Genomic DNA, 72,089 nt, shown 5'->3' with positions numbered 1-72,089 from the left:
ATTCTCCAAATATATTAATTTACAAATTAAACATCCCTTTCATAATAATTCATGAAAAAGTAATAGAAATGTCTTATTTTAACCGGGCGAATCTACAAATTATGACAATTATTCTGCAATCAAGAATATTAAATACTGCACAAGTGAACAGTTTTCAACAGTAATATGATCATACACTTTAATTTAGCTAAAAGAAAGAAATCAACCTCTATAAATAAACGTAGAAATTATATATGTTTGAAACAAAATACTAGCACCATCTTGTAGGAAAATATGTAAAGTCGAGAACCAAACATCACAATTAATGTAATGCTATCGTTAGGTATTAATTTAACTGTAACTGTAAAGTACTGTCAACACCAACAAGCATTAAAAAATGAGAGAATGGGTAGAGAGAAGATGCAAGATGGGGGTCAACAGAGAAAAAGTGATGGATAGAGAAAAACAAAAGGGGAGATAATGTGAAGGAAAACGAGATAGAATGGGAAAGAGATGGAGAAGTAAAAAGACAGGGAACGAGTAAAAAGGGAGGAAGTTTAAAAGAAAGAGACAGAGAAGGGAACGAAAAAGAGCAGGTGAAAAGGAAAGAAGGGGAAACAGGAAGACAGGGATAGGAAAAAGGGAGGAAGTTTAAAAGAAAGAAACAGAGAATGGAACGAAAACGAGCAGGTGAAAAGGAAAGGAGAAAACAGGGATAGGAAAAAAGGGAGCAAGTTTAAAAGAAAGAGAGGAGAAGGGAACGAAAAGGACAGGTAAAGAGGAAAGAAGAAGAAACAGGAAGACAGGGATAGGAAAAAAAGAGCGAGTGAAAGGAAAGAGAGGAGCAGGGAACGAAAGAGAGAAAAAGCGAAGATAAGAGAGAGAGAAAAAAATAGAAAGAAGGAAAACGAAAGAAGACACCGAGTGAAAAAGAAGAACATACAGATAGACAGCAACCGAAAGACAAAAACGAGAAGGAGAGCCAATGAAGAGGAAAGAGATGAAGAATAAAATAAAGGGGAAAGAAAAAGGACAAGTGAAGAGGAAAGAGGGAAATAGGAAAACAAAGCATTCAAAAAAGGGAGCGAATGAAAAGTAAGGACAAAGAGGGAAGGCGATAAGAGAGATGGAGGAAAAGTCAAAGAAAGTAATAGAGAACAGAGGGTAGTAAGAGATACAAGGAAATACACGGAAAGAGCGAAGAGAAAATCTCTGTAGAGCATGACTACAGAAACAGAGGCAGTCTACATTTTTTTCATGGAACAGTGAGTACGCTAACTAACTTTACGGTGGAGCCGCTGTTGAACTACAGAAAAGGTGTCTTACAGTTGTTCGGAAAAAGTGATCCTTACTGAAAACAGAATTCCAAGGAACGCTGTGAAAACTGGGCTTATCTTGTTAATTCTGCGTGATTCAAATATTAGAGTAATTATGAAGAAATTTCAGCGAAAACTTAAGGCTAGAGCAGGACTCTAACCCGGGTCTTCCATACCGTGCCCTTTCTCTGCCAACTGAACATTACAGTCAGAGAACAGCGAGAGATAAATATCAGGTGGAAACCAGGGTTGGCTTGGTATAGGAATGGCACGGGTTGCCAGGTACCTGGGCTTGAATCCTGGTCGATCCTGCATTTGTTGCAGCAGTTCGTCTCTTCATGATTTGATATTTCTTATTTATCGCCACATTTCAGCCACTCTTGGCTAATTGCGACGATGGGATGATTAATTGGTTGTTTTAAGTCCACTTTATGCACTGGTAGGCTAATCAGGACTGGACCTGATAGAAACCACTGTGCAATGTGCCTCCACCGGGTGTCGAACCCGGGATCACTTGATTACAAGGCAGGATGAGTGATGATATGATGAAATTGATGAATGAACACTCACAAAGAATACCCAGGCCTAATTCGAACGCGAGACACCTAGCGTCGCGGCGCACTGTGCTAACCACTCCGCCATATACGTAGCCTGCACTTTCTTCCTAGTACATCTCCTGTGTGTGTGTCAAATCGTATAGCAATTATAGTCATTGCGGTTAATATCAAAGTCTGACATACATTTTGCCCACTGACCTTATAGAAGCGGAACTAATACATTACTAACAGACTATACAAGTGTGCACCTGTATTGCTGTTTAATATGCCTCTTAAAGACCCATCAGGACAAAATATAAACTCATGCTTACACGTGCTAGACTCACATGTGCTACGTACTGTAAATAATGGTTAAAAGATGAAAGGGTTACGCGGAGAAAACGCCTTACGCTGCAACCTCAATAGACCGTGAAAATGGTCACTTTTACACGATTTCGAAAGTTTTGATTTATACGAGGACCAATTAACATGTAATTAAAAGTAGAGTTCAATATTAAGCATAAGTTTTAAGGTTCAAGTGCAATATAGCATGCGATCGTAGCTGGGAGCGTCATTTGCTTGCGTAAAGTGAGAGACACTCGTTGAAGGCTTTATCTTGGAGAAAGCGCTTGTCCAGAAAGTGATTCTATAAGAGACAGTGGAACTCCTTATAATAAGCATTTGGACCGTTGCTCGTCTTAGATGAAAGTGCAGTGAATGTGGTGTTGTGTTCTGTGTGTATCGAGCATTCAAGCATGAGGCTAGCTGTGAGTACAACTGTGTAAGAAAGTGTTGGTTTTTGAGGTTGTGTTTTCAGGCCACGTTATGTACGTACATATAGACTAATCGGGACTGGACCTACAGTAAAATCCAAATCACTATGTGCCTCCGCCGGGTATTGAACCCGGAAACCCTCGACTACGTGGCGAGGACGTTACCACTACGCTATCGGAGAGACCATGCTGGTGTTGAAAGAGCACCGAGACTAGTTCCAGAAGGTCCAGACCGCATTTTAGTCAACGTTTATTTCAGGTTTTGAAACGGTTCTGATTTCAAGCCATGTTTGGAAGTAACTAGTTACAAGTAACAGTTACTTTTTAAGCAATTCTAACTCAATCTAGCTACTTTTGAAAGCTGTTACTGTGAAAGAGTAACTTTTTTTTACAATAGAAGTAACTTTTTGACACTTAAATTGAAAATTGTGTAGCATGAGGAAAGGGGTAAATTTGACAAGTCTGTTTCCAACTGTGTCTACTCTGGATGCTAAGGTGAAAGCATCTTTGTGGAATCCCTAACGAAAAGAAGCTATGCTTTATTGAAATTCGTCATTCTAATTGCGTGCGAGGGTTTCAGAGCTTTGGGGTGCATTTCTTCTTTCATTTGGTAGTCGAGCTTGAAAAACGTTATTGTCGATGGAGTGGATCTTGTTAAGCTTGGAATGGAAGAGAAAAACGTGTAATTGGAATTGATTCCACCACATGCAAATCACCGTGGCCGGTATACTAGCTATTTTTCTAATCATTCAAGCAAAGCTGACTATTGTTGATTGTTTGTAATTTGTTCTCAAGAAAATTTCAAGCAGAAAGTAATGGTAGAAGTTATATACAGTTACTTTCCAAGAACGAGTAACAGTGTCTGAGTTACTTTAAAAAATGAGTGACTGCACCTGTGAGTTACCTTTAAAATGTAACTTTCTGAAGACAGATTACAAGAATTTATGTATGTTATTTTATAAACCAATGGAATTTAACGTTGACCAAAATGTGTTGACCTTCTGGTATCACTGTCTGTGTTCTTTTCACATCATTTTTTCTGTTGGTGTGGTTCTTTTCTTGTACACGGTTAAAGGTGTAACACCAAGTCTGGTGTTAAAAATATTAACTTGTAGTTAACGTTATTGTCTAGTTGGTCTTTTTCAAAGTAATATTTAGTGTTTTTGCACTATTGACTGCCAAAGAACGCCTACTATGTTAACATTGTGCGACATCAATTGTGGTGACTATATATGTCGCACGTTTTGTGGGAACTTAATAACATAACTTTTAGATGTTGCAGTTACTTGTGACGCAGTGACAAGTAACAGTACCTCTTTTGAGAAATTATAACGGTAAATAGCTACTTTTAAAAGTAAGTAGCTATATGAAACAGAGTTACTTCTTTACAATAGAAGTAACATTAAGAACAATTACTTTTACAGATACTTTACGACATTTATTTGTTAACTTGCAAAAATATAGCGTAGAGAAAGAACTAAATTTCACAACTCTACTTCCAACTATGTGTCTCCTCTGGATGTTAAGGTGAAAGGATTTTAATGGAATCCCCTAAGGCAATGAGGCTATAATCTGTAAGCTAGGCTTTGCTGCGAGCTAAATTGAGAACATCCAAGCTTTATTGCAATTCGTAGTTTCTAATTTTGGGTGGATAGGTGCATTCATCTTGAATGCGGTAGCCGAGTAAGAAAGAAGCCATTTTCGAAGGTGTGGGTCCTTTTGATTTGCGTTCGTTCGTGTTTTAAGTTCACTTTGTGCACAGTAAGGCTAATCCGGACTGGACCTGCAGTTTAAAGTGGGATAGGAACTACTGTGTGCCACCACCGGGTATCGAACCCGGGATCCCCTGATTACAAGGCAACGACGTTAACATTGCGCCATCGGATCGGTCCTTTTGAGCTTGAAATGGAATAGAAATGAACAGGTGTAAGTGGAATTCATACCACCGAATTTCCGGTATGATTTCTCGCATTGTAATCAAAATTTTAATGATTTTTTTTTTCATTTTCAGTGCATTATAAATTCAACATGAACACACACACTTTAGTGAGCTGCAAGTCAATTCATAATATTTTATGAAAAAAAGTCATGAATTTAAACGTTTCCTTAATACGTTAATTATGTGTTTATATTTCTTGCGTTTGCACAGAATATTCTCGTCAGTAATAAGTTGACACTGCATATGACAGGTCGATGACACAGCATATACTCCTTGAACATAGAATGGAAATGTAGTGGGTAATTTGTTCGGTGTGCTAACATGATAGGAGGCCAGCAGCACACCGGAAGTCACTAGGAGGTCATGAGGCACACAAGTTGTAATATAGTTTTTCTATATGACGCCACGTTTCGACGCTACGATACCTAAAAGAACTTAGCTTTATGCTGAATTATAAGCAACCACACAGTAAAAGCTCACAAATATCACGAACTGATTCACTTAATATTTAGTACAAGTAAAATATTTGATTTATATTGTATAAGTCTGGTAGATATCTCCTTAGGATGCATGAAGAAATCGCATAGTAAGGCGTTAATTTTTCCAATAACAAAGGCTCGAATATTAAGTCTCCGTCTCGTCTCGATTTGATAGAGGTCGTCTCGGTAAAGATGAAAATATAAAATTTAGTACACGGGTACACCTATACACAATAATTCTTTCAAAAAAATATGTAACAATGGCAGCACTGCCAGTTTCAGTGTAGAATTCATGGCACATTTGCACAAGAAAACACTACCACAAGCAATTTAACAATTATAGTAAATATTAATTCACATGAAATATTAATAGTATATTTGTACGAATTACTCATTGAAATTACAAAGACAAATTAACATAATTCTTGAGTTCTTCTTTGTATTCGATATCACAAATATAAATTGAGTACCATACAATAGATGGCGCACATACTTAATTTATTTTAACGGTAATACAAAAGTGTTACTTTACAACTACTGATTATATGTGTTAATGTAAATAAGTCGAAATAAAGTGCGTCTAATTGCTGTACCTTCATTAATCCAATTATTTTCTTGAAGTAAGTGTCTCTTTAATTCATCCATGCGCTACCAAATACTAATTTCATGAAATTAAAAATGACATTTGTACCGACTAAAAAATAATAGATTTACATCACATTAATAGTTTTAATAAATAAATCAATGTTTTCAGATTATCATTTTAAGCACTAAGATATAGCAAAGTCATTTTGCTGTTGCTAATAGCTGTCGTATGTATGAGGTAAATACGTGTTAGAATATAAATTGCGGTATTCAATACATGAACGTCGATGCTCCATCAAAAACTGTTCTGGTCTTGGCATTTTAGGGTTGCACCTAGAAGTAATTGTAAAGGAATTCTCTTGAACGGTGTCTCAGCAGAATTTCTAGAGCAAACGGTGGCGACAAATTCTACTATTATACGAGTTGGCGTACGTCCAGTATGTAGATTTTTGGAATAGAGCCACCATGTATTCCCATCATTTTGGTTTATATCTTACTTGTCATCACATGTACGAGAATGTTCATTCTTACATAAATTATTACCTATTAAGTTTTATTTTTTGTGAGACAACAATGATTATTGTAGGATCAATACGTGTTACACCTCGCAGGCTAATTTTCTTACCGTAAGTTGCCGATTTATCAATTGTGTCATTACTTTCTTTGCTTATGATTTATTACTTTTATTCTTTAGTAAACGCATTCGAGTCTAAGGTTCAAGCAATTATCTATAAACTTAGATACGTTTCAAGATTGTACATGAAGGTGTTGCCATTGGAGGGCGTTGGCTGCCTGCCTGCCCACCAGAATAGCTAACGCAAACGTATATTTGTAGAGGGATATTATTTCCGTAACATCTTTGGCTGTTATGCATTTGAAGCATCGGAACGAGTCACAACTCTCGAAGTAGCCAATTAACCAAGCGAGCCGCTGACGTCATCTCAACCCCAGAACCTATAGCTAAGCTCCTTGCTCAGGTTTTACACGCCCACTAGGCTCGCTAGACAGATTCGCGCAGTCCGCTGGAGATGTTTCGAAAGTAATTCGACTTTACAAAGTGAATAAGAGTATTAATAAAATATAACTGTACAAGGTCATTTAATGTCAATTCGACCAATGAAGAACTGAAATGTCACCCACCACTGTACTCCTGCAACGAAGAGTCAGGAGCGACAGCAAATCCTGAAAACTTTGACGTCCTGTAACTGTAAAAGTATAAGGCGCAGAGAAGAAAAAATGATACGATATCATACCTAGGTCAAAGCTAGAAGTATGCAAAATTTCGTTGAAATCCGTGTCGGTGGGTTACATGGCCTGGGTGAATTGACATGGAATGACCCTATAGCGAAAACAGTGAAGAGTTCTCGGAGGCTTTGTCGGAATTAGGAAAGGAAAAAGGTCAAACACGGACATCAAAATTGAAAATCACGGGAAGAATACTGCGGGAACCTTACGAGCTCTCCAAGAACCCACCCCAAATAAACTGATTCTTGGAAATCCATAGCTCTCCAAGATCTGTTGCTTAATGGGTATATCTGGATTTAAGATAACATTAGTTCAGTGCAATTACTTGATAGTACTCAACGCGCTGACCAAAGGCCACGCAATGAAAAAGTCATTTGAAAGTCCATGGATCTGAAAGAGTTCTTGCGACACAGAGTTTGTGTAGACTTTAGATTACTGAACGCATAAAATGTCTTCTGTGCAAATTCTTAGAACTATATCCATCTCGTTTCAGCTCTACTTCGTCCTTATTGCGCTAGCTGCAGCTACCACAGAGGAAGAACCGGCAGATGACCAAGGGGAGGAAGCGACATACGCCCTGCTGATAGACTCGTCTCTTCTCTCCAAGCTACAATACGCGAAGCTCGTGAAGTACAATGAAGAAGATGGCCTCAATGAGCTCATGGACGCACAAGAAGTCTTAGTTGGTGATGTCATTGGAGATGAAGAAAAGGATGCTGAAACAGAGGACAGTGCAGAAGGTGAAGAGGTGAACTCGGACAGCAGCCATAGCAACCTCACTGAGGAAACAAAAATGATGGAAGGGAACAATGCTGAACGTGAAAGAGCAGGACAGCTGTTGGAGATCAAAGAAGGGACACAGGAAGTATTAATGCCACATGCAGAACCCTTGATACAAGGACCACTTGACCGAGGTTTGATGAATTATGTGTCTCTAATTTCAGAGGATTCGATTCCAGGTAAAATTGGAGCCGCACATGATGGTAGACCCAATATATTCCTCATAGCAAGCTCAGACCAATCTAGCACTGAAACCAATGAAGTCAGCAGTGAAGAAGTCGAAAGCCTTGACGACAAAAACCCCCAACCATTCATTATTGTACAATCTGAGCAAGACACAGGCTCCAGAGACTCAAATGTAGAAGTAGTAGGAGAAGATAAGAAAGAAATATTTGGTGAAAGATTAGAACCGTCCAAAGCACAGGATCGGCAATTTACACAAACAGAAGAAAAGAAGGCAGAAGGACTAGCGTTGTTTGAGAAGAATACCAACGGTGAGATTGAGAAGAGCGGTGGATCTGAAGCAGCTGCATACACAGCAAACCCTTACTTGCCTGGAACGGTACACTTGGAACACCCATCCCCATTTCAACCCCCAGGTATAGAGACCGTCCATCCCGACACAAGAGGACAGAACAATGGGTATGAAAACTACTATGTGACAGGACAAGGTGATGGCCAACAATTACATCCCAACACCCAAACGCCAAACAATGGGCATGTTAACAGCTTCTTCGACGGATACGTGTATGGCACCAGCTTCAGAGACAACAATCAGCAACAGAATGAAGTGAAGGACACCATTAATGTGAACAGTGTACCTGCTGTATACTACAATGGTATACAAGCCCAAAATTCACAAGCCCCGCAAGGATACAGTGAAGGGACAGCATATACTGAGAACAACATTGGCTATAAAATAAATGAGGAAGTCAGGGAAACTGCTTATCCCCAAGAAAATCCTCAGCAATTCGTCACTGCAAATGCAAATGAAGACAGGTATCCGCCTACAAGAGATATAAATGTGTTTAACTTTGCCCGCATTCCTGGTGCAGTACCACAAGCAGAAGTCTTCTCAAACCAGCCGGAGTACTCAAAGTTTCCAATTCACACCCAAACCAATACAGAACAAGTAATCAATTACAAAAAGCCAGATCCCATAAGCAGCGCAAATCTTCAGCACTTTCACTCCTACTCTAGGCCTGTTGTAAGTCATGATGATCATTACCATAGCTACAGACACTCAGCCGCAGGCGTTAGGCATCATCCTACGGAGTACTATTACCAGTACAGTCCTCCACGGGTCAGCCACTACAACAGCAGAGAAAGCAATTACGTGAACCAGCCAAACGTCTTCGAGAACTCAGCTCCTGTCACGATACCAATTCTGAAGTACTTCCCGTACGATATACCCACTTCCGTTCCTACACAGAAGGCTAGTGCAGTGCCAGTATCGAGTACCAGTTCAGCACCGGCCATTCATATACCAGTTGGCAATTCCGCCAATGTCGCCTCGATACCTTCACAGCTACCGGTCCTTAGTTCGATCCCAGCGTCCTTGTCCAACAATATGCAGATTCCTCTTGAAACAAACGACGATCAGCAAGAATACTCTATCATACTGATCAAGAAAGTTCCCGTCAACAAGAAGAAAACTTCAAATGAAGTGCAAGACTTTGTACCGAGTGAGATTTTGAAGGCTATAATGAACTTTGTGAACAAAGAAAAGAGTGTACAAAAGAGGTTCCCTCTGGTAGTAATGCATAAGGGCGAAGATGGCTCAATAAGATTCGAAGAGAAGAAGAAGGCCCGAACCTACCACGGTCTTCACGGAGGATTCAGGTACAACGTCCTACGTCAATTGGAAGACTCACTGGCCGAAGAAGGACAAGAAAAGATCATAGCTCTGCCGCCGGAATTCAAAGCGCGATCAAAGAATGGTTACAATGCAGGCAAGAAAACAAAGAAATACAAGTCGCAGAACGGGTACAAGTACAGCGTCGGCTATGGATACAAAACCAAGAACGCTCGTCAAGGGACTAATGGACTGAGAAACCCAAGGCACAACTTATTCCTAGTCCACAAACGCGTCAGACCACTACAAGAAAGGGACTAGTAACACTTCGCTATGTGAAGTGTTTGACTATAAAAAATGCGGAGTGTCAAACTGGAAGGGAGTTGATTTGAGGTAAGTTAGCCAATTCTTTTCTCTGTTCTAATTGAAATTCCTTAATCTTCGAACAACTTTCTTGCAAGAGCACAAAATAGAATCTTCAGGTCCTATCAGAGCGGTAAATTCCAAACTATATTTTATTTTTAGTACTTAGGAACTTTACGAAACAATGTGTTATTCTTGCTGTGGAAGTCAAGATGGAATGTACCAAAATCAGTCACAGATAATCAATTAACGTAACTAGATGGCGCATATGAAGATGCTTGGTTTTGTGAAAACTTGTACTATTTTCTTTCCAACAATTTACAAAATTGACTTCTCATAATAGGATAATATAATATTTTAATCTTGCACAGCTTTAATTGAAACCCAGTACAGGGTTTCTCTGTCAAATTTATGATGCTTCAAGCAAATGTCTCACGGAAGTTCATGAATGCAATTGAAACAAATATCTAGTAGAAGCATGTAAGCCACTTAATTTTGATGATATATCGTGCTTGTTTGTTGATTTTATACTTATTTCATACTTGAAAAAACTAAAATAAAATTTTGTACGGCTTAATAAGGACCTACCTTACAGGAGAACACTCGTCGAAAGCTCTCTGTCAGGCATAAATAGATTGTTTATTAAATTAAAAGGATATTTGTTTTTTAGATTTAGAAAAGACTAGGATCCCTGATTTTCAGAAACCTCATGAATTCATATGAGCAATATTGCTCGTTTTAGATCAGGCACATCCAAGAACACCCATCCCCAGGACAGGATTCAAACCCAAGACCCCTGGCGTCGTAGCGTGATGTGATTATCATAGCGCCACGCAGACCGACAAATTGTTACAGCATTTTGCAACATATTAAAAATTCACTCACCTATAGAAAATTTAACTGTTCTTCAGGGAACCAATATTAAAATAAATTAACATATCCAAAGGAAAGGTAGGAGTAGTGGAGTCCCGCACATTCACAATATCGGCTATTTGTGGAGGTGGTGTGATCAGTACCGCACTCCGACCGCCTGTACCTTTCAACGATGCTCCCCAGATATAAATATATCATCTATTATACCTTAATTAATATGACTGAAGACAGCGTACGCTACGTAATGTAGGCATATTTTTATTTGCGTTTGTTTTACCTTCCCTGAAGGTCAAGGGGTGGTGTGTGATGGACTGCATAAGTCACATGTTCACGCTTTTAATTTTCTCCTTACTTATCATTAGTTCATAATTTATTTAGAACATAACGTGGCGGCGATAACGTAAATGTCTCCTTTTAAGAACGAAACATGTGGCAACAAAGCTCATATTAAGATGTTGTTCTAACTCGGCTGCGTATTGGACACAGCCGCCTCATCCATGGCCACTTGCTGCAAGGGCTGGATCTTCCAATGTGTCGTGTCTGTAACGAAATTTTAAGTGTTCCGCATATTCTTCTTGAATGTGACGACTTTGCTTTCTTCAGGTATGATCTTCCCAACGGTTTATCATCCCTGCCGGGAGATGGCGACACTGTATTAGCAAGTGCTTTTGGTTTTTGGGAATAGATGGTCTCTTCCATTATCTGTGAGGAAGTTTTTAGTGTTTTGTTACCTTTTGTGTTTGTCCTGACGCTTTACAATCTTGCACTTTTAACTTTATCCAAAGGGCTTTTTATATCCCCTTTTTTCAACTCCTAGGTAAGAAGTTTTTGATAAGGGACTATTTATTCGGGTGCAAAATGGTCATATGTGCCGAAGTGCACAAACATTTCAATTAATTCATTCATTGAACTGTAGAAGCTCGTGTGCATTCTGCCGCCCCCCGTGGCTGAGTGGTTAGCACATCGCGCTACGACGCCAGGAGTGACGGTTCGAATCCTGGCCAGGGCATGGATGTTTGTGAGTGTCCATTCATCATATCATCACTCATCCCCATCTTCACAAATTAACCAAAAGTGACACAAAAGAGAAGTAAAATAAACAAATGATTGATTCAATCAATCAATCATGTACATTCATTTATTTTATTTATTTATTTTCAATAATGAACTCAACAGGCTGGCGCCCAGTTAGAGAGTTCAGAGATACAGGTTTTTGTACATGCTTCAGTGACTGTTATTTGATATTGTTTTCATTACACAGTTTTTAAATTGTATATATGGCATAGAGAACAAATCAATATTTTTGTTACGCTTTTCCAAGGCATTGTGGAGAATACTCATTCTCCAGATAGGGGATTTCTTGACAATGTTTGTTCGCGCTCTATTCACAAAAAAGTTTTGATGATTGGGTCGCGTCTTATTGTTAGGAACGCGTAATTTAAATTGTGAGATCCAAAGAGGAGAGCGAAGTTTTCCATTATATATTTTCCAGAGCAGCAGCAGGTCGCGCACTGTCCTTCGATCGTCAAGCCTGTGAATTCGGAGCTCCTCTATTAGATTACTGTACGAATCAAATTTGGGATAAGTACCTTCAAGTTTATACTTCATATAACGTAACATCTTTGATTGTACTCGCTCTATTTTGGTAGTCTGTACTATACTGTCAGTGTTCCATACAACAGACCCGAATTCAAGTTTTGAACGCACTAATGAGTAATATAATACCTTAAGTGTTTGGGTGTCTCGAAAGTCTCTGCCCATTCTAATAATGAACCCGATAAATTTGTAAGCGTTGCCTATTACTTTGTTAATATGGTGAGTGAAAGTTAATTAGAGTCAAAATATATTCCTAGGTCCTTTGCTGTTTCAGATTTTTTTAGATTGGTATTATTAAGTTTATATTGAAAATTTAAGATCGTTTTTTGTTTAGAGTAAGTAACAGAATAGCATTTTGCTGCATTAAGAGAAAGACCGTTGCACAAGCACCACGCACTCAACCTATTTATGTCTTGTTGTAGACAGACACAGTCTTCAATATTTTTTATTCTTTGAAAGAATTTCAGGTCGTCTGCAAATAACAGTTTTCTAGAATTAATCAAATGCTCTGGTAAATCGTTGATTAATAGAAGAAAGAGAAGAGGTCCTATGTTCGACCCTTGAGGTACTCCGGAACGTACTAGAAATTCGCTGGATGTGTGGCCTTTATACGAAATATATTGTTTTCTATTCATTAAATATGACGCCATAAGTTTCCTGAGGGGAAGGGAAAAGTTGAAAGTGCCCAATTTACTTAGTAGTACATCATGATTTACAGTGTCAAAAGCTTTGGAAAAATCAGTGTATATTACATCCACCTGCCCCCCATCATCTAGCACCGTGCTTATATAATGCAGTTTCTCGCCAAGGTTTGTTTCTATTGAGCAGTTGGGCAGACAGTTCTACTGTGAAAATTCAAGCACAATTGAAAACCACATACTTCCAACAACGTTCCTCTTTCCATTTTTTGCTATCTGCACTAATAATGGAGTCGTCCTGTGGTATCCTACTTTTGAACCAATTTACTTAATATCTATATTATTATTAATCTGGAATTTAAACAAATAACTCGATTTAATACTGTGTGTCTCAAAAGTACCCAGTAAGTCATAAATAACACACACACACTTAGATAATCTTAAATGATTCTGTAGTTGAAACTCTCCACACATGACATATTGGAAATTACAACAAAACCTCTGAAAATACTTCATACCTTTATCCTTGTTTTAGAAGTAACACAACGTCGCACAGAAAGGAAAGTTTCATTCCGAAGAAATCATACTATCAATTACCATGGTAGAATATATTAATAATATTTCCTAATTTTCTACTTTTGTAAGGTTGCGACATCTATTGATAGGTTTGGCATTCACACTGGTATGTGTACATGATGGTTCTCTATATTCAATTACAATCTGTATGGTTTTGATTGCTTTGGAATAAGGGAAATGTTAGTAGGTTTTCACTTTTAGCACGAGACTCACATAAAACAATAAATAACCTTTCTACTTTAAGATAAACGACCGCCCCAATTAATGATTTTCTTTCTGTTACAGACTGAATTGTGGAATGAATATTCGTCGTGACCGCTACATCGTTCATCACCGATGCATGTAAAAAGACTCATAAAATCTTAGCATTAAAACAGTTAATGCTAAGTATTGAAATGCACTTTCTAGTCATGGAACTCATATGTCACGTTTTTGTTAGCATCTGTGTTCATTATGTATTTATTGAGATATTTATTGTACGTTAGTTACATTCATTGTTAATAAAAATGTTTTTGTTGAAACATTGTCGCTTCAATTAATGAAAACGTCCTAGTAAGTTAAGTATTAGTCGAAACTGAGCTTTCAGATTAATTGTTAAGACAATATTATTGACATCAATAGTACTGTATTGGTATTGGCCTAGATAAAAAAAAAATATTTTGTTCAATGGAAAACAACACGTTTATGTCATCATCTTTTTTAACATAAAGAGGTAGAGATATCACATCGGTCCCTAACAGTAGAGCCAAAGATAACACCACCGCACAAAATGGCAGGCCAAATATGCAATATCAAACGACTCAGGTTGAGTTCGGATTCTGAACGGTAACGCTATCCGTTCAATGCGGGAATGGGAATAAAATACCTAGAAATATATCACCTTGCGTTTTACGTGACATCTGTCGGCACTAAAGGAAAACACAGAAAATAGCATTGTACTTGATACACCTGATACCTGTAAACATCAATAATAATTCGTACGAACAGTAAAATATGAATATATTGGAATCAAAATATTTAAATAACAAACACCCCGACTCATTCTTTCATTCTCTCACTCATTCATTCACGTGGGATTAAATATATTCATAAAAATATTCCCACCGTAAAATCGTGTTGATTAACGTTAGATAAAATAAGAAAAAAGAAAACATTACGTGATATACAATTACGAAATTCAATAGCATATGTTTACGTTAGTACTTAGATTTAGTACTATTTATGGAACAAAGTCATGAACATTTACAACATTATAATTCTAAAAATACAATAATAGAGTACGCATTATTATTAAGATATAATATAAAAAGGATAATGATAAGTTGCAGCATCTATCGGTTAATTATGAGAGAAAATTACATTTATAAACATTCATGAGATTATTTTCGAAATTCACAAAATCTACTACAAATATGTAGTCGATAGCAGTAGTTTGATGTTTTATGTCCAATTTAGGCACACATAGGGTAACCGGAACTGGACCTACAGTTTAAAGTCTGGTCCGAACCAATGTCCAATGTGCTTCCACCGTGAATCGAACCCGAAACCCCTTAATTAAAAGTAGACGACTATCGGATAATATAATATGGCTCAATGATTATTTTTTTTTGTTTAAGTTAGTATATTAAATACGCAAAGTGCAATAGTAGCTATAATTCTTGAAGAATTTAATAAATTAGAGCCAAAATACCATGACAACACCATTAAGCCTTGTTTCCATGTAACTAAAAATCCAATTTGCTGGCCAAGGCAGAATTTATATTATTTTAAAATCATAAAGTAAACTTTACGTTTCAACCTTCTATCAAGGTCTTCTTCAGACTCTGTACCAAATACAAATGAAATTAGGTACAAAACAGGATCATATATATACACAAAAGGAGAAGGAAGAAGAATAAAGAAAGAAATAATGAATATGGAAAAAGAGCGTGAGATAAGGAGTCCAACCACGTTCCAGATGAAAGGAAATGTTTATCTAAATCGCCTCTCAGGTGAAACAACAGTTGATAGGAGAAGGCCACCTGCTGGAACACCTGGAAAGGAATGTTCCAGATAAACAACTTTCTAATTATCTTGTGTCTGGAGGGAAGTGATTTTTGTGTATATATATCTTCCTGTTTTGTAACTTGTTTCGTATTTAGCACAGAGTCTAAAGAAGACCTTGCTAGAAGGTTGAAACGTAACGTTTAGTTTATGTTTTAAAATTTAAAAAATTCTGCCTTCGTCAGCATATTGGATTTTTGGTCAAAATACCATTTTGAAATAATAACAGCAAAGAGTTTCTATTGCTCTGACTATTCGTATTCAGCATGCCCAAATGAAAGATTCTCGTTCAGCGTACCTCGCCAATCATGAAATTGTCTTCGGGTCATTCCATACGAAATCACCCAGAGCAGGTTGTTCCATAGTCATGCATTTGCTAACATCTTCTTTTACTGATAGATACTTGGTCCAACTAATATGTAATATTAGACTTGTCCAACAAATATGTAGAAAGTTACAATTTGTTTGAAAACTCGAAGATTTTCAGAAATTGGGTGGCCAAACGAACGCACCATATGACACAAAATTTGTCATATCTCTGAAACTATGTGAAGTATTGTGATGAATTGGGTATTGTCTTAACAGAAAATAACTGTGTTACCACTCTTACCTGCTCAGAAAGCAGAAAATCTTCAAAGAAAGTATATTGAGGCTCAAGTTTTGAAAAGAAAAGAAAGACAAGTATTTTCGAAGAGCTTTAACTGAATAGAAAACCGGTAGGAGAGCTCAAATACTTTGTATGTATGTTTGCTCTAAAAGCAATTATAGCTTTGATGTGACATTACTTCCCTACTAAAGAAAATCCTAATCTTTGATTTTTCTTCAAAATTTAATATCAGTTTTGGCCTTACATTACAGCCATTTGCATTTGAAATTGTGAAAAAAAGGCACATGACATAAAATATAGCTCGAAATGTACTGAAAATAATGTTTTTTAACACAGCTTCTTATAATTTTTCTTAGCTCAGTTATCATAATTTTCGCAACTGTCTGGGAAGTCCAAATATGCCGGAAGTCATGAAACAAAAAATCGTCATTATTCTTAAACGATGTCAAGTTTTAGAAACATAATGCCTGCTTGGAACTACACTTGCTTTCTCAGAACAACAAAAAATATGATTTTTTTTAAAAAAAATGGTCAAGCAACCTGTGCTGGACCATTCGGTATATGGACTGACCCATATGCATTCTGTACAAAAACTCTGGTCTTAGTACAATTTCTGTGAACCAAAAGTGGATGAACATCATAGTAAGGCTTCTCCCACTTGTTCAACATTTTTCATAATAAGGTAAGTCTTCCTAAGTTCGCCACCTTAAGCAAATTTTGTTTTAAAAATCCAGAAGAAATATTTTTTCAAAATGTAAAAAATACTTTTGCAATGATAATGTTCAATAGAACAACATATAAATTTGTGAGAAAATAAACGGGCCCCTTTCTCGAACAATGATCAAGAGAAGTTAGGACGCACGTGTTCTATACTTCGCCACTTGTATACAAACGGTAAACTGAATTAATATTTTGATAACTGTAGAGGGTGGATGCAATTTATTTTCATACTAAACAAAGGTAATATTAATTATACAATATTCATGCATGAAATCAGTACAGACTGTAACAAGCACAATTTTAGTCCATGACAATTTCACTTCACACGGAGAATGAAGTATCAATTTGAACACTCTGGACAAATGAAAACACATTTATCATTTTTCGTTAATCCCACACATTCTTCGTGAATGTAACGATGACTTAAACTGCAGCATGTCATATGTAGGATACGATCTTCTTTGCAAAGGAAACAATACCAGCTGTCTGCAGATTTGCCTGCTCCAGGATTCTTTTTTGGAGAGGACGGGTTGTGTTTTGGGAGTTGTTGTGGTTGTTGGGTAACCAACAGCGTTGGAAAAGGAAGGACCGGGATCTGATGGACTGCAGAACAAACTTTTCTGAATTTGGACAGCGCGGCTGTTAATTGGTGGACGGTTCCTCTATTTTTGGGAGTCAATCTTACATGTTGTACACCCTTTAAGTTTTGGTGGCCCTCATCTTTGAAAATCTGTATGCAAAACTAACGAATTCTAAGTCTTGCTCTATTTAAAAAACAAGTTTCATTGTCATAACATCAGTTCTTAAGTTCGCCATGACGCACGATACAGTGGCGAACTTAAGAACACGTGCAGCTTTTATTAAACACGTCAGAAACTACGACTAACAATTATATATTACACTATATAAATGCAATAGTTATTCTGTTGCATTAAACGGATACTTACAGAGCAAATGTTATATTAGCACTAGCCAGCAACCACTACCAACAGAATGTGGCGACCACCTCCAAGCAAGCACGCGCTAACGGAAATCAACCTTCAGTGTTTAACGTAGTTTCCAAGGCACCATGCACCTGGCATGAAGTAGCTTCTGATATATTTCGGCTAAACATAGAATCTGTGGGGTGGCGAACTTTGGGACAGTGGCGAACTTTGGGACAGTGGCGAACTTATGGCTACCTACCTTATTATGTGTACTCATATTAGTGGTAATTTGTGAGTCTTTTAGGGCCATTTGTAAAAAATATAGCTACAAGTATATGGCAGTGGAAAATTAGTTCATATACCCTATACTGAAACATGTGATATTTTTACTATGAAAATATTACCTTCCTGATTTTTTAATATTATGTTTAACATATATGGATTATGCTGTGTAACAATTTTAATTGTGGTAAAACCTCGAATTCCATATCAAACAATTACCTGAAGTGGAGTGTCTTTTTCATCACAACAAATTACTTTCTTTGAAGATTTCTCCACTTTCAGGATAGGTAAGAGTGGTAATATAGGCATTTTCTGTTACGACTGTCCTTCACCTCTCCAACAATACCTAAAGCATCACAATACTCCACTTAGTTTCCAAGATATGACATAATTTCTGAATATCTTCAAATTTTCAAAAATTTGTAAGTTTCAACATATTTGTTGGACAAAGCATCTATCAATAAAAAAATGGAAGGAAATCCGCGACAATGAAGCAACTTTTTGTTTTTCAATTGGGTGATTTTACGTGGAGTGACTCCTTAGCCATTATTTTGAACTTTCTCAAGTGCCTCGACAGGGACAAAGAAGGGGAGAGAAACGAAGAAACAGAGAGAGACAGAGCAAAAAGAAAGATAGGGAGAGAGAAATTGACAGAGAGGGAGAAATAGAAAGAAAGAGAGAGGAAAAGAGAAAGAAAGAACGAGCTAGAGAAAGCGAAAGTAAAGGGGAAGGGATAGATAGAAACGACAGAACGATGGGGAGATTAATAAAAAAGAGAGAAATGGAAAGAGAGGGAGAAGGGAGAAAAAGGTAGAAAGCGAGAGGAGGTAAAAACAGAGTTAGGGATAAATATAGGAAGATAGTAACAAAAAGAGTGAGAGAAATAGGACGAGAAAGAAAAATGACAGGGAGCGAAATAGAAAGAGAATGGAGTAACAAAATGCACAGAACGAGATATATATATTGAGAGAAAGATAAAAACAGGGAAATAAGGAAAGAAAGCGTAGACGAGAGTAACAAAGGGAAAGCAAGAAACAGAAAAACAGAGAGAAAGGGAAAGCAAGAGAAAGAAAGAGAGATGAAAATGAATTGCAGAAAGATTGAGGAAGAGGGAATAAGCCCAGAGAAGCAGAAAAAGAAAAAGATAAATACAAAATGAAAGCATAAAGGAAAAGAAAGAGACGAAAAAAAAGGATAGGAAAGAGAGAGAGAGTACAGTGTTCCAAAATAGTGTTTAACTCTTTGAATGAGGATTAAAGAGAAACTATTAAAGAAAACTTGACTGGACTTTTTGTACTTGAAGCTGCAATATCTACAATGACTGTGTGTGTGAGCGTGTGTAGGCATTCTGTTGTTTTTGGTTCCATCACAGCCCACCAGGCGGTAGCCATTTGTGTACCCAACGTGCAGAGGTGAGCAATTTTTCTTTTGAGCAATGCAAGAAGTGTCAAATTACCACCCAGATCTCCCAATGTAACACCGTTAGATGATTCTACCTGTGGGAAACTGAAGAACAATGTCTACCCCACAAAGACATTGGTCATTGGATGACATAAAACATTCGATTGACACTCCCTGTGTTCCTGTGGAGACCATATCTGCTGTTTGTTGATTTGTCGATCTGTTCTACAGCATTGCAGACAAAGTATTTCTGCCATCTATAACTCTAAGGTATGTGACACGCAAAGAAGATCACATTTGTTGTTATTAGTGTTCTCATTATTAACGTTCATAGAGTGTAAACACTATCTTGGGACATTGTATTAGTAGTTATAAGCATCGAAACAGACCCCTCCTTTGAGAGCACCCAAACCTCTGACACCGCCACTAATGGTGCTGTAACCATTTCCTACGGACTGTGATGATTTCACACCCCACCATTGAAGCATGACAGCCATAAAATAATCCCACAGCCCCTTATAACGAGTATGGCACCTACGCAATGATGTCGCAAGAAGTGCAGCAACATTGTCAAGCCGTGTCGTGTCGAGTTACCTATGGGAACTGCAACCAAGTGTGCATGCTCACGAGAGCTTTAACACTGCTGGAGGCGGATACATGAGGACTGCCTTTCTAGGGATAACGATTATCATTCCATCTGCGTCGAGAGGAGGACAAGCTTTCTTGACTTTCATTGTGTTAATTTCATCCGTCCTTTCTTACGGTTTCCTCACTTGCGTGTGATCATGCCTCATGCTTCCACCACTGCTGGATTCCAGCTATGTGAAACTTGGTCTGTTAAGCGCCTTAATGGACTTCCTCGTAAGGATCAGTGTTGCCAACTTTCAGAGCAGAAAGATAATAACAACAGTGTAATTATATATTTTATTCAGGACCGAGCTTACAGCTTCATAAAACCCCAGGTCCTTAAAAAATTTCAAGTAAAACTTTGAGGTTAAGTTATGCCAGATGGTTTTCACTATATTTCAAATATCTACCGGTTTTCATTCCAACAAATATCAATAAAACAAGTGTTCTAATAAATTTTGGTTACATATGTTATAATTAGGGCTAGGAAGTTGAGGAAAAATTCTCTTTTTCCCTAGTGTCCGAAGACGAGGCGCAACATAATATATGTTCATTTTGGGTCATTGTAGGCCAGAAAAAGGTGGGTTTTATTTGTCCTTTTTTGCCTTTTTCGGCGTTTTTGGCTTATTGGTCCTTTTTTAGCCTTCTTTAAAGGTCTTAACGGCTTTTTTTTGCAACTTCACCTTCATTCGACTTCGTTCTTGCTGCCCATTCTCAATTCGAATCATCATCAGTTCATCACCTCTTAAACATCTTTTCTGTAGTAAAGAAATAAAAAGAACGAAATATATTTGAACCATCCCTGAAAGGAGAGAAAAACATTCTTGGACGACTGAAGCAGGTACGGTACAAGGTCCTTTAACCGTAATTTGTCCGGAAGGTGTAAGTGGCAACTTTATCTTGTTTTGTAGCTTTCAGTTTTTTCGCACTGTGTGTTCCATACCACCAGAATTTTTTATTTTTTTATTCATTAAATATGTAATTAAAGCAAGTTATTAATTAATTCGGATCACATTTATACGTCCTTTTTTCAGTTTTTAGGTCATTTTATTTATATTTTTAGGTATTTTTATAGGTATTTTTTTTAGCAATGTATAGGTCTTCAATTTCCGAGCCCTATTTATAATACATCAAACGATCCAAATACATTTGCAATGAATATAAATATAAATATCATAAAATAATGACAGAAATACTAACTAGGATTAGAAACGCAATAATACATGAGACTTATATCATCTTTTTATTGTTTCTGTATGACGAATTTCACTTTATATTCACAAATCATAACGTAAATACAAAGAGTTATAGCACTGTGGCACCATCTAGTAACCTGGTATAAAATATTACAAGTTTCCCTCGGCGTTGTGATGTAATTTGGCATTGTAAACTTATTATATAATGAACAGAGATCGAAGCTACAAAAATATAATATTTCTATGAAACCCGTGTCGGTGGGTGAAATTTCAGTTCTTCACAGGGTGATTTGACTTGGAATGACACTTACTGGAATTCGAACCATTTTGAATTACCCTGTATTTTAGCCCAGGACAGCCAACTGAGTAGCACGAGTGGTGCCAGTGCCACACGCAAAATCGTCAGATTTATAAATTTAGTAATATCTATGTAAAACAATGGGTGAGGTATGATAATGCTATGGTACTTCTTTTATACGGATCGAGAAACATTTCGATAATATATATACGAGGGTTACAGCAAAAGTTATGACAACATTTTTCTCGCGAGAATGCGGGACCAGCACGAAAATCCGAAATATACAAATGAAAGGGGGCAGTGTATGGTATTGTGGAATGTATGCACAGTGCAGATCTAGTGTACCAGGTGTGAGATAGGGAAGCGAGAAAACATCCTTAAATACAGCATCGTGCCATATGTGTTTACAAGTCTGAAAGCACAGGAACATTACAGGAACAAAAGAGGCCCATGATACGGGATTACACTTTTCTCCCACAGTTTCCACCAGCTTCCTGTGATATTTTCTGGCACTTCTTTCCCGAATAACGACTATGTTGATACACGAACGCTGTTCACGCCGGGCCACGACGGTTGACTTAACAATGAATTACCACTGCACAATAACCGTTCATCACACAGCCATGTAGTGATGTGTCCACATACTACGGGTGTCATGTTCTCAGGGACATACGATCTTATTGTTGTACCGTCGCTTAACTTTGAGAACAAATACAGTTACCATGACTTTTGGTATAACCCTCATAGATAGTTTCTTGAAGTAGCATGATAACATGATAATTCTTCCTGTTTCCTATGTCCAGAATACTAAATTCTGTTGTAAGATTGTAAACTTTTACCAATTGTGGGTATCATAGTACAGTAAAACCTCGTTAATCCTGACTAATGGGGGGGATAAGTTGACCGGTTTAAGGAAAGTCCGGGTTAACTGAAATAACGTAAAAGAATTAAAGTGCATTAAAACTTCGTTTATAGCAACAACACACGTTTATTATGGTGTATTTAAAGGGGATAGGACTAAATACAAGTCTGCGGGAAACAGAATTTCATCAGTGGTTGACTGCCTTTTCTTTGGGAAGTTCTCCCATGGACGTTGGATGTACGTAATCATAGCCGTTACGGAGCAATATAACGAACGCGATTATTGATTTTTAGCCACATTTAAAACCTTGCATTGTTTTTTTTCCCTTTTGCCTGTCCGGATTAAGCGTAGTCCGGCTTATCGGGGTCCGAATTAACGAGGTTCTACTGTATTTATACTAAATAATACCTTCTTTATAGTGTTGTTATAAAAATAGCAATTGCCGGTTTATAAGCTGAAGGGTGTTCCCGTTATAAGATGCTCTGCGGACCATCCAGATATTGTAGTAGCGAACTTAGTAATCCAGAGGTTGCATGTTCCATTCGCAGTACCTCTCGATGGCGTAGTAGTATCGTTGTCGCCTTGTTATCAAGGGGGTATGGGTTCGATACCCGGTGGTGGATTACACTTTAAACTATAGGTCCAGTCCCGATTAGCCTTTCAGTGCAGTGGGCTTAGACAAAACCCCAGTACAAGTATAGTGAATTGGATCCCACTTAGTCACGATTAGTCCAAGTGAACACAAATTGAATTTGGGCAATTCCATTATGACGGGTGTCACATTCAGACAAATTTACATTCATTTTTTAATTTTTTTTCTTAGCACATTCAAATATGTTACTCTATCAATTCATGTAATTTTATTTTAATTTATGAAAGTTATTTAATTTCATATTTCTCCTCCTTCTCAATTTACAGCTACAGAAAATACATTTTTTTGTACTTGTGACTGGTGTGACACTTCTGAGACATGACTTTACGACCTTCATCAGACTTTCAGAAAGCTGACTCGACATTTAGATGCTTTAAGTTTAAAAAAAAATACTACATACTTTTTATATAAACATTTCTTGCCTGTGACGGGAGTGACACCATGCACATTATTTACTTCGTAGGATTATGGAACAATGCCAAGGATATGAAAATTGTCATAAATAGATTCTTCAAACGAAGGTTTGTTTCAAAAACGAAGTAGGATGGTAACACTGTTGAGCCTTGTTTCCATGGTAATAAAACATTAAAATGCTGAACAAGGCAAAATTGTGTAAAAAATTTATCCTAAAAACGTAACCTTTTCACCCTCTAACAGGGTCTTCTTCAGACGTAAAGATTGTGCATCTTCGTCTGAAGAAGACCCTGTTAGAGGGAGGAAACGTTACGTTTTTAGTGTACATTTTTTATACAATAAATTTTGCCTTGGTCAGCATTTTAATGTTTTATGAAGTAGGTTACTTCAGAGCTTAAGATATAGAAACAATTTATTCACAATTAGAACGAAACTATAATTAATTTGGTTTTTGTATGATAACGAGACTAAACTAATGGAGACACCACACATACGTAAAATCCAACTAATATAAAAAGTAATAGGTTTGAAAAAATATGTTATTTAAAAGCAATGAGCTAATGTTTGTATTAGTAATTCTAATTTCTGCATAGTTTACCCTTTAATTTCTTATACAATAAGCAGTGATGTGCATCTACGCGTAAACAACGATAGTCTACATTCTACTCGTAGACTATTTTATACACGTAGATTACGTAATCTATGTAAACAACATGGCGAAAGGTGATAACTTAGCAGAGGGCGCCGTGGAATTAAAAGAAAATTATACTGCGTATCAGTTGCTGATGTGTGAAGAGAACTTTTCATGCTCTTTCTTCAAAATTCAAACAATTTCTCACCTAGGTAAAAACCTAATAGGAAATATTATAGTGTTTTACGGGGAAAAGACCACTCTTGCCTCACGACTGCCATCTGTTGTCTGTTTTGCATACTATTTATCTTCTTCCATAGTTGATGATAGAAGAGAAGATAAATTTTGTTGTAAGTAGGATTCTTTTCATTTCGTTAGGAACCAATATAGTTGAAAATGTCACTTTCTTCTCATGAAAGCCTTAAAAATTAATTTTAATGCACTTTAGATTGTCTACGTAGTGTATGTAAACTACAACCCAATGTAATCTACGAGTAGATTACGTGTAGACAACGCACGTAGACGTAAACTTATAGTCTACGGCACATCACTGACAATAAGTGATACTTTGAATAAAAATAAAATTAACCTTGTTTGTCCACTTTCACATGTAATGGCTCATTTAAAACATTTTAATCTCAATGATAATGAATGATGATTAGATTAAACTAATGGACACTTACAACGCAACATCTCCACACCAGGACTCGACCATAGATGGATGGCTACATCACAATCTTTCTTAGAAGATGATTGCGCAAGAAGCTCCAAATATTTTAGTGAAGTTATGATAAGGTTAGCAACACTGCACGGACACAAGTGTGCTCATTTATCACCCCTTTGCTAAACCAACTCGAACGGAATTACTTTTGGGAAAAACTACAACGAAAAGGTGGAGATAAGGATCTCGTCTGCCTTCCCTTCCACAATCAACGACGCTTGAACGAAGAACAGTGAAAGTGTTCCTACCCCATGACAAGACGTGGTACAAACTCTCGTGGGAACTCAAGCAAGAACCACCCGAGTATATAAGCTATAGTGCTGAAGATTACATTATCATTCTTCTCAGTACTCCCAAGATATCCACACGTGCCTAGAGATGAAGATACCGGTACGTACAGTAACGTGTTATTGTGTTCGTACCATGAGCTAATTTAAAGGGTGCTTGTGTCAATGTTGGTTCGTATCGTGAGGAAAGTGATTTTCAAACTGGACAACTCCACAAGGGTTTCTGTGTTTCAGTCCTTGTGGGGGCCTTAGCTATTAAGATTCTACTCTGTAGGAAAGTGGAAAATAATTTCTCTAACAATGTCTTTTAATTTGTTATCGTGAATAATTACGGGAAGTAGAGTCGAATTACTTTCGGAACATCCCAGCGGACTACGCGAGTCTGTCTAGCGAGCCTAGTGGGCGTGTAGAGCCTGAGAAGTGAGCTTAGCGACAGGTTCTGGGTTGAGATGACGTCAGCAACTCGTTTGGTTCATTGGCTGCTTCGAGAGTTGTGACTCGTTCCGAAGCTTCAAATGCATAACAGCCAAAGATGTTATGGAAATAATCTCCCTCTACTTGTCGTTTGAGGACGAGTTTTGTTTTATGTTCAGTTTATGCCGTCATCGCCTTGTAATCAAGGTATCCGTGTTCGAAACCCGGTAGAGGCACATACTAGTTTTGGATCCCACTTTGATCCGGTTCCAATTAGTGTATTTATGTATATTGAACTTAAAACGAAAGTAAAGTTAAAAATATATCCTCTTGCATTTAAGGCAAGTAATCGTTCATACCTTATATTTTAGTACACAGGGCAAATGTTTGTTAGGAATAAGCCAGGAATAAGTAAATTTGACCAAACACTTCGACAAACAAGCTATAAATATATTTTTATTTACTTCGTAATTTTTCTAAATACTTCTCATAAAACTAGGCACATATAATTTCACACTACCAAATAATCCAATATGAATATAAAAAAATTTAAGAGTGACATCTATTGACTTTTTTTTTCTATCAAAAAAGCTGAACCGAATATGTTTGGTTATAACTACGTTTTATTTTGTGGATTCTCAATATTGTTTCATTAAATCGCGGGGATGCTATGCCACTGCATGCTGCACACAAATTCTTTAGTCACTTTTTAACAAGTGAACCGGATATCCTCGTGCTTGTGAATATTTTTTTTGCGTTTCTAATTCGTTACATTAAAATGTACTTTAACAGGTATCTTTTATCGTAGTGATTTAACGAACAATTCAAAACTTCATGATTTTGCGTTGCGCTTTTGTTAATTTTGACTAATAGCGACGATGAGGATGCTTATATCTAATTGATGAAGCACGATCACAAACAGTGGCGGCAATTGCGTTCCAAAAGTGCCTAAAACTTGGGGGCAAGGACAGTTTACTTTACCTTGTTAGATAAGATTTAACATAGTGCGGGGCCAAATGTGGCAAAAAGTGTGGGAAGGTGCAACTGTCCACTCAGGCTCCCCCCCCCCCCCAACGAATCGCCGCCACTGATTCGAAATCCTTACTTCGTTAGCTACGATAGCGACTAATTTGAAACATGGATATGCAGTGGCGTCGATCAGGCGGGGCGGGGGCAGTTGCCCCCACTTTTCGCCACTTTTACCCGCCGCACTCTGCTAAACCTTATATACAAAGGGAAATATAATGTATTTGCCCCCCAGTTTTGGCATCTTGCCCCCCAGTTTTGGAACCCGCCACTGTGGTAAGTATAACTGAAATAAAGGATTTTGGAGCAAAGATAAGTCTGTATAAATGTCCTGTTGCAGTACATGATGTGTTCAAGGCCAAACAAAATTACGGGCAATCTAGTATAAACCGGTAATCTACTTGAAACAAATGTTTCTCATAGCGACGTTCGATGAATAGTAGCAAATTGCATGAGCGATAGGTTTATGGAAATGTATTCAAAAGTTCTATAATTACGAGGGCGTGCTGAAAAGTAATGCCTCCCATTTTTTTGTGACGGTGGAAAGGCTTGGATTTTGAGCATCCATGCATTGTATTCTTCATAGTTTCCATCTTCTCCATTCCAAGTTTCAAACTTCTATCACCAGGGGTTGCTGAACTAGAGCGAGAAAAATGGCAGCATGTAACCATACTATGTCTGTGCACCTGAAACTGCGTGTGGTGACAGAGTTTCTAAATGCAGAAACTGTATGGCAAAATTCCATCCATTTCTTTAATTTTCTTCCACATAAGGAGGAAGTTCTATTCTCTTACGAAACAATATATAAATTAATAAATGAACGCAATGTTTAAAAAAGGAAAAAGATATTACTTGACTCAAGATTTCCTGTTTATAATATCCATACATATACATCTTAATGATCATAAAAGACTTGATTCTGAAAAGGGATAGAAATATCCAAATGTCATTTTTGTTGAGCGGTTACGATCAACTGAATTTGTTATATCTTTTAAAAATACTGATTCACATGCGAAAATATGGTTTCCCTTAATTCTTCAATAAGGATGTAATGGAACCCCATATGCTATCTAAATGCTATGTCAGAATGTTAAATATTCGTAGTTGAGACAGAGGGGAAAGGGGTGACCCTTTCGCGTAGTACACCCTGCAGTCTAGCGAGGTTTTGGCGTCTGGAGTCACTGCCAGTACAATCCTCCATGGGACTCATGTTACATGTTCCTCCCTATATGATGGCAATGTCAATACACCTTCGCAATTCTCGCAGTAGCTATCTGTGGAAGTGAAGGAACGTAATCATTGTCTGTGAAGTCCGGTGACCGGGGTGGCCATGATCAGAATATGTTGTCAAAATACACTATCTACCAAAAAGTAATTGGGCACCTATGATGGTGGTTAATTTCGTATCTAATTTGAATCATTTAGTATCATTTAGTAGGACCACTGGTGGTTGTTCGTGGCACAATGAACTCACAGGCATACTGTACAATACTAGACAATGAAATGCTCCCAATCTTGTGGCGTTTTTACGGAATGGACCCCTGTTACTTCCAGGATGACAATGTTAGGCTACTATGCAGTGGTATGCCGACAACAATGTTCACCGATTGGTCTGGCCTACACAGAGTCCTGATCTCAATCCCATAGAACAACTTTGGAGGCATTGGACTGGCGAGTGAGGTCGCGGGAGATGCGGCCAAATTCCATTGTCTAACTGAGTGAGATCTTGCAAGAGGAATGGCGACACATTCCAATGGACATCCTCCACAAACTAGTCGAGAGCATGCCTGACAGAGCGGCTGCTGTTATAGCAGCAAGAGGTGTCTCCACGAGGTTCTAACAGGGTTCGCACCACCAGACAACCATTTTGTACACGTGCCCAATTACTTTTTGGTAGATAGTGTATTTTAATTTTGTTTCAGTAATTTTGGATATTCTTAAGTATGTCAAAAAAGTCAGAAAAAAATCAGATTAGTTGCTTGATTGGGAGTAACAAACTGTACACAAACAATTGAAGGCCTCGGGTGTAAAACATAGTAAGTGACATTTTGGTTATTTCTGAGTTCATTAAGAAGAATGGTTACTAGAAGCTATACTCTAGATAAATTGTTTTCGTGTTGTGTTTACCAATTTCGCAAGGTTTCACTGAGTCCATGGCAAATTCACACGAAAATTGAAGGATGGCTTTTTGTACTTTCTAACTCAAAATGTCACTTACCATTTTATACCCGAGCCCTTAAATTATCGCAGGTCGCCCTGAAGTACGGCATCGGGTGAGTGTCCGATCTGCTCCTCCCTAGGGCAGGCTCTGAAGATGTTCCTGGGTAAACAAGAAATAATCGATCAGACAATTCGATTATCGAAGGCGATTTGACCAAATGTACAATGCAAACAAGTGGGATCAGCATTGTCTTTGAGCTTATATTGTTACGAAAGAATGCATACAAAATGTATAATTTGACAATTTTAAGCAATATATAAGTTGGGAAGTTCCCGGGTCCTTTCGATAAAGATTTAATGAACAATACGTAATCTTTCCCAAGGCAATGTTCATCTACTCTATCTCTCCACAGATGTCTCTCTCTCTCTATTCATATATACGATAAAACCTTTCTCTTAGAAGAAAGTTTATTTGCTAATAAATTAACAGTTTTTTATTAGAAAAGAATCGTATTAAATTCTTAAAGGTAAAACTAATATCAAATACACCAACAAAAAACAAAAACAAATATATTCTATATAACAGTTATAACGTTCATATTTTATTAGTCATTAATAAAACCACAAATCAAATTTTACATAAGAAGTAGGTTCTAACAGTACACCTGATTGGTTTGATATAATCAAAGCAGCATTTTCAGAATTACTACCAAGTTAGTGAATTAAAATATATTTTCTAGTTCACAAGATGAATCAAGACTGTTCGATTACTGACATTGTGCAAGAAAAATGTTAAATACATCTCCAGAATGAGTGGAAAGAAAGTAAGTTTTGATTTTCAGATAAATGGGTATAGATTTCCAGCATAAAGGATAAAGTATGACGTCGTTCTGAAAGTGGCGAAAATTGTGTCATGTTTACCTGGTAAGTTCATTGTTTTATCAACCATGAATTATATATGGACATGTGAAGATAATAAAGCTTTTCTCAAGAAGATTAGTCATTCTGATAAATGCCTCTGGCACTCCTCAACTTCAGGCCTATCAAAGATTGATCAGGAAGGAGCAAAAACACTATGTAAGTGATATTGAGCTTAAAATTATAATTAATACCTTTTGATAGCGGGTGTTATATAAAAAAATAAGGAGCACCCCTGTGCTTTGCACCACGCCCTGAAGGCGTACTGGGGGTGTGGACTTAGGGCCTATACCGCCTCCCCCCAGAGTTTCTTCCAGGTACCCATTTATACTGCATACTGGGTGAAACTTGAACAGGTGAAAAAATCTCGGTTATCATATATTTTTTATTGTTCTTATCACTTTTATTCTTTCATACTTTACAGTAATAATAATAAATAATAATACTTTTATAATTAGGCCTTACCAATTTTCGAAGCGATAAACTGATTTCTTTAGGATTTCCCGTTTTTGGGTCAAAATATTATGCTCTCCCGAAGATATGGTTACTGGTGTTAGTGTATAAGCATGGTGTTGGGCCGGTGGAGGCACATACTGGTTCGGACCCCACTTTAAACTGTAGGTCCAGTCCCGATTAGCCTTACTGTGCATGAAGTGGACTTAAAACACCAATTCGAACAACCAAGCATGGTGTTGGGTGTATCAACAATGGCAATGTGTGTACTTTACAGACACCAATACATATTATGCATCTACCTTACATTTTCTTTTCACGGCGTTTTATTTTGTACCATTTCCCATGGACCACCCTGTATACTGATAATATTAATTTTGTTTCTTTCTAGCTTTTCTTATCCTTCTTGGTTCTTACCGCTTCCGCCAGTTCTTCAGAAGATGACAAAACCGCAGAGGAAGACAACAATCAGAAGAAACGGGGATTGTTGGATCTTGGTTACGGTGGCTACGGAGGAGGCGGAGGAGGTTTTGGATCCGGAGGTGACGTAGGAGGCTACGGAGGCGGGTTAGAGTCGGGAGGCTACGGTGGAGGCTACGGAGGCTCTGGCGAGTCCGAACACCACGGACACCACGAGCATCACGTCCACAAGATCATCAAGCACGTCCCGGTAGAAGTGCCGCACCATGTCCCGTACGAAGTCATCAAGCACTATCCCGTCCCAGTTCCGCACCATGTCCCAGTTCAAGTCATCAAGCACTATCCCGTCCCTGTCCCGAAACCGTACAAGGTGATCGTTGAGAAGAAGGTCCCGGTGGAGATCGAGAAGAAGGTCCCGTACCCTGTTCCACATCCGGTCCCCGTTGAGATCCCCAAGCCGTACATAGTCCATGTCCCAAAGCCGGTCCATGTCTACGTGAAGAAGAGCTATCCAGTCCCCGTGTATGTTCACTCCAAGCATCACGAGGGAGGGTACGAAGAATAAGTGTTGCCTACTCGTAGGCTGCGGTCCGATTCTCTTTGCATATGAGTGGATATCGTCTATCGCACCCTGCTTTTTCTGTATTTATATATTTTTTGTAAGTCACTAGCTTGTTATATTCTGTAAAAAATAAAGATTTTTATCTTGTAGAAAAAACTTTGATTTCATATTCCCACTTCGTGAAAAATAGTTTAAAAAAACCATAGTTTACCAAAGAGTTGTGGGACTACCAGGTGCACCACCTTCTGTTCTTCGACTTTTCAACTGTTCCCAATGTTTATCTATTGTTTTTCTTCATAAAATCATAAAGGTAACGTAGATAGGAGGTACAATTCACATAGTAGGCCTATCAGCCCCTTCAAAATGTGTGTTCCAACATGACACTTTTGAAGGTGAGTGTACATTTGGTTGGTAATTATGCTGGTTTTTTTTGTAATTATTTAGTTAGTATGCGACACCTACATACATAACAGCTTTATTGAATGTTAAAATGTGTGACACGAATGCAATAATTGATTCTGGTTTTCTTATGATGGTAATTATTATAATTATTTTATAACTGTAAATAGAAAAGTGATTCAATATCTAAATTTTTTCTTGAACTTTACTGATAAAAAATATGTGGCCCTCTCCTCCCCTAAGATAAGTACGTTTCTTGTATGGCACGGGTAATCTCTGCTTAATAAATACCTTATCCTTAATCCCCAACATCACCCCTTGTATAATGTGGTATCGGGTTCGACCTCCAGTGAAGGCACATTGGACAGTGGTTCGGATCCCACATTAAACTATAGGTCAAGCCCCAATTAGCCTACCTGAGCAATAAGTGGACACAGATCAACAACCAACCTACCCTCCAACCAGCAATGTTGGTGCTTAACCATAGGCGCCGACTCCATGGGGCTTGGGGGGGCTGATGTGGGGGCAGAGCCCCCCAAATAATTTTGCTTAAGAGGATCTAATGTATTATTTTGCTTCTGTTGTAAAGTTTACTCTGAATTGTGCCACATGAACTTAACTTTAAATGCACATTTGAAATATTCTAGACCATCAACTTTGGGGGGGTGAGACCGCTAAACCATCAACTTTGGGGGACTATGACCGGAGACAGCAAAACACATGACTTATAACTATATACTAAGTATATAATTATTATTTAATCTTATACATATATTAATCAGAGACATAATTAATTTAGCCAACGACATGTTAGAGACTGTTTGGGAATCCCCTAAAAGAATGCAAATATTTAGGAATATTTTTGATGTGAATGAGAAGGCTGGCCATACTGGACTGCGTCCACTTTGCCCTCATCGGTGGACGTTGAGAGCATCCAGTATGCAACAGATCTTAAGGAACTATGAAAACCTTCTCAATTTTCTTGAGAATTTTTCTGAAGAGGATTCTACTGACGCAGCATCAAAATGTGCTGGACACCTGGAGACAAAAGCTTCACTTCAAGACATTCTTCTTTCTCTTCCTCTACTGCAATGTGATGGGTCCAATAGAAGAGGTAAACTGTAAGATTCAGTCTCCACGCATTGGTGCTACAGAAGTGTAATCAAAACTAAAATACTTGACTGGCATCTTTCAAGAAAAGCGAATGGTTTTGAAGAGTTCTGCCAGAAATGCACAGAGGGCAAACCCAGCCTCGTTGATGAGCCAGAATTACCCCGGCAACGTCACGTCCCTAAGAGGCTTGAAAATCCTGATGCTGCCAAAACTCACAAGTTCGACATTCCAAAATAGCATTATAAATCAATAAACTGTACACTGACGTCTATGGCACAGAAAAATCATGTGTTAAACAAGGACATGAATCTACAGGACTACAAAAAGTAACAGCCGTAGAGAAAGAATGCATCTCAGCTGTGAACAGTTGCACAACAAACTTTCATCAAACGCGAGAATTCTTTCGCCAAGATTTGGATGCCGATATGCTCTCCTTACACATGTCCATGCTTGGTGATATCGCCAAACAGAAGAAAGTGGTACTAACTACCATGCGTGACATAAGCAAGTTTCTTTTGGAAGACAGCACCCTCCAGGAGCTTCTTCCTGAAGTTGCCAAATTCCTGATGCTCCTCCGCACTGTGCAAGTGACGACAGCCACAGCCGAAAGGTCATTCAGTGCTATTAGCCGACTAAAGACCTATTTGAGATCTACAATGAGGCAGAAGAGACTAAGCAGCTTAGCGGTACTCCACATACATCAAACTGTGCTTCATAATTTGGACCTGAGACCGCTCGTTAATGAGTTCATAAAGAAATAACCCAGTGCGTAGAGCAACTTTTGCTTTATTTTTAAATCATGTTCATATGTTTTTGTTGTGTATGTCACTTTATATCTTAGTGTACATGCTATTTTTTTTTATTATTGCAAAATTCAATTTAAAAAAGTAAAATATAGTAGCAAGAACAAAAAAGTAAATCTATTTTCCTGCGATTTGTGTTAGCATTTATGTAAATAATTAAATAAAACTGTTAAATATTGTAAATATTCGTTATTTTATGGGTACGTCAACACTAAGGTTATTTTCAACCCGTCACATGTCTGTTGCGGACATTAAAACACACCCATGCCCTCGCCGGGACTCGAACCCTAGACCTCTTGATCAAAACTAGTTGAGTAGATCACCCAACACGCTCGGCTACCGAGGCCGGCATAAAACTGTTAGGTTGGCCTCGTAATGTAAATACATAGTTTTCAATAAAAATGTTAATTATCTAAAAAAGCAAAAGAACAGACACAAAAGACATAAAGAGACTTGGAAACATTTTCTAAACGTTTTTCATGTTACATTTAATTTGCATGAGGAATATAATAGCTGCTTAAAAACTCTTATACAAAGACGTTATTTTCATTTTTAAAAAAGGGAGGGAGTGAGTCATTCAATCATTTATTTCAGTGATCAGAGCCCCCCCAATAATTTTGACAAGTCGGCGCCCCTGTGCTTAACCTTAGTTGGTCTCAGATAGGATAGTCTGGCCTGCGCAGTGGTAACGTCGTCGCCTTGTAATCAAGGGGTCCCGGGTTCGATTCCCGGTCTAGGACATGGCAGAGTGGTTCGAATTCCACTTTAAACTGTAGCTCAATCATCAGCTCAATCAATCAGGACTGGACCTACAGTTTAATCTGGCACCCGAACCAACGCAGTGGGCTTCCACAAAGAATGAAATCTTGGATTGCTTGATTACAAAGCCACTACGCTGTACCTCTCTGGCGGTTATGGGGGTGAATTATTAAGTGGTGTAACAAATATGGAATAATAATTTAATAAACTTCAATTTCGCACTCACAGTTCAAGTATGGTATCTCAGCTTCGTACGGTTACAGTAGGTGCTGCGTCAGCAACGCTAGTGCCACCTACGCTTCTGAGTTAGAGTTTCCCTTGTGAGGTTCCATGATAAATATCATCTAATCATTATTCATCGTCGCGATTAGTCAAAAAGTGGTAGAAAAGCGACGTCAAACAAAAAATATTAAATTCAAACGCCAGAAGCAGACTTCATTATTAATATTTTATAGATCAAGAGTTAATAAAATTAAGCCCATAAAAAGATATAACGTATAATATTCAGGAAGATTATTCTCAAGTGCTTAAACATCCCAATATGTGAAACTCAGACTAAACATAAGGGACCCACAAATTTATGCTTCGTAACAACCCTTTGTACGAATAATGCCATAATTTAGGAAGCACTAATTGTCTACATATTTGTGTCTAAGTTAGTGGCTATCTCTCATATATCCACAAGGTCATGATACAACGGATAAAACAGAGATTTATTATAGATGCGTGGACGAAATAAGAAGAAATTGTATACGTAATTCCACAATTACATTCGACTTTTATCATTGTGTTTCTGTTTGAAATACACACGACCTTAAAACATTTAAAGTATTTTCTCTTACACCAAAATATAATAAGTATTTAGTACAACTGTTTACAATAACTATTAACTAATCCCTGATATATAATTTTACTCCTAATAGAGTACTTGTAGAAAAATACTTTAGACGTTTATATAACATAGTTTAAACATTTCTGCCCTCTAGTGTCAAAAATAAAAATTACAGACCCGAAATTATGCAACATGTTCTCATACAATAATTACATTATTGCAAGTCTTATGACACATTTGTTCCTTTTCTATTCTTTCGAATGTTGAAAAGTTTGAAATAAGATAAAAAGTTTTTTCTCGTATGAAGAAAATCAATATTCACGATTGTAATATTTACAAGATTATCACTTTGCACAAGGAAGGGGAATTTTACAGACTTTCTCGTAATGATGATGCGGCTCGAGGCCGCGAAAATTTATTTTTTTCCTGTGTCTTTTTGTTTATACGTCTTGAGTTTTCTTTGCTAATTGTTACGGTTTATATTTGTACGTAAAACGACAATGGGTTCTCAGTTTTAAGAATGTTACTACTACTCAGTTCTTAGAAATTTTGTTGTATTCAAAGTGATTCATTGAGTAACATTTCAAAAATAAATTTGCGGGAATTTCCGACACTCATCTCTAATTATAGCGGAAGCAATGCTTCCGTAATACGATTAAGTATTGGCATAGTTTTCCCCATAGATTTTAAGTTTCTCTAGGAGCATACGTTTAGCTTAAGTCTGTATCAAACATTTACTTAGGGCAGCAGTTGGCAATACAGGTGATTTATTTAATGTATTTATTGTGCAACCATACATTTTTCAGATACATTATATTATTGGAGATGGTGATACTTGATGACTTTCTTAAAGTAGCATAAAATATTCCGATGAACACAGTGAATTTCTTCCAGTTACATTCATTATTGTATATTTTACTTCACACGGAGAGAATGATTAATCTAGAGATTATGGCATTGCATTAGTGAGTGCCATCTAGGAGCTTTGTGGAAATTCAATAAAGACTTAAAGGGGTTCTAAAGCCATGTTAAAGAATAGGCCCAAATTCCCAGACACAACCGTAGCATTGATATAGATTCGGTATGAAATAAATTTTCATATATGAAAGATTGTTTTATTCACTACAACCTGGAATCCTTAAAATTTTGTTACGATTAAAGGTATTTAAGTAAATGACAGGAAATATAAGGTATCCGTCATGTTCAAAGTTCTGCGTACAGATGGCGTTGAAGTAGTAGTTCTTTCCAAGACCGGTGCATTCATGTTTTTTATGACTAGTAACCAAGATTTTGTTGTGAAACAACGAATCCAGTGTGTAGCCGAAAGTACCTGAATACTATGTGAAAAGGTGAAAACATTTCGTATCTTCAGAAAGTTGTGGTTATGGTTTTTGAAGTGCCGTATCGTCGTGGTGCTAATTTTAGCATACACTGTTGCCAAAATTTCACTCCGTGTTTTCTATGGATACATAAATATAACTCCTAAATTAAGTTATTGCTAGGGAGATGCCATAGAGTTGCTGCAATCAGATGCAAACAGGAACTTCAAGGAAATTAACTCGCTGTTTAGGAGGAAAAATGTAACGTTATACCATGTATATTGCACAATATACGGGTTTGATATATATGGAGCAGCGACCTTTATATCGACCTTTGCTCGATTCTCAGGTAGATATTTTTTATACAATGTTCCTACATAAAGGTGCTTCTAGGGTTCATCCAGATTCTCACAAAATGGATGCATGGAGGCAATCCTGGGGGCTGAATGCGTTCGGAGCGCGGTGTTTATCACTACATGGGTAGTTGCAATGTTCAGGGGTAGACAACATCCAGGATTGACAATTCAATGGTTTTACCCAGTACACCACAAGTCGATGCAATAAATACAAAGTATAAAGTCCTCAAGGATAGTGAAAGATGCACGAAGCATAGGCAGACATGAACTGAAAGATTAGTGGACAAGGAAGACATGAACAAGAAAAGCTTCTCCATTCATTAACACTAATTTAATTTTATGATTTCCTCATTACAAAGAAACGTTTCTCCACATTAAACCTGGAATTATTTATTACAATGCCTCTAAAATCATCATTCTAGATTAGAGGACGGAAACCGTAGGAGAACATTGGCAGTTAATACGATATCAAAGTGTTTACGAGCATCAATGGTGGGACATTAGAGCAGAGAAATGCAATTACGCACACGAAATTGCAGAAATATGCATAATGCTAATCCAAGCAAGAAGCTCAAGAGTATATAATGTGGGAAATTCTCTTCCTTGGCATCATTTTTGATCCAGCAAAATATCCACATGCAGTCAGAGATGAGGCGTCCGGTATGTATTATTAAGAAACAAGTTGCAGTTAAAATTATATTGTGCTTTTCTTGAGTACTACAGGGTGGCTCAATAAGTCACTTAACACCCCCAGTACAAGGCCACTGCAGCCCGCAACATTGAAATGGTGATGACAAATCGTTATCAGGCCAAGGGGGAACCACATTGACGCCACCCACACGGTCGGCGGCCATCTTGATGTCCGCCATCTTGAATTCAACTTCAGAATTTTAAATGGGAAGGGGGTCGTGCGACATATCAAAGTGGGCTAGAATGTCACGAGAAATGAAATGGTGAAGGTTTTTTCGACGTATCTTTAACCAGTAAAAAGTTATGACTGAATTCTTGTACCAATTTGCTGTTTCTCGAGGTGTTAGAAAAATGCCTTAAAATTTGTTTAGCGCTTCGGTAATGCATCGAGATCAAAGTGACGTCTATGGAGAGACGTTCGCATGCCATTGCACATTATTTTAATCGGATACATCCATGAAGAGTTGTGCATTATGAATGGTTGTCGCGAACAATTTACAGTGTGACGCTTCCATTGAATTAAAAGTCCTTCACAGTGACAAAGTTAATGTTTATGTTCATAAGGAAGTTCATAAACAGAATATTCTATGCTTTTTATCTGATAACTAATTTTGGACAAAAACTGGTTCATAACGTTCCCATAAGTGTTCTGGTGTTCTTTCCTATTGAAAAAACCTCTGTAAAAAGTACCTTCTTCCATAAGCAAGGATGAAAAAACTGTTTATTTAACAAATCCAAGTAGCCCTAAGCATTTAAGGTTCCGTTGATGGAAAATTGACTAACCAATCATGTTCCACACAGCACGCCACACCATTAACTTACCAACACTAACCATTCAGCTTTGATCTGTCAAAAATGGGTTATCAGATAAAAAACATCGAATATTCTGTTTATGAACTTCCTTATGAACATAAACATTAACCTTGTCACTGTGAAGGACTTTTAATTCAATGGAAGCGTTACACTGTAAATTGTTCGCGACAACCATTCATAATACACAGCTCTTCATGGATTTATCCGATTAAAATAATGTGCAATGGCATGCGAACGTCTCTCCATAGACGTCACTTTGATCTCGATGCATTACCGAAGCGCTAAACAAATTTTAAGGCATTTTTCTAACACCTCGAAAAGGAGCAAATTGGTACAAGAATTCAGTCATAACTTTTTACTGGTTAAAGATACGTCGAAAAAACCTTCACCATTTCATTTCTCGTGAAATTCTAGCCCATTTTGATACGTCGCACGACCCCCTTCCCATTTAAAATTCTGAAGTTGAATTCAAGATGGCGGACATCAAGATGGCCGCTGACCATGTGGGTGGCGTCAATGTGGTTCCCCCTTGGCCTGATAACGATTGGTCATCGTCAATTTCAAATTCCATGCCGCAGTGGTCTTGTACTGAGGGTGTTAAGTGACTTATTGAGCCACCCTGTATACTCTTTCACATATTAAGCATGAGCAGCAGAAAATACATTGAATTCAGGAGACATAGTCTAAATACCGTATATTGAAAGCAAACTTTTCAATCCATGTACCGTCATAACAACCAGAGTGATGTCACTTCAATCTATCAAATTGACAGGAAAGAGGAAATAATGTATTTTTTGTAGAACCCGGAAGTTCAAGAATTTCAACACAAAAAATAGGCACAATAATCCGAAGGAAAAAGTGAAAAATTTCAAGTCACGTACATCTATAATTTCAATTAAAAAATCTACATGGGAATAACATTTTTACTTTCTTCCGTTGCCTATACCGCGTTTGGTAGAACCTGTCCCGCTTCCCGCGCTAGGGAGCGCTCAACAGTTTCCGTGCTGGGGAAAGTCAAAGCCAGGCAGCCAATTAAAATACGCAACGTCGCAACAGCGTCTACGTAAGCGCCTCTCTTCTGGCTTTCATTCGCTCCTCGCTGCCCAGCAGATGATTTTTTCCTCGTTTCTCATTGACACCGAAACTGTTGAGCGCTCCCTAGCGCGGGAAGCGGGACAGGTTCTACCAAACGCGGTATATATTGCAACCACTAGTTTCTTTCGACATCCATGGATAGCCATCTGTCAGAGAAAATGCTTTTTCATGACAGAAAGTGGAACATACATGAAACAGACTATTGCAATCTGATTCATATTGTCAAGAGGAGAATTTCCATCTTTGAGAATATCACAAATTGTTATTAATATTTCCTATTCCACATTTGCACTCATTATAAATTTGCACTTTTTTCCTCGAAGACTTTCACAGATGCTATAAGAGGTTCATAGGTAATAAAGAGTGTTATTGAAAGAAAAATAGTTTTATGAAAAAGCACTCTGAAATGTCATTGAAAAAGGCAAAAGGACATTAAAATTAAATATAGGGTACAAAATAGGCAAAGGAAAAAAAGCTTCTATTTGGTGCGGTCAATAAATAACCGGGTGAATGCCGTGAAAAAGCGAAATAAAGTGATAGAGCGATAAAACGTACGGAATATTTAGGCCAGGCTGGGGTACGCCACATGTGTTCGAGACGAATTCCAGACCGCGTCGCTAGGTGGCAGCACCCGCAGGGAAGAGAGGTTGTGTATGTGTAATTTGCCTCCAAGGCGCCAGTCAGTCAGTCAGCCAGGTGAGTCATGGCGTCAGTGTCAGGTGCCACTTTGGAGGCTCAGCGAACCGTGATACAGTTTTTGACAGTTTCCTGGAGCGCATTGTGGCACTGGAGAAGATCTTGCTCTCTCCTTGTTGTCGCGTGTACTTTCTGGTGTATACCGGCTGAGCAAGACCATACCAAATAGTATATTATCAACAACATAGAAAATGTATATCGAAAAAGATTTTATTAATATATGCATCAGGGGGAAAAGGCTTTTTGCCAAACTTCCGCGCTCTAATTGTTAGGAATATGTCTGCCTCTGTAGAAGAGTCAGCAAATTGTCAATAGGTGGCTCCACCTTACTGCTATGGATTAGAAATGAAGATCCCTATCTATCACCAAACAGAGCTCTTCAGAGGAGTTTATTTAAACAAAACTAAAAACAGCATTTTTGGAGTTATGTTTCTCTGGTTCATCCTCGACGAAAGTATGACTATTCATTTCGTTAATTGATTGCTCAATAATCATAAGATATTCATACCTTTTCCATATATTGTAGACAGAGAAAGCAGATCTTCAAAATAATGCCGCCACGACTTCCCATACTCCAATGCCTTGCTTGGTGAGGGTGTTGAGATGACTCTAGAGTGGTGGTTGTGCTCACACCTCTCATACAAACCTTCTCTCCCTTGGACAATACAATCACCACCCCTCCAGGCACCTCAACTTCCTCTCAGCCAACTATTCGGACTCGCTGATCAAGCAGGGAATTGACTGATTCAAAGTTGAGGCACCATTCTTTCGAAGATCATTTTCTCACTGTTATGCACTGTACAATCTGTATTGCACCATATTTAAAAATTCATTGAAGTAAATTTTACTCTCTTTTTTATTGCAGTTTCTCTATTCACTGCTGTTGCTTCTCGCGTCTGTGGCTAATGCCCAACTTGGTGGCGCTGGAGGATTAGGAGGATATGGAATAGGAGGAGGTGCTGGTGGATTAGGAGGAGGAGCAGGTGGATTAGGAGGATATGGAATAGGAGGAGGTGCTGGTGGATTAGGAGGAGGAGCAGGTGGATTAGGAGGATATGGAATAGGAGGAGGATCAGGTGGATTAGGAGGAGGAGCAGGTGGATTAGGAGGATATGGAAGAGGAGGAGGATCAGGTGGATTTGGAGGAGGTTCAGGTGGATTAGGAGGAGGATCAGGTGGATTGGGAGGAGGATCAGGTGGATTGGGAGGAGGAGTTGGTGGATTGGGAGGCTATGGAGGAATCGGTGGTGACGGAATTGGAGGCGGATATGGAGGTGGATATGGAGGCGGATATGGAAGCGGGGGTATTGGAGGTCTTGGATCAGGATACGCAGGCATCGGAGGTCTCGGAGGAGGACTTGGTCAAGGCCTCAAACACGAACATCACGTGGACCAGATCGTGAAGCACGTTCCCGTCGAAGTCCCGCACCACGATCCTTACCCAGTCGTCAAGCACTACCCGGTTCCAGTGCCCCACCACGTCCCGGTTCCCGTCGTGAAGCACTACGAAGTCCCGGTTCCCAAACCTTACAAGGTGGTCGTGGAGAAGAAGGTCCCCTACGAAGTCATCAACAAGGTTCCGTACGCAGTTCCGCACCCAGTCCCCTACGACATTCCCAAGCCTTACGAGGTTCCAGTCCCTAAGCCGTACCATGTTCCAGTTCATAAGCCGGTGCCAGTTCCTGTCCATGTCCATCATCATTCCAAAGGCCACTTTTGACACTGAACGCCTACTCAACGAAGGAAATTGGAAGCGGACTGATTCTCTTGCTTTCTGCGTGGATATCTGTGATTGAACTGCTGTATCATTTCCATGATTGCAGCTAGGATATTTTGTTATTTTGAATAATAAAATGTTTTAAACTTGATTTCCATTGTTGTTTTTTCCATTTTCACCATCACGTGGACTGACATTTCTGGTAGCATTGAACTGATGAGAAATGTATAAAATGTGTAAAACTTATACTTCTTCCCAAAGTTCAAGGTCTCAAAGCTATTGAAAATTATATGCCCATTGCCATAATTGACTCCTTTGGGAAAATATTTGAAAATATAATACATAAGTATATCAGATTTCAAGCCAAATTTTTAATATATGAACATCAACATTTTTTTATAAAGAACAGGTCCACAACAACCAATTTAAGTGTGATCACAGCATAACTAAATCTTTATTGAACAGCTGTCAGGTTGATGTCTTATATTTGGATATAGGAGAGGCCATTGACTCTGTACATCATGAGATATTATTATGAGATATTATTATATAAACTTAATAAACTTGGATTTTCAGATAGTTGTTGCAAATGGTCTCGAAACTACCTTATGGACAGAACATTTAAAGTTAAAATTAACAATTCTTATTGAGAAATAGTCAATATGAAGAGTGGTATACCGCAAGGGTCATTAAAATCACTATTGTTCTTGCTCTTCATAAATGATTTGGAACATTTTGTCTCAAGTTACAATCTCCTTTTGTATGCAATGTTAGCAATGTATCAGTACAGAATGTAGACAACATCAAAGACCTACTAAGCTTACATTTATACCACACGTAAATATGATTGTTAAAAGAAAAAAAAACAAATCTATTATGGGAAACCTGATACGAAGCTGGAAAGTAAGCTGAAATTTGGTACTTTTCATATTCAAGTATGGTTAGGCCGTCCTTAGAATATGCTCGTCAAATATGGGATTCATTAAATCTCAAAAGTAATACATTGTTAATTCAAAATGTTCAACGCACGTTTTGTAGATTTATATATAATAATTTAAAAATGTATCATGTATATTATGAATACAGTAACCTAAGTAAAAAACTGAAATTATGTAACCTTGAATGTAGAAGAAATACATTCTGTCACTCATGAGTTTATAGAAAATATCTTAGCAGGTGTAATAGATTGTAAAACAAATGTGAAAAAAATATGTGTGAAAGTGCTATATTATAATATCAGAAGACATCATAATGTAATTGCAAGTACAGCTTTGAAATCTAACCCTTGAATGAACACTAGTGAGGATAAATGTCCCAATGTATAGAAATGAAATTCGACAATAATGTAGGCTAATTTAAGAACGATTATCTCTTAACTTTTTATCTTTTTTAATATCTGACTTATGTAGTATTGAATGTATATTATTAAAACCATTTTTATGTAGCTATCTTTACTCTGTAAAATAGTTTTATGCATGTATGTTAAATACACGGTGTTGTATAAAGGTGTAAAACTATTCCCAACACTTAAATAAATAAATTTCAATTTCAATTCATTTAAATTTACAAATACATATATATTAAATATCACAAAATTATGTATTGAACATCAAAAATAAAAAAAACAACTATTTGTTTCGAATAAACAATACCTTATCAAGCAAAAAAAATTAAAAGGTTTATGGATTAAAACCTGATTCTTTTATTGTTTTTATCCATATCATTTCTGACATGGTACGTAGGTAGATATATCGTTCACTGTAATATACAAGTACTTGATAATGAATCATGGAAGATGATTAGTACCGTTAAAAAGATTGGAATCAGAACGAATGAACACTAAAATTGTATAAATTTATCAGAACGAACCAAATTTCGAAGAAGAAAAATGTAATTAGCGCAATTGGATTGGGATCTACTCTTCTTGAATAGGGAAAAGTCTATTGTCTTTATTCCTGTTCTTCTTCTGTCCATATGACATCATGTTTCTAAATGTATCTAAGTGATTACTCGTAATATTGAAATTTTAATTATTTTCGTTAGATTCTTGAAAATAATAAAATAATATCTAAATAATATTATTACGACCTGAAATAATTACGAAAGATGTTCAATAATATCCTAAAATGTGATATTTAAAGTTTTAAAGAAGGTTGTAGCCAGTGATGCGCCGTAGACTATAAGTTTACTTCTACATGCGTTGTCTACACGTAATCTACGCGTAGATTACATAGGGCTGTAGTTTACATAGACTACGTAGACAATCTAAAGTGCACTAAAATTACTTTTCAAGGCTTTCATGAAAGGAAAGTGACATTTTCAACTATATTGGTTCCTAACGAACTGAAAAGAACCCTATTTACAACAAAATTTCTCTTCTCTTCTATTACCAACTATGGAAGATGATAAATAGTATGCAAGAAACAACAACAGATGGCAGTCGTGAAGCAAGAGTGGTCTTTTTCCCATAAAACACTAGAATGTTTCCTATATTAGGTTTCTTCCTAGGTGAGAAATTGTTCGAATTTGGAAGAAAGAGTATGAAAAGTTCTCCTTACACATCAGCAACTGATACGCAGTTTAATTTTCTTTTAATTCCACTGCGCCCTTTGCTAAGTTATCACCTTTCGCCATGTTGTTTACATAGATTACGTAATCTACGTGCATAAAATAGTCTACGTGTAGAATGTAGACAATCGTGTTTACGAGTAGACGCACATCACTGGTTGTAGCCAATCAATGTAGTTGACGTGGAAAGGAGCTACTTGTATGTACTAATCTGGTAAAAGGAGCTTGATTTTAGATTTTATGTTCTGGTATTAAAATGGTTGATTCAAGTGAAAATTGTCACATCAAATTTGTTCAGTGAATAACTATATTTTTATTATATGCGTGATTAAACCGTGTACATGTCAAACTACTAAAATAAATATGAAATTTATTTTGGTAGTCGACTAATTTAACACCTGTGAGAGGACTCGTATTTAACTACTTGGCCTATGAAGATTTTTATAGTTCTTCCAAGAGCGAGAAAGGTGTTTAAATGGATCTAAGTAAGAGTAACGTCGCAAGGTAATTGATTTCAATGTTTCAGTATTCGAATAGATACGTTAATAGGTAGAATGCGATGTGCGAAATACAAAAGACATTTTTTCTAGTTCAACCTTTACGGTGGAAAATTTCAGAAGATAGACTCAATTAAATGTATTATGGTTATTGCTTTTCTTATTGAGTTGCTGTTTTAAGTTCACTTTATGCACAGTAAGGCTAATCGGGACTCGACCTACAGTTTAAAGTGGGATCCGAACCACTATATGCCTCAACCGGGTATTGAACCCGGGACCCCTTCATTACAAGGCAATGACGCTACCACTGCGCCATCTGGGAGATCCGTTAGTATATATTTGTTTTTGGTAGGCACATAAGTTCGTCTGTAAAAGTCAATCAATAATAATTATCTATAAATATCTACGCATCTAAAATACCATAATACCATAATTATTTAAAACATTATAAAAATATTCTTTTACAAATTCATCTTTATTATTAGAAATATTCATGTTACTACTGTTCTCCACCTAACAAAATTGGTTACGTAAAGATCAAACATGGAAACGTGTAAATAAATAAAGTTATAAAAAGGCAGACTCGAAAGCAACATATAGCGAGGCCCTGGGCCCTGGGCGAGACCTATCAGTTCTTTAAATTTGAAATCTCAATGTGAATCGATATCAAGTCTTCAGGAGTCTTCAGGGATGTGTCAGGAAAAAAAATAAAAAATAAAAAATAAAAAAAAAAAAACACTGACGAAATAGATAATTAATAATTTCATTCACCCTGAAAATGCATTTCTCTGTTTTCCGGAAGCTGAAATCTGAAGCTGTAGGAAGTAAGGAAGAACTGCTAATATTACTCATGGGTCGAAAACAACGCAAGCCTTTAAATTTCTCACGCTTGCTTCGTGGGAGTTGGAGGTGCTTTATTGTTAAAATATTAAAATCGGAAGTGCAAGGACAAGAGAAAGAAAAAAAGACAAGACAAAGTGCTTTTATTCAAGAATATACGACAATATTTTTTTTTACTTTTTTTGGGTCAAGTTAGGCTTAGGACCCGTCAGCCTGTATGTTACAGCCCTAATTTGACGTATTCATTCAAATTGTAACGTTTAACTAGAATTTAAAACCAGATAAAAACAGATGTTTTAATTTATTGCCCACAAAAATTAGCCTTTTCCATATTTTTTCTCACTTCTATAAATTACATTTTCTTTCTTACTACGTCACTGAATGCACATAAAATGGTACCGGTATACAAATAGTAAAATTGGACAAACACTTGTGTATATACACCGCACAATCATCGCACCCCGTTATTTCAGTCCAAAAATTGGTTTACAACCTTTCATCGATTCTGCGCGTCAGATAACAAAACTAATAAAAGCGGCACATAATCTTTGGATGCAGAATTCAAGTTTACAAGCCCATACTTAGCACACTGTATTAATTTTTGACAAGTGTAATATTTCGACTATAATGGACAAATCAATAACAATTCATGTGTTAAGTTTCTTTTCAGACCGGAAAAATGATCGCTAAATTTCACGAAGAAATTATGTGTGTCGGTTTCGACTATTCAACTTTAAGATATATTCACGAGATTTCTGTGAATCATAGACTTGCACCAAAGAGTTTTACCTAGTTATACATTATTTTTAAGTACCGGTAATACTGGCACAATTTTCTTGGTTTTTCTTAAAAAAAATAAGTCACAATAATGGTCGCACCCCAATTTTTACAACAAAATTTGGCATAAAATCTGAGACGATTATGCGGTGAAATATGGAATATAAAATTGTGGATTATAGCCAATGATTTGGATAGAGGTGGGAAGCCAACAGCTTGAAGGTAGTGTGATTTGAGGCAAAGAAATAAAGTTAAAAGTATTATTCATAAGACACTTGATCAGAGATTTTAGCTCTGAATGAAAAAGAGAGAAAGAACAAAAAATTAAATTTCCGAATATGTTCGCCGTCACTCTCCCAAATAGGATGCATGATAAATTTTCAGAATCATCTAGTAGAGAATAATCACACACAGAGTTGAGTTGGCGATTTAAGTCCACTTTATGCACAGTAAGGCTAATCGGGACTGGGCCTACAGTTTAAAGTGGGATCCGAAGCACTAAGGGCCTCCACTGGGAATCAAATTAGGGATCCCTTGATTACAAGGCGACAACGCTACCACTGCGCACTGAGAGAGAGAGATTGAGAAAGATAAGTAGGGAGAGAGAGAGAGAGGAGCAGAGGTATGGATACAGAAAGAGAGAAATAAGGGGCAAAGAGAGAATGAAGCATAAAAGAAAAGAAAGATATAAATGAACATAGTAACAAAGAAGAAAGAAAATAAAGAATATATGTAAATACACTATTCATAAATGAACAAAATATGAAGATAGACAAAAAGGAGTTCATGATCAAGGAAAAAAAGCCAACAGATAAACCTTCACCAACCTTGAACCCCCTTCAAAATTCTCTTAAGACGCCACTGTTTGTGAACTTAAAATTATCTTATAAGTATTAGAACCACGTGGAATAGACGAGAGGAGTTGGTGCATTAGAAGGGACTACCTAAGTCCATTCTACATGCTAATAGTTACCATAAATCGTTTCCATAACAGCCAAGTTAGCGGAGAACACTCTGGAAATAGCATTATAGATTAAATAATTAACAAGACGGAAAACTCAAGAATCGTTAAAATGTATTATGTAGATCGTTCGAAATCTTGCTTCCAATCCTACCGATATATCTTAATTAATTCTAATTCAATCACTTCCTTGTTTCAAAAAATACATTTCATCTAAATAAACTGGAGGTTACTTATTGCAATAAACTCTCTCAATACATCCCTAAAGATTGTAAGAAATACTCATACACCCACGCTGACAATTAATACTATATTTATCACATCTTTACGAGCACCGATGGTTGAACATTAGAACAGAGAAATGCAATTTGAACACACGCAGAAAGCATATAAATTAACATAATGTTAATCGAAGCAAGAAGCTCAATAGTATAAAATGTGAGACATCGTCAAGCATTGCATCATTGTCAATCCAGCAAGATATCCACATGCAGTCAGAGATGAGAAGTCCGGTATGTAGTATTAATTCATGGTTGGATTTCATGAAACCTACAGTTTTTCTTCTGTAATAGTATTAGTTTATATATTATTACAGTAGCACATGATTTATTAATTAAATAATGCTGATAAAGGTTTATTTTACACGTATGCATAATATTTGACCTTTCATAATGTAAAACAACGAGTTCAGAAAATGTTTGAAAGTATATATATTACAAAACATATAATTTAGATTCGTATTGTAACATATCTTTCTAGTAAAAGCAATTTATTTCAATACAATACAATAATTGAAATTTTAGTTATGTACATAATGAAACTTTCATTCAACAAATAAAATAATACCTGTAAATGTAACTTAGAACAGGAAAATTATTATCACGTAGTGTTCCAAAAACGGAAACAAAAAATCCTCACTATTTAGAAAGTTTCTGTCACACATTAGACTCTCAAGTTCAAAACAACACTTTTACTTCAGTGTTTCACTAACTGAATATAAAATTAGTTTTTGTACCAAGAGAGCAAAATAATTAAATATTTTTGACTGAGAATGAATAAAGTATACATTGTACTACAGCTGTGATATATTTTAGTAAATTTCTGTCGTCGGAGCAACATAATTATTCAGCGAATTGTATTTATTATTGTTTATTATAGTATGTTAATCTTATATATGTATGTTTATGTACATGGATAACTTTTCTCTAGTTGAAAGTAATCAGTGAATACCTCACTTAGGATAATGTGTTTCTATTGCAGTTTCTCTGTTCACTACTGTTGCTCCTTGTGGCTGCAGCCAATGCCCAGCTTGGAGGATTAGGAGGATATGGAAGAGAAGGAGGTGGATTAGGAGGAGGATCTGGTGGATTAGGAGGAGGAGCTGGTGGATTAGGAGGATATGGAAGAGGAGGAGGTGGATTAGGAGGAGGTGCTGGTGGATTAGGAGGAGGAGCAGGTGGATTAGGAGGAGGATCTAGTGGATTGGGAGGATATGGAGCTGGTGGACTAGGAGGATATGGAAATGGAGGAATTGGCGGAATAGGAGGAGGAGTTGGTGGAATAGGAGGAGGTGGATTGGGAGGCTATGGAGGAATCGGTGGTGAGGGAATTGGAGGCGGATATGGAGGCGGATATGGAAGCGGGGGTATTGGAGGTCTTGGATCAGGATACGGAGGCATCGGAGGTCTCGGAGGAGGACTTGGTCAAGGCCTCAAACACGAACATCACGTGGACCAGATCGTGAAGCACGTTCCCGTCGAAGTCCCGCACCACGATCCTTACCCAGTCGTCAAGCACTACCCGGTTCCAGTGCCCCACCACGTCCCGGTTCCCGTCGTGAAGCACTACGAAGTCCCGGTTCCCAAACCTTACAAGGTGGTCGTGGAGAAGAAGGTCCCCTACGAAGTCATCAACAAGGTCCCGTACGCAGTTCCCCACCCAGTCCCCTACGACATCCCCAAGCCTTACGAGGTTCCAGTCCCTAAGCCGTACCATGTTCCAGTTCATAAGCCGGTGCCAGTTCCTGTCCATGTCCATCATCATTCCAAAGGCCACTTTTGACGCTGAACGCCTAGTCAATGAAGGAAATTGGAAGCGGACTGATTCTCTTGCTTTCTGCGTGGATATCTGTGATTGAACTGCTGAATCATTTCTATGATTATAGATCGATAGTTTTGTATTTTCGATAATAAAATACTTTGATATTAAGTTTGTTTTTGTGCTCTTTATGAACCTTTTAAGTTATATGCGAAATCTTTCCCACAATTCCCTTAGATTGTAATGTTTAATCATAGAATATATCCCTTTTACAGTTATAGTATAGCATGTTAAATAAAGATAGCTACTTCCTTGCAGTGGAGAGTTTTTTGTGGAGGTACATTTCAATGATTCAAACTTAAAAATGTAGGCCCAATGTCAAGTAGCCTCTTTCGGTTAGGTAATATGGAAACAAATAATCACACACACACACACACACACAAGTAAAGTGTGGGCAAGTGAGAACTTAATCCATTAGTTGTCATGACGTGCTAAATAATGTAAGTTATTTGCAAAAATAACAAAGGGATGAAAGTTACAATCCAACAAACAAAAATGTAATCCAGTAGTTTTAGCCAAAAAAAATATGATCGAGCTTTCCTAAAAAAACAGTGTAATGCTCAGAACTGATACAAAACTTACTATGGACTTCACTAAATAACATATTCCCTAAAATCTCATATCTGCGTCAATACAAAATGGCATTCAAAATAGCGCCCAATAAGCTGAAAGATAAATCTTCATAGAACTTAAGGATAACAAAGAAATTGATATTTGCAACTACGCACCTAATCAATTTCCACCATACTGAAATTGATGTAATTAATATTTGAAAATGGAATTGTTCAATATCACGGTATTGACTATCGACGAATAAAACCCAAATATTATTGTTGAATGAATTAAAATTGTTGGGAGCGTCAACACTTGTGGCTATTTGCATCCTTATTAGCCTCTTATCTAGTGTAGTGACTTTCAGCTTTACACTTTATTATACATATAAGGTAAGACAGTAAAGGTGCTGGGTTAATATATCATTCCTTGTCCGTGACTCAAACCTGATTTCTGACGATTCACATTATGAGGAAAGTCTTGAAACATGATGAATGATCAAAAGATAATCTCGGGCTATAGACCAGGTCCATAGCGCAAGATTCAAGTTACATCTATCGGTCCATTTTTGTTTTCACTATTTTTTTATTATTTTCAAATTACGACCACACGCATAAAATTGACAATATATTTTTCTTAGAATTCACATATTTTGCCTCAAATCAATGAATACAGGGGGCAACTTAAAGGAGCAAAGGCGGCCGAGCGTGGTGTTGATCACATCAGCTGCAAAAGGGCCGAGATTGAGAAAGTTTGAGCTCCTATCCCCACATCCCGCAAATGTTCCTTCATGACATGGTGCTACATGGGACGAGGAACTTTACCTTTACCTATATATATTGCTCCAAATATAGGTTAATGTATAAAAGACATTTCGAAAGTTTCTCAATGATAAATTTTAATAATTGCACCAACATTACTAAAACATTACAACATTTAACTACAATTTTCATTTACATTCAATAATAATGTTACGTAAGCTTTGTAACGTCCGAAATAACACAAAAGAGTATATTGGAAAATTTTCTGTACGTGGGTTGTAATGTGCAAATTGTATTAAAAAATAGCCGGGAGCTATGTTTTTAAATAATAATAATAACATAAAGATATCCTAATGTCCAGTAGAGTAATAATTTCACAATATGGCATTTCAAATGGTCAGTAATGAATAAATTTGTCAATTGTTGTCCTTTACAAGGACATACTGTTCCAACTGCTTGCTCTGATCGTGACGGGGCTTCAGAGGGCAACATAAAATTCATATTGCTTTTGTAAGTGTATTTATAATGGAAATTCACAATGCATGTTAGACATGAGACAATTTCGTGAGTGGCAAATCTTTACATGCACGATTTTTTCCCGTTTCTTTAAAAGGGACTTGTTTAGGTTTGAGGTTCTTATAAAAGTTGACTGTCACTAATTCCTCCAATCGTAAAGCGCGAATACATGCCACGGTACAGATGGACACTCTGCCTCCCTTAATCAACGTTATCGAAATATAAAGAAGCTCCTCTAGCATGCTAACCTAATGATGATCAGGAAACGAACTTTCCTATTGATGAACCTATTTATATGACACACAAGAGTTCTGTTAAGGCACTTAGTAAGAATCAAAAGAATGGAAAGTTCTCTTTAAGGATAAACTACATCGATTATGTTTTATGCACAGGGTGACCTAAAATGATTGTTTCAATAGTGCTTGTAATATGTATTAGTTCCCGATACCACCGCTAAGAGTGCTGCTGCTGCTTAGTTTGTATAATGCATGATAGAGACTCCGGACATAATACAATGGTCTCAATAATTTCTTGGCAGTACTCCAATAGATGTGCTGGTAGCAGGTAACATCCAGAATGTTGCATAATGTGTGGTGTGAAACCATTTGAACATTTTTAGTGTCACAAGAGGTGCAAATATTGAAGAAAGTGTAAACTACATGGATAACTATGTGTACACACTGTGGTGGTACTCTCTTCATTACAAGGTTGTGACCGAGTAATCATTTTTGGTACCGACCCCCGTGGCGGAGTGGTTAACACATCGTGCTACGACGACAGTGGACCCGCGTTCGAATCCCGGCCCGGGCATGGATGCTTATGACTGTCAGTCAACAATTTCATATATCATCACTCATTCCTATCTCCGCAATTTAGCCAAAAGCACAAAAGCGAAGTAAAATAAAGCAAATCAATAACAATAATTTTTGGACACTCGGTATATTTATATGCTGCAGTCAAAATGTTGTCGTATTGAAAACAACAAGAAATAACAATTCAGCAATGAAAGATATAGCACATCCCATAATAATATTTTATCCCCTTTATGATCAAAATAGAATCGGTTTTAATTTATTGCAAATATTTCTTTCCTTCATAAAAGTGTCTTCCCGTGCCGTAGTGGTAAGTTGTCGCCAAGTAATTAAGGGGTTACAGGTTCAAAACCCGGTGGAGTCACATGGTACAGTGGTTTGGATCTCACTTTAAGCTGTAGATCCAGTCCCTGTTAGCCTTTCTGTGCATAAAGTGTACTTAAAACAACAATTCAATGAATCACAGGGAGATTGAGATGTTGCTTCAGAGCACATCAATTTTAGTCTGGATAATGAAAGAGCTGCTCGAGGTAATTAACATAGAAATAGTTCTCCCAATAGAGATCAAATTCGTGTATTACAAGTAGGCTTACAAGCAGGGGCAGCCATTTTGGATCAACATCCTTCACCCTCTAACTCACAAGTCTTCACCCTCATGTTTCGAATTCATCCTCAACCTCACAGCTGGACATCACTCCCGTCTTCACATGTCCTCGCCTTCATGCTCACACCCCCTCATTCCTCACTGCCCGATTTCGCCCTGGAGGGTGAGAGTGAGGTCTGCCCTTGTGAGGGTTGCACTCCGGAGGGTGGCTACGTTCCCTTACAAGTCAAATAACTGAAACAGAAGGCCTTGTGAAGATACGTGTTCAATAAGGTTAGAAACAACAATGCCAGCCAGTCATCAGTGAAAGAACTCATAACAATTGATTCTATATAGTACACCCCTCCGTCCTGGGATTCAACGTCCAACTTGTTCAAAAGCAAAATCATTACAATGAAAGGCGTGAGTGGTAGAGAGCTGTATTTGCTCCTCTGAGGATACTTCGCCATGCCACTGCCTGCCCGTATTAACAATGTATGAATAATGCAGGAGAAAGTAAGAGCTGTGATGGAACTTCGGACAACTGTCCCCAGATGGCAGGCGCTTACAGCTTGCTTTCCGTTTCTGAAGTCCACACTTCATTTTGCATATTTTCAATAGTTTTCAACAGTGGCGACGGTAAAGTGGGGTCAGAAGGGGCCGATATCTCCCCCCTTCAGTGCAGCCTAGTTTTAGACACAAAATAATGTTACTATCAATATATAGGGTGTTTTTTTTAGAGTGATCGAACTTTGAATTGAAATAAAACACATAAAAAAATAAGTTTGAAGCCAATTGTGTTTTCATTTGAAAGATAACTTTCTGACATTTACTTTTTGAAAATAATTTCCAGAATATGTCCACCACGACTAGCTGTGATAAACCGGATTCGATCAGTCCAATTTTCAATCACTTTTTCAAGTAATTGGGGACGTATGTCGTTAATAACACGAGTTATGTTGGCTTCCAAAGCGTCAATTGTTGCTGGTTTATCAGCATAAACCAGAGACTTTACATATCCCAAAGAAAATAATCCAGTGGCGTTAGGTCCCATGGTCTTGTGAGGCCAATTCACTGACAGCACCAATATTTCCGAAGTGCTCTATACGTTTGGCGAACAGAACATTGATTTTGGAAATAGATTTCCACAATTTGTAAACGTTGTTGTGGCGTCAGGCCTTCCATGGTCATTTGCCAATGTTCACTGATATGAAATGACAAAACAACATGTCATCAAAACAAAACAAATGACAGCTATCCCTATCGAAAGTTCTATCACTCTTAAAAAAAACACCCTTTATAATGGCAACTTTAACAATTATAACATCATGTTCTATTCAGTTTTGAAGCTTTGTAAAAATTCGGCACACACACACAATTGGACGGCTCAGTGCAACAGGTGACTAAGCGCCAACGTGGCCCATTTTGAGTTATGCAGAGTGCAATGAGCAGCCAAGACCCTGTGTTCCAAACAGTGATAAGAAAGATTTTACCTTTCCGAAGACCAAGAAACACTAACAAACTTTGCGCTTCCCTTTCTCAGAACTTACTAACGGTGGCGTCGATTAGGGGAGGCGAGGGGCGACAGTTACCGCCCACCCCCACTGCTTTCTGCCCCACTTAGTCACCTGTGGCACTGATCTGTCCAATAAAACTCAATATATGTTATTGAGTAATCATATCTCACCTCCTGCCTCTCTGCCCCCTCCACTCTCTCTTCTATGCTCCCCCCGAAAATATTTTGACGTCGTTAATTGGTCACAAATTATACTTAGTCAAAAAAACTTTTTTGCCACTTATTTCTTGACGTCTATTTTCTGAGTCACTCAAATTTGACATTTTTTGGGGGGAGGGGGAATCCGCTCAAATTCAAAACCCCTAATTTCTGTACATCTGTTGGGAATTCCTTCAATAGTATTTAATGAATTTTCTCAAGGTTACTTTGTTTAGATATTTCTGATAATTTCGTGGCACATTTGGCATATACGAATAATAAGATATAAAACGCAGGCTTAATTCAGAAAATGCGTCACGTTTCTCTTCATAAAATTTTATATTCTTGTAAAATATCTAAGAAACTAAAAGTTGAAATACACAAAACAGTAACTTTGCCTGTAGTGTTATATGACTGCGAAATTTGGTCCCTTACATTGAAAGAGGAACATAAATTAAGAGTATTTGAAAATAAGATCCTTAGGAAAATATTTGGGCCTAGAAGGGATGAGGAGACAGGTGAGTGGAGAAGGTTACATAATTTAGAACTGTATAACAGGTATTCATGTCCAGATATTATTAGAATAATTAAATCAAGAAGACTTAGGTGGGCAGGCCATGTGGAAGAGGAAGGAGGAGTTTACAAGATTCTTGTCGGGAAACCTTATCGTAAAAGACCTGTAGGAAGACCAAGACGAAGATGGAGGGATAACGTTGAGATGGACCTGAATGAAATCGTAAGGATGGAAAATATTGGTTTGACCTTGCCCAGGATAGTGACGGACTGAAGGTTTGTGTTGCTGCAGCCATAAACCTTCGGGTTTAAGAAGGCTAGAGAGTTAATTAGTTAGTTTATTTGGCAAAACAAAGAACATCACAAGAAGATGTAAGTTAACAAATTATCAGACATAACTTACCCTAAAGCTTTCAACTGAAATTACTACGAGGGTAGACAAATAAATCATTAGTCAGCCCCCATTTTCCAAGAGTCAGACTTGACTAAGGGAAAAGGGGGCTAAAAAGCCAACTAAGATAAAACTACACATTTTGAAATGTGAGATTAGAAAATTGAATGTATTAATTAATACGCGATTATATTGATAGTAATTAATTCTTGTCTCAACATGGCCTTCCCAAAGAAGGTTCTGCTGGTAACAGCATAAATAACAATCCGATACTGCAGTAAAGGAAAGTCACCAAAACTGACATTGAGCTGCTAAACCGACACACCACTATTTCACAGCCGAGAAGTCCTGACACTGCGCTAACAGGCTATTATTTAGGCTTCAAGATAATGTGCTACCAGTGAAACGAGCGCTACTGGCGGTTTTCTTTTTGTAGGGAGAGATTATTGTTTTTGGGTGATTTCTGTCTGTGCATAACACTATATTATTCATACTGGAAAGATGAGTAAAGATTTACAGTTTAATCACGTCATTGTAGACAGAATAACGATTCCGAACATGTATTTGTTTCAGTTGTGAAGATGTGGTGTTTGTATATATTTTGAGGTTATTGTTATTGATGGCGTCGTTCCCTAAACCGTAATTGGGTTCCCTAAACCGTTGCCCGAGATGAAGATATTTTGGTGAAGGACTTTATGCTGAAGATACCAGTGGTGAAGAATGGATACTAATGTGCATCACCTGCAATAGTATGCTCTTGTTCAATGTGCAGGTGCAGAACATGACCTACACGTCTGTTTTCTGTAAATGCCATGCCATTGAGGGCTAAATAGTCCAAAGAAATTGCATTTGTTTCATGGTGATTAAAGAAATTGCTTTATTCTCTAATAGAAAATATTTTCATATATTTGTTTATGTAGCTTTGTAATGTAATTCCTTATTTAAACAGGTATGTCGGTTTAGGAACACATTTCCTCAGATGGCATAATGTACCTGAAGTGAAAAAACTATTTTGCGGAACAAAATGAGAGACAAACAAAGAGAGAGAGAGAGAGAGAGAAGGAGAGAGAAAGAGAAAGAAAGAGAGAGAGAGAAAAAAGAAGAGAGAGAGAGAGAAGAGAGACATACTCTTCTCTGGAAGAGAGAGAGAAAAGAGAGAGAGAGAGAGTTCTCTCTCCCTCTCTCTTTCTCTCTCTCTCTCTCTCTCTGTCTCTGTCTCTCTCTCTACAACATCTTCTCCTTTTCTCTTCTGAACCCTCCACCGATAAGAGAGAGAGAGAGAGAGGGATGGCGTCCGTTCTTCTCTCTCTCTTTCCTTCTTCTCTCTCTGTTGTAATAGAGATTGTTACACAGCTTATACTTGGGCATGGAATTGATGTACACATTGATGTATTCCACATCGGAAAATTCCTTCCCTATTTCGAGTTAAGAGTAAAAAACAAAATGGTATTTCGGTTTTAGTGACTTTCCTCTAAGTATATTCTAATATAGGGATATGGCCGATTGTACCATACCGTTTCAGATTTTAACAATCGGCTAGCAACAGTTCAATAATATATAATGACATGTTTATTATACTGACTTAATGATACACGAAACACACACTGTAATCGTATCTTATCGTTAAAAAGAAGGGAATAATGGATCTTAGCCCACACTTCCTAACTCTACTTCACCCATAATTTTCTGAGTATATAACTTTTAGTGTATTTTCGTTTCGTCATACAGTATCTAAACATGAAGAGTATGCTTTCTCGTTTATCTCGTGTTTCTTTAACGCTATATAGCCGTGGCAGAGTACTTAGCACAGCGTGCTACGATGCCAAGGTTCGCGGGTTCGAAGCCAGACCTGCGAATGGGTAATCTTTGCCAATGTTGTTTCATCAATGTCATCATAGCATCACACATCTGGCATATAAGCAACGATAAATAACAAAATCTTAAAGTTTTGAATTTGAAATAACTTAACTGCAGTCAACATTAGATGTTATAGATGTTAAGAATTTGAAATTAATTAGACATGAATAGGTTCTAAATGATGTGTACTTTCGGAAACTTATGTTTTCTGCTGGTATGTTTTCCGTTGCTGATGGTCTAGGAATTGAGCACTGAGAGAGATTTCACACTGCGACAGGCAGGTCCGGGTTAAGACGAAATTGGGCGTGATGCTGAAACAAGGAAATACCGTCGATTTTTTCTGTACAACTAACTTTCAAGGTGAAAAATTTAACTACGTCACACTTACCGATCAATAATAAAGTGGCAACAATCGACAAGATATTGCAAATAACGCAGCTACATTACTAAGTAAACTGAATAACGTAAAGTTGATAGCATTAACTTGAAATCTTCGGTGAACAATAAACAGAATGACGTTATGGTTACGTCACAGCGCAAAGAATAATAGTAACTGTATCATAAGTAACGCTGTGTCTAGGCGTCCGAAATTGGGGCTCCAAATTTCATTCTAATATTTATTTTCAGGTTAATATAGCAAAAGAAAACTGTTCAGCTTTCGGAAAATTCTCGTCTGTTTTCATCTGGGCCTATTTCAGGAATGGGCCCAATGCTGCAGCATCAATAGCACCCACCTTAATCCAGGCCTGCACTTAGGAACGAATCAATTAACAGCAATGGGAAACCCTCACGTGACACGCGGTAAATATCCCTTACAAGCCTCAAATGTTACTCCTTAGCTAACTTTGGGGGTGGGGTGGGGGCGTATGGTATTTGAATCAATGGTTCTAATTTGGAACTCAAAGTATTCGGTGCTCATTCTAGTGTTGATTCACTTTTTTATATAACGTAATGCGTGAGTTACATGTATTAAATGCACTACGGAATATAACAGTTAAACAAGTCTTCCAAGTGTATTTTTTTTTTAATAATGGAATAGAATCTTAATTTGTTGTGAATATGAAGTATCCCGGGTTCGAATAATGCTCATTTTGCATTCATTATTTAATGTTCATTTACACTGCATCCTTACGGGAAACGTAAGATTTAATGTGCAATATGCATGTGCTCTGTTTATGAGTTCCTTGAATTTTCCACAACAGCAAATTTATTCATATGTGTAGAATACTAATATTTCGGCTCTCGAATCCACGTGCAATATATGATAAATATATTCACGATTTCTGTTCATAAACCAAATGCAGAGATTAACATTCAGATGTCGCTATCTCGTCCAGTAAGCAGGAAACGGTGGAAGATCGTGGACAATTAAATATGTCCATCATCATAAACTTACAGTTAGTATTGTAACGTGCGGTGAAAAGGGGAAACGTTATTGGATGTGTGTCTTTGCGTGGGTGTGAACATAAAGGTAAGCGAAGCAAGAAATCCACAGGTATATAATCCCTTGAATCTTCTGAATAGTTACCTTTCGCTTGGCGTCAGCAGATCCACAAGCAGTAAGAGATGAGTACCCTGGTATGTGTGCCCTGGTATTACTCTTAAAGGAAACATTTCTCAGTTACTTTAAGTTCTACTTGGATATAATTTACCTTTTGGCAAGAAATACATATAATTTTTGCTTAGAATATAGTGTAAATTCACTGCATATTTTTCACATAGACATTTCTGTTAGATGGGTTTATTTCCAAAATCACTTCTGTTAGCACTGCAGCAATAATAATAATAAATATTTGAATATACATTACAAAATGAAACATATAATATGAATAAATATAGGCGCCACCACTTGTAAAATTTACTTCTCTATTAAAACTATGTACTAACAGATTTACTTCAAAGATGAAGCAAGGGTATCTCTTTTCTATAGTTCCAAATAGCAACGTTCTACAATGAAGTAGAATATTATTATTTATATCGTTTATTAAGTGTTATTACGACTATCTAATCTATCATGAATCACATAAAGCAATTCCAACCTTTGAGCTACTCATGTTACATATTAAACATTAATTATTACAAGTTGTAATAATAAAATATTAAAAATGTACTTAGCCAAATTCTAAATTTTACCTTTGAGTAGAAATTTTCAATAATAGCTATTAAATCATTATTCTACATTAATTCTCATGTTTTAATTCGTTGCCCCCTCCCCCTTTTTCCCAAATTATCGGTTGTGGCTCTTTCTTCTATCAGTATAATATTGAGGAATAGAATTTATACAATACAGTTATTATTACTATGCATGTATAATCAGATGACTAGAATTGTGATTTTAAATAATTTTCATATGGTACAATTTATTGTAATCTTTTCAAGTATGAAGGCTTACTTGTAATTTTTCTTATTGTAATATTTTCATAAATATGGGTTATTTTATAAAAATGCTGAAAATTATTTTTAAATTTAGACGATGGCATCAGTTTGGAGTTTTGAGCTTTGTTTATCAAAGCCTACTTTATGCACATAAAGGTTAATCGGGATTGGGCCTACAGTTTAAAAGTGAGATCGCAACAACTATATGTCTGCACCGAGTACCGTCCCCAGGGTCCGTTGATCACCAGTGCGCCATACGGCTAAAACTCTTTCACTGAGAACATGCAGAACATTCTACAAGTTATGAATTGTTTAGAATGAAAATAGCAGTAGACGTAATTGAATTACTTTTCGAGGGAAGCTAAAACGTGGTTACTTTTAAAAAGTAACTTTTCAAAGAAAAAAATCTATTTTTCTGACCGGCTGTGGCTTGGTTGGTTACTAAGAGTTACTCTTTTATCACTTAGTGGTAGTACACAGCTATTCTGTTCATTTTGAACCGGCACCGCGGTGGAGTGGTTAGCACAGTTCACCACAACGCCAGGGATCCAGGGTTCGAATCCCGACTTGGGCCTGGCTGTTCTTTGTGAGCGTCCCTTCATCAGTATCATCATTCATCCTCATCGTCGCGATGAAAATAACGTAACGTAAATTAACCTAGTTTAATCAATGTTTTTCTCTTTGTAGATTCTTTCGGCATTGTTCTTGCTCGCCGCCACCGCCACAGCGATTGAAGATGGATCAGAAAGAAATCTGAAAAAAAGAGGCGTAGGAGGGTTTGGCTATGGAGGTTATGGAGGGGCTGGTGGTTTTGGAGGATCTGGAGGCTTTGGAGGATCTGGAGGCTTTGGAGGTTATGGAGGATCTGGAGGCTTTGGAGGTTATGGAGGATCAGGAGGTTTTGGAGGCTTTGGAGGGTACGGCCACAAAGGACACCACGATGAACACTACGTGAAGAAAATCGTCAAGCACTATCCCGTCCCAGTACCGCACCACATCCCGTACGAAGTCGTGAAGCACTACCCGGTACCAGTGCACCACAAATACCCAGTTCATGTACCCAAGCCGTACCCGGTTCCGGTCCCCAAACCCTTCAAGGTCGTCGTAGAGAAGAAGATTCCAGTCGAGGTGGTGCACAAGATCCCGCACCCGATCCCTCACCCAGTGCCCGTGGAAGTTCCAAAGCCATTCGTCGTTCCAGTCTTCAAGCCGGCCCACACCTACTCCTACAGGACCTACCCGGTGCCTTACACCACGAAGGTCATCGGCGACGGACACGGTTACAGCGATGGAGTTGGAGGTGGATTGTTGGAGTAAAGTAGATGCCGAAGCGGGTGAGGTCTCTTGCTTCTTCTGTGGATTGTGCCAACTACAAATCTTACATTATTGTAATGATTTGGAAACAAAAAAATTGCTTTTTGTACTCTTGATAAATAAAATATATTTATAGATTAAATGTCCTGTTTCATTCGGACCTGTAGGTTCGAAGTTGACGACCTAGAGAACCTAAAAAAAATCTATAGAATAACCTTAAAATTATTTTAAAAAATGTCCTAAAGTTTTAAAAAAATGATTGTTTGTTTGTTTGGTTGGTTGGTTCTTTGGTTGTTTGGTTGGTTGGTTCTTTGGTTGTTTGGTTGGTTGGTTCTTTGGTTGTTTGTTTGTTTGTTTGTTCATTTTACTTCGCTTTTTGTGCCACTTTTAGCTAATTTGCGAAGATGGGGATGAGTGATGATATGATAAAATTGATTAATGGACACTCACAAACATCCATGCCCAGGCCAGTATATCAATCCGGGACCCCTGGCGTTGTGGCGCGATGTGCTAACCACTCCGCCACGAAGGACGGCCTAAAAATAATTTTCGTTCTTAAAATGAAAGCTTGTCTTTTCATAAATTACAAGAGAGTGGTTGAATAATTCGATAAAACCCGTTGTTTGGTGGTTTAAACTAACGAAGCAAAGGGAAAAAAAGCAATTTAGAACAATGTGTTTTTTTTATTTCTACTTCAAAACAGCGCAAGGTTCTTCTTCCATTCACATCCTTTCAGAGTGGGGTTTGCATGAGACAATAGTCCGCCAGTCTCTGAAAATACAGTTGCGAGCATCAGATTATAATTTTTTAATATTGTTACTAATTTTACTTTAAAACCACAGCTAAAGGCGTGGCTAGCAATCGAACGTCAAAGTTGACTTCACACTAAGTATTTTAATCCAAACCATGTTTTCGATTCATGGACCATGTCCGAAAATTTGAATATTTGATTTGATTTGCTTTATTTTACTTCGCTTTTTGTGCCACGTTTGGCTAATTTGCGAAGATGGGGATGAGTGATGATATGATGATGAATGGACACTCACAAATATCCATACCCAAGCCAGGATTCGAACCCGGGACCCATGGCGTCGTAGCGCGATGTCCGCCACGGGGGCCTGCGAAAATGTAAATATGTAGGTTATCTTAGCAAATGCATGTAAAATTCACGAAACAATAGGGAAGCAGAAAAATAAATCTCACAAATTAAGAAACAAGAAGAACGCCAAAAAATATTGAAGAATGGCCTAAAGGTAAAGAAGGCAGGGAAATGACAAACAAATTCAAAATAAAATAAAATTTTGTGGTTCTAACTGAAGTGAAACGAATAGCAACAAGATTAAAACAAGTATGTGCGTATGTTGTTCAGAACATGGCAGAAAACTCAAGAAAAGCTGGCCTGATAACAAAATATATGAAATGCTAAAGCAATCCTGAAGTCGAAAGATAAGTTACAATTGAAGAAAGAAAATTGAAAATGTCAATGGCTTTAAATATACAGGCTCCGTAGTAAACAATAAAAATGCTATGGAAGAGGAGATTAAAGGAAGGATAGTGTCAGACAAGCCAGCTCTTTATGCACATAAAAACATAAGTTAAAACTTTATAATAAAACCATGTGTTATATATGCATGTGAGACATGGACAGTAAAGAAAAAAATTGAAGAACAGCTATTTGGATATAAGATATTTGGGCCAAATAAGGTGAATGAGGAAATGTATATTCGAAAAACAAATAGTGAACTGGATATATTGATAAACAATGGAATATAGTAAGAGAAGCAATATATGGATAGGCCATATTGAAAGCATGAAGGAAGCTCGAACAGTTAAAATAGTAACAAAATGGAAACCATTTGCATCTAGATTAAGAGGATGACCAAAAAAGAAATGAGATGCTGACGTCGAAGAAAATTTGAGGAGAATGAAAGTTAGAAATTAGAGACAACAAGCAAAAGATAGAAAGGAGTGGCACAATATTGTTGAGTTGGGCAAATCTCACAAAGAGTGTATCGCCTTATAATGAAAGAAAAACTGAAGTGAAACAGACTACTATCAGGTTTAGCATTGTCTTCGAGGCCCAGAAAAAAGAAGATTTTTCTTAAACTCCTAACCCTAATCATGAATAAGATATGACTGATTCCAGTGGCGTACGGTGACATTCATCCTTGGGGAAGCAGATCAGAAAAACTAAGAAACACAAGAATATTTAAGATCTTTCTACTTTCAAAACGATCTTCAATAAGTGGCTATTTGATGGTGAAAAGTAATATTTCTATGCCTTTGCACAAACTCATGTCATTGATAAAATTGTCCTTTGCTTTCAATGCTTGCAAATTTTTTTTTAAAGCGATTACTCTCATGAGTAATTTGCTTTTCTTCTGTCAAAATGTCTTCGCGTCTCTACAGTGCTTCAAAGCTTTTACTTGTATTTTTTTTTAAAATGCTTCGCTGATCTACCTCACAGTAGATACAGGGTGGCCAAACTAAACGAGGCCCCATGTCTTATAAACAACATACAGACAATTCACTCATTTATTGTATATATAGAATACAGAGTAGGGAAAGTATTATTATGAAAAACAACGTACTGAACATTCAATAGGTCAATAGTTCACTGGAGGTGCTGAAAATGTTCACCATGAACCTCGATACACAACTCAGCACGTCTCAACATGTTTCTGGAAACTGTTGCCAATTCATTTGGTGTGATTTCCGCAATCGCATTGCGAATGTTTGTTTTCAACTCTTCAATTGTATGCGGGTTGTTACTGTAGACCTTACCCCTTAAATTATCCCACAAATAAAAATCACAGGTCGACAGATCGGGCGATCTGGGAGGCCATAAACCTGCATAAACTCTACGTTCTTCTCCGAAAACTTCATGGACGTAAGACATTGAAAACCGTGAAGTATGCGCCGTAGCGCCATCTTGCTGGAAAAACGCATACTCTCGTTCTTCATCCGTTAGCTGCGCTATAATGGTTGCAACAATTCCGTTACATACACTTGCGAGTTCACAGTGTTGTGAAAAAAATGGGGCTTACAATCCGTTGGCCTGAAACAGCACACCAAACGCCTACTTTCAAATCATGCAGAGGCACCTCAAGGCGTTCCCTGGGATTGTCTGTTGACCAATAGCGTGTGTTTTGAGAGTTCACGTACCCGCTAAGGTGAAACCATACTTCGTCTGAGTGGAAGTAAAGATGAGGATCCAGATAATCATCAGCAACATTCGTGAGTAACCATTCGCAATAGTGTTGTCGTTGTCCGTAATCCGTAGGTTTTAATGCTTGCATCACTCTTACTTTGTATGGTCGCATATGTAACTGCTGCAACATTTTCTGGCATGACGTTCGTTTGATGTTTAGTTGGGAGGAGAGACGTCTATTTGATTTCCGTGGACTCCTTACCATAGCCTCGTGAACACGTTCAGTATTGTCCGGCGAACAAACTGTCTTTACACGGTTACGTTTGGCGTTAGTGACTGAACCTGTTGCTCTAAATTTCGTGATCAATTTCTGCACAAAACTTTTCGCAGGAGCAGCTGTCTCTGGATATTTTATCGTGAAAATTCAATTTACAGTTTTAAACGATTTACATCCGAAGTACGTTTCAACAATGAACACTCTTTGTTCGAATGACAAAGGCGTTCTGCAGGACTTCACAACACGCTTCAAACCGACTGCTGACAACGCAGCACTGATCACTCAATCGCTACTCGACATCACGTGACCCCGCTCGAGCGCCGCCCTAGCGGTAAGAAATAACAACACGTCATCACACACAAAAATTCTTGTAACATAAATGCAGCTCTTACTTCCTTAATGTTCTTTTTATATCACGTATAACACGGGGCCTCTTTTATCTTGGCCACTCTGTAGTTAACCGTACAGTTTGCAACACTACGGTAGCTACAGCAGTAGACCTTACTGATGGTACTGCGATTGCATATTCAGCCCATGCTGATTGGGGGTAAAGGTATCGTATCGGATCTTTGCGGTTTTTCATTTTAGTTCCAGCTGGTAGCTTTGCCTTCTAGCTTTCTTCAATGTTGTTTGTAGTGACGGTGTTTTTTGACATTCTGAAGGCTGTTGACTCCGCACAACTGTCGCGGGCAATGATTGGTCGTCTGGTTATGCCCTGGTTTTCAGGTTTGGTACTTCTTGTTTGTCTGAGGGGATGATCTTCCGCGGTCCTTCGATAACGGTCACCCATCCGACTAGTGACCCGGCGTGGCACTGCTTGACTTTGGAGATCGCTTGTAAACTGTCGTTTCTTCACTGGAGACGGGGCAGCTTGTGAACTCTTCTTGCAGGGTGGACAGTCCCTAGCAGCTGGACGGGAGGGTTATGGTGATGCGGCTGTTGGGTCCAGAATTTGATCTTTTCCCTCATCATGAATTCGTAGAGAGTCTCCATATCTAGTTCTTCATGGATCTGGGCTGTGCGTGTATAGCGATCTGCGCCGTTGATAATTCGAAGGGCTTTGTTCTGGATCCGTTGAAGGCGATCGAGGTGAATTTTAGAGCTGTGAAGCCTCACTGTTCAAGCGTACGTGAGAAATGTGCCTTGTTCGTACACAACTTGGGAGTGCAGGGCTGCGAAAGACTGGGTATAGTTCTCCTATCCGTTGGTTGCCACTATTTTCCACATCCTTCAAGTGCTTCCCGAAGGTGAGGCCTTGATCCAGGAGTACTCCCAGGTATTTGGCTTAGTCCGTTTGAGGGTTGTCTTGTTGGCGAAGGCGAAGCCGAGGATGGAAACGGTTTATCTTCTTCGTGAAGGCCACTAACATGCTCTGCGGGTTGACTTTGATCCTCCATTCTGTAGTCCACCTCTCGTACTGTCTGAGGTATCTCTGCATAATGGTTTCTGATACGTTATTGACGCTGGAGGAGAATATCGCCGTATCGTCCGTGTAGGCAGCCAAAGTTACTGGTGGTGGGACTGGCATGTCGGATGTTTATAATGCGTACAGTCACGGACACTGCCGGCTTGTAACGATTCCATTGAAAGTCAATGTATTCATTACAAACCGGCAGTGTCCATGACTGTACAAGAGCGGTGATAAACATGAACTTTGGTATCGTGCATAGAAGCTGGCCTCTTATTGGATGGTTCAAGGTCACAGTCCCGTTTTCATTTCTTGATTCCCCTTGGATCAAAGTATTGGGCGAAATACACAGATGTTTTGTCAAATCGCCACAAGATGGTGCTAAGGTTTGCTATCTCGAAAACGAACATTGAACTTGAACACAAAGATTGCACATGATTACAGCTTATCAATTTTTTACCACTCGTATCTTTGGAATACAGTCAGTTCTATCATGAGCAATTAACTAAACTTGTTAAAATAACTTTTTACGTTGTTTAAAATCTCTCATATAATTATTCGAGAAGGTTAAGATTTTTATACTGTTGCCAGGTGAAACTATTCCGATAGTGACTACTCCGACTTCGTTCTTTGCTGTAAATTATCATTTAAACTGTGAATGCAACGAAATACATTAACAACAATGTACATTAAGTACGGAACAAAAGTATTTCATACGAATACTATTCAACTCAAAAAGTGTTTAAATGCATCTTAAGTAAATATAGGCATGCTTTTCTAAACGTTTAAATCATGATGTTTCAAAGACTTTTGTTTTAAACATGCCAGTCTTGCTTACAAATGTGGGGGGCGGGCAGTCATTATGGTATTTGCACAAAGTTAATGACCAACTCTCTTGCTGATATCGAAATATGGCTGTGATATTTTCTTTTTCTCTTATTTGTGGAAACTTACATGTTCCCTTCCTTTTTTGTGCAAAACTGCAGAATTTTATGAGAGCACATACAACAACCTTCCGCCTACGCTCAACTTTCCTGATGTATATCTGGTTTCATGAAATTCAAATCGACGTCCTCTGATTGATCTAATCAATTTCCAACCATACGTTTTGGCAGTCTTCGTCCCTCGTGGCAACGGGATGTGGAAATGATTTCTTCACCACTGCTAATAATGAGCTCACTTAGCATTCAAGCGTAAAGGACTGAAGTATATAACCATTGATATCTAACAATCCATATCCCATACAGTGTTCATCTTCAGTGGTATTCACACGAATGAAGAGATGAAGATACCAGTACGTAACGTATATGAAATTGTTGCTAAAATAATAATTACTTAGAAATTAACTTCCCTTTTAGCTTCAGTTTATAAATATGACATAATTTTATAGCCATCTTGTTGCTTTTATTAGCGGATTTAGTGGGAGGGGCACGTGGGTATGTGCCCCTCCGAAAAGGAAATACTAAATGTTATTAAAAGTAATAATAAATAAATAAAGTAATAAAGATGATAATACTAAAGATGATTTTTATGCAGAGTTAGAACAGGTCTTTGATAAATTTTCTCAGTATGATATGAAAATTCTGTTAGGTGACTGTAATGCACATATTGGTAAAGAAGAGACCTTTAAACCCACGACTGGTAAAGAAAGTCGTCATGGATTAAGTAATAATAATGGTATAAGACTATAATTACTTTTGCAACCTCAAAGAATTTAATTGTGAAATGAACCACTTTTAAACATAAAGATATCCATAAATATACCTGGTCTTCTCCAGATGGTAAAACTCATAATCAGATAGATCATATTCTCATTGATAAGAGAAGGCATACTAGTATAATTGACGTTCGTTCACTGACTGTGCCAGTGACCATTATTTAGTAATTGCTAAATTAAGAGAAAGACTCGCAGTGATAAATCATAAGCAACAAAATCTAAAAGTTCTAAAATTTAATACAGGAAAATTTGCTGATGAAAGAATTAAGAAAGATTACCAAATTAAACTGTCATCAGATTCGATGTTTTGCAGGATTTAAATGATGATGAGAATATAAATGAAACAGACGTAAATAAGAATTGGGAGCACATACGTAATGCAATAGAATCAGCAGCTAAATAAAGTATAGGATACCATAAACCAAGAAAAAGTAAGCCATGGTTTGATAATGAATGTCATAATCTAATAGAAATAAAAAATCAGGCTAGACTTAGGTGGTTAAATAACTCTGATGATAAAAATCTAAGCAATTATAATAGAAAAAAGCGAGAAGTATACGCACGTTTAGAAGTAAAAAAAGAGATTACTTGAAAAGTAAAATTAACGAAATTCAAACAAACAGCAAAAACAAAAATCAGAGATTTATATAAAGGTGTAAATGAATTTAGAAAGGGGTGCCAACCTAAAGTAAACTGGATAAACTTGATATTATATTCCAACAACTCGAATGGTTCGATTAACTTGTGATAGAATCCTTGAATAACTCTCTTCGGTTATTTACTATTCGAGTCTTCCAACGAATTGAACGATCGTTAGCACACACAAGCTAATCCAAACTAGATTTGCTGAACACCGGAATGTACGCCACAGGAAATCGAATGTAGGATGTCTTGAATACAAAAAGCACAAGTTAATCCTGCAAAACTCTGGAGGTCATCAAAAACAGTAAGGTGTTGAGTAAGGTTACAAATATATTGACACTATTGGAAATAAAACTAAAGTATCTAGAGGACCTCTCTCTCTCTATCTCTCTCTCTCTCTCTCTCTCTCTCTCCCTCCCTCCCTCTCTCCCTCTCTCTCTCTCTCTCTCTCCCTCTCTCCCTCCCTCCCTCTCTCTCTCTCTCTCTCACACACACACACATAAAGTATTTCCGGTGTTTGTGACACCTTTGCATCAGTAAGTGAAATAGCATCTTTCATCCTTTCTTCTTAAATAATAGTTAAACAAGTACTGTCTACTTCACAAAAATTCCAACGCAGTCGCATTGTAATCAGGAGGTCCCAGATTCGATTTCCATTGAAGGTACGTGGAACAGTGGATTGGAGTCCATACGAGTACAGGCCCGTAGCTAGAATGGATCTCCATGGGAGCTTTTTAAACCAAGTCCATTTTTCAAAAGTTTAACAGTATTTAGATGAAGGTAAATTATGTGTGTGGGGGAGGGGAGCATTAAGTTATATAAAGTTTAGAAATATCATTTAAATAGTACATTCCTTCCACATCTATTACAATATCGGTTGAAGTGTTAATTGACTGCTACTGTATCATCCCTTACTAGACACTCCATACTACTTTTGATGATACAGATATTTACATCACACAAGAAAAATTGGACAATATTCAATCACAATGATGCCTAGCTACATTCCACCCTCGGCAGAAACAATGAAACTCCCCTTCGTTCCGAAAGCTTTGACGCAGATGCGGAGTGAATTTGCATCATGACGTCAAAGTCACAGATTTCTGTCTAACCGGGAGCCTCCAACACAGCAGCGAAGGTACATACGTACAGATAAAATAGTTTCCCTATGAAGAAACTTTCTAAAGTCTAGAGAAGAGAATCTCCTAAATACTTGCCACTACTTAAGACTTCTTCTTATAAATAAGATGAACGAATGTAATACCTGCTGTTCACGTTCTGTGAATTTATCCTTCACCAAAGTTGTGAGTAAAATAATATCTGCTGTCTACATTTTCACTGGAAACAAATTATGGAAAATAGTTTTACCTAGCGTCAAGGCAGCTGATGGCAGTTCCAGGGGGGCTCCACATTAAACTGTAGGCCCACTCTCAATTTGGATGCAACGTGGACTTAAGACAAACTTTGCGAAACTTTCTTCACAAAAAAAACGTGGTATAGCATAGTATAGCTGCATTTAACATGTAGAAAGTGTTACAAATTGTATTTCTAAAGTTTCTGTGGTAAAAAATTATCCTCGTGCGTTAGAGATCATGTGTGCCTATTTATATACTTACATATGCATTACCTTTTGTTTGTAATATGTGACTTCCAGTTTTGACTAAATCAACTTTTTGTATGTATTTGTTATATTTTTTAAATAATGATGTGTCTCCTAAAAAATTACAAAAAGAGATTATACAATTTTGGTCATGTAGCTTTGGGTATTGGAAATGATTATGTTCTCTATGTCTAGACGATAAAGTATGCCATCTTGTATCGAAATGGCATCCTATTGGACACTTGTAAAGATAAATATTTCTTGTTGATTCCTCCACAATGTTTAACAAATTAATAATAATCGTTAAAGTTTTATTCTTCTTCAATGCTGAATTGCAGAAATGGTGACTACGGACTTATGAAGAAAGTAAATTGCCAATATATTAGACAGTTTTACAGTACCAATTATAAAAAGGCAGACTTTACCTTCATTCTAAAGTTACCTATAGATGACTCTGACACTAGCAACTGTTAAGATCTACAAATTTTCTAAAATTGAAGGCAATGGGAATACAAGTTTAACGTGATAATAACTATTTCAATTGAATCATCCGTCAGCTCTTATAAATGAAAAAAATTAAACATTATATTAATTGTATTGTTACAATATCTTCGAAAATATTGCAACAAGTTGAGTTGAAAAGTGTGAATAACAAGTTGATCCGATAGAAATATTATAGATTGGTTTCATAGGTCGAGGGTGATATTTGGCGATTACTCGCAAATTAATAGACACAAAGGTTAAATTTAGTACAGCCTTTTTACTGTGACACAAATAGACATGATCGCTGTTCTAATCTGTGTATGGGAGTCAAGCAATAGCAACCCATTCAGTACAATGTGACAGCAAAGCACCAAACTGGTGGTTGACAAACTAAAGAATAATTCAAGAGTGCCTTAGTACATCTTTTGTACATTCCTTTAATTTGCATGTTTTGCAGGTGCAATTATTGGTTTTCTTGTCCTTCGCCTACGTAACAGCAAGCAAGGAAGATGAAGATGGTGATAAAGACGAGCAGAAGCAACACAAGAGAGGTTTGGAGGTTCTAGGATATGGGAAATTTGTATCTGCAATTGAAGCTTTTGGATCACCAGGAGCTGGTACTACTGCAAGCGGCCATGGAGGTTACGATTTTTCAGATGGATCACAAGAATCTGAAGCAATATACTATGGAGGACCTGTTGAGGCTGCAGGATTTGAAGGCTCTGAAGGACTTGAAACTGAAGGAATTGAGCTGCCTGCAGGATTTAAAACTGCAGGGAATTCAGAAAGTTATGGCGCTTTCGAAAACTCTGCAGGAATCGCTGCTGCTGGACATATTGAAGCAACCGGAAAAACAGAAATTCACGGGCGCCATGAGTTTCACATCAAAAAGATAATACAGTATGTACCCGTCAAGGTACCCCAACCTGTACCCTACGAAATCACCAAGCATTACCCAGTACATGTCAAACAACCTGTACCCGTAACGATTGTGAAACCTTACCCTGTACCCGTACCAAAACCTTACAAGGTAATTGTCGAGAAGAAAGTGCCAGTTGAGGTTGAGCGGAATATTCCGTACCCGGTACCAGAGCCCGTACCCATTGAAGTACCCAAACCTTACATAGTGTCCGTTGAAAAACCCGTTTTCGTTTATGTGAAGAAGACGTACCCTGTCGCAGTGAGCTCTCAAACTATAAAGACGGGATTTTTACCGAATGAGTGAAAAAGTATAAATGACACGTCAACAAGTCAAGCTTATGAGTGGATATTTCGAATTTTATAAAAAAAATAACATAATTTGTATGAATTAATTAATTTAAACAATAAACTATGTTTGAAAAATAAATATGCAATGATTATTTTAAATCTTATTTATATTGTCAAATTTTAATGTATTGTATTTTGGTTATTTTACGTTTCTTTGTAGATTAATCGCTACAATGCGAGCTCCCCGATGGCGTAGTGGTAACGTTGTCGCCTTGCAATCAAGGAGTGTCGGGTTCTATACCCGCTGGAGGCACATCCTGATTCGGATCCCACTTTAAACTGTAGGTCCAGTCCCGGTTAACCTATCTGTGCTTAAGTTAACTTAAAAGAGAAACTAAAACAAGCGACAAAGGGAATGAACAATTTGAGGAAACTAACAGAAATAAACATGACTTATCCAGGACTCGAAATCAGTCCCCTCTAAGCAACGTGGCCATATCCATTCGAAAAATGGGGCAACGGTATATTTAGTTGTTCAGTTTCAAATTTTGGACACTTATGAAGGTTTGATTTTTTTTAAAAAAATGTACACTCGCCGGCAATAATATTGGGACACATAGATCCTGAAATACTTGCAAGGCGTTATGTGTATTGCCTAACTTTAAGGGGATTCGTGGATTTTTTAACAGCGAATTTCCAGTGGCAACTTATACCAACGCCGTAGAGTTAGGCAACACACATAGCGAGTTACATGCATTTCAGGATCTATGTGTCGCATTATTATTGCC

The 72,089-nt window shown here is 37.6% G+C and overlaps 4 protein-coding genes across 4 annotated transcripts in view; all 4 read left to right on the top strand.

The window, feature by feature from the left end:
• The first annotated feature begins 2,522 nt into the window (after positions 1 to 2,522).
• LOC145980683 (uncharacterized) lies at positions 2,523 to 13,914 on the top strand. Its single transcript, XM_083113740.1, has 3 exons — positions 2,523 to 2,598; positions 7,346 to 9,820; positions 13,759 to 13,914. Exons 1-2 carry the CDS (start codon positions 2,587 to 2,589, stop codon positions 9,746 to 9,748), a joined length of 2,415 nt encoding a protein of 804 aa, XP_082969866.1. The 5' UTR covers positions 2,523 to 2,586; the 3' UTR covers positions 9,749 to 9,820; positions 13,759 to 13,914.
• An 11,245-nt stretch (positions 13,915 to 25,159) lies between these two features.
• Positions 25,160 to 31,249, top strand: LOC145980689 (uncharacterized). Its single transcript, XM_083113747.1, has 2 exons — positions 25,160 to 25,243; positions 30,503 to 31,249. Exons 1-2 carry the CDS (start codon positions 25,232 to 25,234, stop codon positions 31,094 to 31,096), a joined length of 606 nt encoding a protein of 201 aa, XP_082969873.1. The 5' UTR covers positions 25,160 to 25,231; the 3' UTR covers positions 31,097 to 31,249.
• A 6,050-nt stretch (positions 31,250 to 37,299) lies between these two features.
• Positions 37,300 to 49,536, top strand: LOC145980855 (uncharacterized). The gene is made up of 5 exons (XM_083113938.1): positions 37,300 to 37,334; positions 40,834 to 41,677; positions 46,402 to 46,406; positions 47,805 to 47,840; positions 48,589 to 49,536. Exons 1-5 carry the CDS (start codon positions 37,311 to 37,313, stop codon positions 49,387 to 49,389), a joined length of 1,710 nt encoding a protein of 569 aa, XP_082970064.1. The 5' UTR covers positions 37,300 to 37,310; the 3' UTR covers positions 49,390 to 49,536.
• A 9,121-nt stretch (positions 49,537 to 58,657) lies between these two features.
• LOC145980854 (uncharacterized) overlaps positions 58,658 to 72,089 on the top strand; it is a 26,170-nt gene continuing 12,738 nt past the window's right edge. Inside the window, exons 1-4 of the mRNA XM_083113937.1 lie at positions 58,658 to 58,702; positions 60,188 to 60,813; positions 69,948 to 69,975; positions 70,550 to 71,272. Coding sequence (XP_082970063.1) covers positions 58,691 to 58,702; positions 60,188 to 60,813; positions 69,948 to 69,975; positions 70,550 to 71,272 — 1,389 coding nt within the window. The 5' untranslated portion in view covers positions 58,658 to 58,690. The remainder of the gene's footprint in view (positions 58,703 to 60,187; positions 60,814 to 69,947; positions 69,976 to 70,549; positions 71,273 to 72,089) is intronic.

This window comes from Lepisma saccharinum, chromosome 28 (genome assembly GCF_977018435.1).
Source record: "Lepisma saccharinum chromosome 28, izLepSacc3.1, whole genome shotgun sequence".
Classification (NCBI taxonomy): domain Eukaryota; kingdom Metazoa; phylum Arthropoda; class Insecta; order Zygentoma; family Lepismatidae; genus Lepisma; species Lepisma saccharinum.
Note: the sequence above shows the minus strand (reverse complement) of the source record. Positions and strands in the feature narration are given on the sequence as shown.

Bases quoted from the DNA above. Each gene is read 5' to 3' on its own strand.
- LOC145980855 (XM_083113938.1), top strand. From the start codon at position 37,311: ATGCAGTCAGAGATGAGGCGTCCG. The intron at 37,335-40,833 runs GTATGTATTATT...TTTTTATTGCAG, and splicing joins AGTCAGAGATGAGGCGTCCG to TTTCTCTATTCACTGCTGTT. The intron at 47,841-48,588 runs GTATGTAGTATT...TTTCTATTGCAG, and splicing joins AGTCAGAGATGAGAAGTCCG to TTTCTCTGTTCACTACTGTT.